The sequence below is a fragment of the Lissotriton helveticus genome, chromosome 2_1 (genome assembly GCF_964261635.1).
Source record: "Lissotriton helveticus chromosome 2_1, aLisHel1.1, whole genome shotgun sequence".
Lineage (NCBI taxonomy): Eukaryota > Metazoa > Chordata > Amphibia > Caudata > Salamandridae > Lissotriton > Lissotriton helveticus.
The window spans coordinates 2,083,802,060-2,083,874,148 of record NC_136059.1 but is presented as its reverse complement, the minus strand read 5'-3'; the positions used below and the strand labels follow the sequence as shown (position 1 = coordinate 2,083,874,148).

The 72,089-nt window shown below is 45.4% G+C and overlaps 1 protein-coding gene across 1 annotated transcript in view; it reads left to right on the top strand.

Moving 5' to 3' along the window:
• The window catches only part of LOC144820362 (uncharacterized), a 6,247-nt gene extending 5,234 nt beyond the window's left edge, over positions 1 to 1,013 (top strand). Inside the window, exon 2 of the mRNA XM_078677923.1 lies at positions 559 to 1,013. Coding sequence (XP_078534049.1) covers positions 559 to 1,013 — 455 coding nt within the window. The remainder of the gene's footprint in view (positions 1 to 558) is intronic.
• The last annotated feature ends 71,076 nt before the right edge of the window (positions 1,014 to 72,089 follow it).

Here is a 72,089-nt window from a genome sequence, read left to right as displayed (position 1 = left end):
CGGTGTTGACACTATTGGTGAAGGAAGAGTGCTGCAAAAAGGGATGAAAGTTCCCTCTTCAAGAGCGAAAAGGTGCCGCAAAAAGTAGCAAAACAGCTGAGGTGTAAGCAGGATTGCAGGTGCTGCAGGCTTGGCCAAAGGACATCCGGGGGTCACTTAGACGTCATCTCACTTGTGGGGCTGATGCTGATTGCAGCGCGTACGGGGCAAAATGGTGAATATTAAACATGTGGCAGGATGGATTTGATGCTGCAAAAGAATGTGAGATGGAATACTGCGACTGTCTACAATTGCAATTTTTTTTATAAAGACGCAGTGTTTGATATGGCTCATGCTGTTGATTGGACAGTTATACATGAGATGCACAGCTTACACCTCCAATTCACAATTTTATGCATAACATTGGAAGAAAGCAACCATGATCTCCTGGCAATAGACATCCTCTGTGCCCAAAGCATATGCTTGATTCATGGCTGTAGATCTCCGTAGGACAGGTACTCTGTCAAGTACTGTGGAACTATAGAAACACACCCCACAGCTCCACAGGATGATGTACAGCGGAGTTGGTACTGGGAAGGACAAGCAGAACAAGGGTAGCACAGTTGGAGGCGAAGAGATCACCAGATCACAGCAGCATCGCTGTCAGGGACCGAGAGGCAAAGGAAAAGATTAAAACAAACGAGGACGCCAGGCGACATGCCACTCCAGTACACCTCAAGCCACGGGACCAAGTGGTGGTGCGTCAGCGACAACGGAGAAAATCCAACAGTCAATTTTCAAAGGACCAGCTAACAATAACAGAGGTCAAGGGGCCAACGATCACGGCAGAATCTGGACCCTACCGAATACCAAGAAATAGCTCTCACTTCAAAGGAGTGAAGACCATTGATGAAGATGGAGAGGACACTGCGTCAGAGAGCTTTGGCGCACAGGAGAGGAACAGAGCCATAGACAATGAAGGAAGAGGTACGGAGAAGAGTGAAGAACAAGAAGAGGACCTACAGGAGGAATAAGAAGGGACTTGTACAAGAAGAGTGAGCAAAAAGACAAAAAGACTGATTGAAGAAATGTAGTGATGAGGACGAATACCTGTCTCTCTGTTCCTCCCTTTTTCTCTCTAACTATCTCTCTCTCTCTCTCTTTCTCTTTCCCTTTTCTTCCCAAGGGATACAGAGCCACCACCAGAGACCACACGGAGCGTGCCTCACCTGCGACGTCCACAGAGAGCCAGAAGCCCACCCTGGTCCGCTGACTAAAGAGACAAAGTCAGGAGTACGCCTGATTGCAGAAGAAGACAAAACCAGGATCCTACCCTTGTCCGTCAGGCCCCCAAAGGAAGAAGACGCGAAGTAGGGAGCCCACCCCGATCGTGAAATAAATGAGCCAGGAGTGCACGCTCGTCCATGTCAGCATCCACAGTGAAATAGGGAGCTCATCCCGGCCGCATCAAGAAAAGTGAGGTGAGAGAAATAAAGTAAAAGCACCCGATTGTGGAGAAAGCCGCCCGCTGAATAAAAAGAGCCTGAGCATCCCGCGTTGAGATTTAACTTGAAATTGAAATCTCTGGAGATCCGGCGGTCATCTCTGAGTCAGGCGGGACAGCAAAAGAAGGCGGAAAGCCACAAGAAGGAAGGAAAATGGTTGACGAAAGTGACAGGAGCAGCGCACAGGCAATATTTCGCAGACCACTACCATTCAGCCTATCGGAACCACAGACAGGCATTAGGTGGGAACGCTGGATTCGGCAATTCAAATCCTACATGCTTGCCACAGACATCGCAGAGGCCAAAAATGTTGACCTCTTCCTGAACCTCGTAGGAGATGAAGTGGAAGACCTGCTCACAACATTCAACAGCGACAAATTAGTGACATACAAGGGACTGATACAGTGCCTCACAGAGAAGTTCGACCCACAAAGACACGTCGACTTCGAGAGGTACACATTTAACACCGCGTGTCAATCAGCAGAGGAGTCCCTTGATGATTTCGCAACAAGACTGTTGAAACTAGTAACATATTGCGAGTTTGACAAGTTCGACAACGAACAAGCGATACGACTGTGCATCATCGAAGGCTGCCAATCAGTGCAGTTCCGCGCATGTATTTTGAAGGAACCAACAATGCTGGAGAAAATACTGACAATGGCCCGAGCAGAAGCAAGAGCAACGACACACGCCAAACAGATGGAGCAGAGTAAAGATAAAAGAGCAGAACAAGCGAACTGCGTGATGGGAAGCAGCAAAAATATGATCAACACGCCGCCACCGCCAATGAAAAGACATGAAAGAACGTGCTACCGGTGCGGCCTTGACTTCCCACACGTGGTTGCATGCCCGACAATGGGCCAAAGGTGCAGAAAGTGCAACAGAGATAATCACTTTGCAAGTGCCTGCATAAGTAGACAGTTTAAAAGTGAGCGAGGAAGCCCAGCACGACCGAGAGCAGTAACCAGTAGGCATGCCAGGCACATGGAGACGGCAAATCGCAGCTCCTCTGATGAATCCGAAGGAACAGTCACGCCGGAAAGGGCTGAACGACTGTATCTGATGTCAGATGCACCCACCGGAGAAAGAAGGCCAGAGCACATTAACGCTGTGGAGAAGCATCAGATCAAGAAAACAGCAACTGTAGAGATTGAAGTAGGAAGCCACAACACACACTTCGTGCTTGATAGTGGGGCCACGTGCAACATCATGTGCATGTCAGAGTACGAGAAGATGAAGATAAGAAGACCACCACTATCACCACCCACTGTCGATGTTTTCACCTAGGGCTCAAAGAAGCCAGTGGAAAACATGGGAAAGTTCACAGAGACACTGACTTACAAAGACAGGTCATGCAGAGAAGGGATACACGTGCTACGGGGAGACATCCCAGCACCATGCCTGCTGAGAATTGTCACAGTGCAGGTAATGGGCCTACTGGCAATGACATACCACATGTCACAGAAACGGAAAATTCTACAAGAACATCCAGCCATATTACAAGGCCTAGGAAAACTAAAAGGGAAGGAAATAACATCATCAGCGAGGCAGTCAAACCGGTGGGGCAGGATCACCGACAAGTGCCCATACATCTATAACAAGAATAAAGAACACAATAATCACCTACCTGCATCGGTGTGGTGATTTGGAGAACACGACAATTGGCGATGAAGGTGGAATTCAAACCACGCATGCTCAGCACAATGGATTAGCATGTCTGGTCCCTCTCTCTTCGTGTCCAGTACTGCCCGCCCCACTCCCTGACCGTAAGTGGTGTCCGGTCTCTGTCCCCTCCCCTGGGTCGACTGCAGGGTCCTAGTGCCCCTGACTCAGTTCACCTCAGTACCTATTTATTGAATTTTTGTTTAAAGAGACAAATATAAATTAATTTTTTTTTAAACTTTACTCCTTCATTAACTTCTTTTAAGGTGTTCAGGTCTAGTGGATAGAACTTGCATACGATACATCGCTTTTGGATGCACTGGACCGAAATTTGGTACAGTTTGTAGCAGGGGACTAATGCTGCCTCTGGTTAATATGTCATGCGGCCCTTGTGGATAGAATTCTTAAAAGAAAACTTGTTCGGGAGGCTTATATGCACCCATGTCATCAATTCTTTGCTCCTCTTTTGTGTTCAATTTTACAGTTGGAGAACCTTTTTACAACCTTAGAGCAACCAGGACCCCAAGTAGGGATGTCAAGCAGGGCCCATACACTTCGGCCCAGCATTAATTGGGTCCTGGTTGAGTTTTGTAACTGATTATGTGGGCTTTTGTGTGAAACAACCTTAATTTGGGATTCAAGGAGGTCTTCAATGAGCCTGCAATTCTCTCATCAATGATTGCTGGAGAAAAGAGCCTCATAGCACTTCCCTTCAAACAATACTGAATTTAAAGCAAGTTGTCAGTCTTACTCAGCCTAAAAAAAACTTCTATGAGTTTCAGAGTACACCATCTGAACAACTTCTTGAGATGATCAGAATTACCTGGACCTCTACTGACTTCCATATGCTTTTGGTCACAGAGGATAGGTACTTTTATGAAAAAAGAACGATTTTTCTCACTCTGGTCAAATCGATTTGGGAATAATACTCTTACTTAGATTCCCTCTTCTTTTCACCAAAAGCTTCCACCCTTTCCGCATTGTTTAATTTTGTTTTGTTTTTTTGCTGTATTCCTGGTTTAGTTTTGTTTTTGCTGTATTCCTGGTTTGCTGCTCTTCTTTATTTCCCCCACTAATAGAGGTATCGGGTTCAATTACCAATACCAGAATTACTTGTTCCGTTGACTACATGCTGCATGACTCCTTCTTTTGGTGCTCCCTCCTTCTCCCCTCAAATTATCCCACCTTATGAAGGTAATCAGTTCTCCCAAGAGTCTCTCCGTGATTATTTCCTAAAAATAATGGTGCCACTTTCCAGGGGAGGCTCCTCCATTAGGGCAGAGGAGCTTCGCCTCACTGCTTTCTCGCAGTCCAAGAAGCAGAAACATAAAATGGTAAAACTACCATTTTATGCTTCTGCTTTTCGCACTGCGAGAAAGCATAAGGGTTTGTTTGGGGCGGGCAGGTGGGCCAATCAGCTGGATGTCAGGGGAGGAGTGCTGCGGGACCTGAGTGTTTGGTCATCCCTCTGGGGCTGACCAAACCAGTCCTGCGCACTCTACCTTTTCTCCATGTGGGCTGTATGCAGCCTACATAGAAAATGCCCTGCCCATAGGCACCCGGCTGGGGGCTGTCCCCACCAATCACAACGCTGTCATTACAGCTTTGTGATTGGCTTAGGGAAGGGGAGGGAGGCTGCCTGCTTCCTGTTCCACGGAACCCTGCCAAGAGCTGAGAAGGCGCAGGACCATGGAAATTAAATTCCCCCCACCCCTGCAGCGCAAATCCCCGCAAGCCCTCCCCACCACCCCACCCCCCTCCACCCGCGAGTCTAGCCGGCCGTGACTACCACTTTCTTCTTACAAATATCCACTATTGGCAGAATTTTCTAATTATGGGTTTGTAATGGAAAGCAGGAACATTGAATTCTGATTTGTTGCTAATAGTGGAGATCAGAGTAGAAAGATTTGTCAAATCAAAAATCCTGTGACTGCAGGAGAAAAAAGAGCTGCCAGAGTTTGCATTAATTCAACTTGCATATCCAAAGGATTTGTATTATAACATAATCTAAATCAATAATTGTTAAATTAAGGGTTGCGCCAAGAGATCGAGTTACTTCAGAGGTCATGCCGGTGTGGAAATGGCCAAAGTTTAATGAGAATGGATTACATTCCTCAATATTAGCTAATCGTATAGTTTCAATTAGCTTGGGGGGCTCTGTATCTCCTTTAACAGAGCTCCATATCGGGATTAACCTGATTAGAATATGATGCGTTTCAGACTTTACAATGCTTTCTTGAACACTTTGTTCCACAATAAAATCCAAGACGGATTTACAGGTAACTGTTTTAATGAATTTTATTGTTAGTGTAAAAGAACTCTCAGTACTTGGTAAGGCCTCGTAACTACTAGTCAAAAATAGTCCAATCAAACAGGTATTTTTGGAGTTCTAAAAGGCTTTTAATTTTGCATTCTTTATGAGCTACATAAAGAAACAAGCATTGGCAAAGCCAGTAGGTTCCACCTATGTAACAACTATGTGGGTTGTCAATGTGCTTTTTTAGACATGTTACACAGCAGCGTGGGCTTCTGTGCAGCATGGCTTAGTGTTTGTAAAAAAAGGGAGCCAGTGTTGACCGCCTTATATCACTGTTTTTTCTTTAAGCCATATTGCACAAAAGCCAGCCCTGCTGTGCGACATGTTTAAAAAACATTGACAAAGCCAGTAGATGTTGCATAGCTTTGCCAATACTTGTTTTGCACACTCAATATAGAGTTTCTTTCAGTTGTCTTAACGATTTGAAATATTCACCCCTGGTCTCCACTATTGTTTAAAGAGTGTATCATTTCCTGGTGGGTAGTCACAGCTCCTCAGAGTTCATGTCGATAAGAATAGTGAAGCCGTGGGTGGAGGAGTGGGGGTTATAACTTAACCAGTAAGAGAACTCCTTACTTAATGAAGATGCCAACCTTATTTAGCCTTCCTGTGCTAAATGCCGTAATTCTGCTTGGGAAAGGACACACAACCACCAGGGATTAGCAGAGAGTTGGGGTCTCAGTCCCAGCAGCAGAGCTGGCCTACCACAAGCCACCCTTTGCCCTTGCATCTGAAGGGGGCTTGGACCGCTGTCCTCCCCTCAATTTTTTCTGGAATGTGGACTAGGATGCAGCCATTCAGACATAAGCAAGCAGGCTGCTAACAGGCCTGCTTAGGAACAGGAGCCACCTTTTCAGTAGGGGTGGGGCTTGGGGGCGGGAGGGGAAGTAGCAACGAAGCACTGTTTCCACTTTTCATACAGGAGGCCAATATTGGAGCACTGCTGCAAAACCGTCCCCCCGTAAGAAAAGCACCCCCGTGGCCACAAAAGTGCCTCCCATCCCTCCCGCCCACCGGGATATGCCTGGTGCCCGCTACGGCCAGTCCGACCCTGACTCCTAACAATTACACTTCTTTGGTAAGCGAGGTGGTGATTCGACTTCCACTATGTATTTTTACTTTCTTAAAGAAACTGAACCAATTCAGGTGCACTGCCTACAACCAATTACGTGCTACATAAGAGTGGCATGATGAAGTGCATCTTCAAATGTTACTCCTGAAAGTAGTTTGAAGTAGAAAGCCACATGAGGTAAACACTTGCAAACACATCCAAATCACCACAGTCGAATGAGAGAACTAGCCCCACTCACTATTAGCTACCTTTTTTCACATGTGACATAATCCAAATTTCTGATTACAATAAACCTTGAAAACCAACCTCTGTGTCTGTAACACATGCGTCTCAATGTATATGAATGTGCTCTAATGCCCATTTGTTCCAACAATCAATCAAGGGCGGAACTGGCAGAAAATGCTTTGAAGGAGTGGGGTGTCATTGGAGTTACTGCGTGGCGCAACGGCGATGTAAAACATTTGCTAAATATGCCCCTGTATGTGCATGTCACTGCCTTACCACTGTTGTGCTACTCCTGTGTATATGCTCGTTAATAAACACGCCCCACCCAGTCTTTTGCTTTTCAGCTCTCCTGGTGCTACACCATCCTGGAAAACGTCACTGAGCTTTGGAGAGAATGAGTCATAGTTGTGCAGTTCCACCGATTCAATCCTGGTCTTTCTCTGCCTTTCCCTATCTGTCTCTGTCTTTCTCCTTGTCTCTGTCTCACCATCTTTCCATGTCTCCTGTCTTTGCCTCCTCTGTCACTCGTTCTTTCTCTCCCTACCTTACCGTCCCATTATTTGTCGATCCATATCTCTATTTCTCTTTGTATGACTATCTCAGTCTTTGACACCAACTTCTCTCCTTTTTCTCTGTCTCTCCTTCTCTCTCTTCAGTTTCTCTGTCTCTCACTGTTTGTTCAGGTTTATCCTTGTCTTTCTAACTTTCTTTCCATGAAACGGTAGACACCACCTCTCTCTTTCTTTCTATATCCCTCTTTAGGTCGACCTTTCAAGACCTCTTGTAAATATGTAGGTTGAGCTTTTGAGATATACTTTAGTATATACTTCTTTGTGGGCTTAACTGCTTATCTTTTGTTTGTTTCAGTGTCCTTTCTTGCTAGTGGTCAGTTTTCTCTCTTTGACACTCCTTTTGCTCCCAAGGAGCAGGAACCAAGTATGGTATTTTTACACTTTGGTGACTATTTTTTCTTTGTTTCCTGCTCGTGTTGAGGGTGCATGTGTTTTACAACTTTCATCTTGTGTTTACCAATGCAAGGCACTTTTCCAAGAGTGTGTGTGTTTTACAACTTTGATAACGTGTTTACTGTCCAGCCTGCAAGATTGTGCACAATTTCTTTCACTTTGTTGCTGTTTTCCACTCCCACTAAAATGTTTAGGTCTCGCCTAGCGGTGCAGCGCATGCACTGCATCACATCACTTTGCGAAGCATGCAGTATACACTATAGTGGGGGAAGCTCCACCCACTTTCTGCCCATCTTTTTCATTGGCTTAAATTGTAAATGCTGCATTCTCATTAGTTTTCAGCATGTTAGTCCCTCCTCCTGACAGCCATGTCCTCATTTTTCTCCTTCCATTACTATCGCCCCTTTACTTTAAAAACTCTTTTGTTCCCCTGCCTCCCCCGGCCCCTCCCACAGACTGTAACTTCTCTGCCCATGACCCCACCAAACTCCCATCCGTACGTTTTGGACGCCCGCACATTTGTTTACAATGCAATAGGTCCTGCGTAAATACGAGTCCTATTGCATTGGTAAATGCTTGTTTTCTCCTAGGATTGGCTGGGTGAGTTCGCACTATATTTTGCCTGACCTGTCCTATCCTGTCCAGAACAATGGCGCATAAAACGTCTTTACACGTCATACAGGGGCCAATTTATGGAGGAAGGCAGAGACAGCACAAGCAGCAAAACGAAACAGAACAAAGTAAAGCGAGGTGGATTCCACTCCGTCCTACTTACCCGCATATCACCCGCCTGACTACTCTTCTTTGGTGTGGCTTTTTTTTAATTACTTTTGTTAAACTTTATTATACCGCACTCGCACCGTTCTGTTCTGTACTTAGAGGCGGGCTGGGTTCAGGAGCTGTCCCGGCGGAGCAACCAACCATGCACAGTGCACACGGGATGTGCAACTCGGCTGGGTCTGGGGCAGAATCAGAAAATGTCTGCAGCGCCTTGAGCCCGGATCCTGCTGCCCTCGCCGCCAAGCAGCTGGGTCCTGAGCTATGGTGCCCCTCGTCACGACGACAGTGAGCTTCGGGCAGACGGGTTATGGAGAAAGCTACCCGAAAGGTGGAGAAAGCATTGGCGTCCGCCGTTGAGTGACCACATAGGGGAATGCTCCCGAACGCATGAGCCATTGCAGTCCCTCCCGCTCCCCATTGTTTCCTACAGTTGTGCCGTTACTTCCCCCCACCACCTCCAACCCGTCGCTGCCTCTTCATTACAGTGCTTTGGCGCCCGTCACTATCTACCATGCTATAAATATACATCAGGGCTACCTTCTCATTAAATACCCCTCAGGGGCAGCACCCCAACATGCCCAGCGGGAAATTTGCCAAAAAAACTTGCACAGTGTGCCACCAAACGGAAAACATCGCAACAAATATTAAACATGCGTGCTTTAAAACCCATGCTTGTTAGGGAGGCAGCAGGGTACAGTACTCTGCTGTGCGCTTCCTTGATGTAAATGGAAAGTTTCAAAGCACCCGACATACTTTAATTTTTGTTCAAAATGTTCTCCCTATTTGGTGGCACAGCGTGGAAATTATTTTCATGGCATATTATGTGCTGGAAGTCAGACAGAAAAGGGTGAGGCAGAATTCTTCCTTCCAGCAAAGAGCATATGCCTTAGAAGTTAATGTGGGAAGTTTGTTTGGGGATTCCCTTTACCTTTTAGTTCCCAGTTACAGAAACTCTTGGCCCCCATTTTTCTCCTTACTTTCCGTGCACTGAATCTCCGAGCACTCTTCTGTCTTTCTGTCCCTGCTGCCCTGCACTGAACAACTATCTTACAACCACCGCCCTCTCCGATGAATGGCGACACTTGCAATTGTAAATTAACTGCTGTGGGACTCAGCAAATGATCCACAGTGGGAGGGGAGAGCTTTCAATGTTTTCTGCTTCTGTTGAACTCCTAAACAGCAGAACTGTAAACTGATAACTCATTTGTTTACTTAAGTTAAATAGAAATACTATCACATGACACACTCCTAATTGCAGTTAGTATTTCAAAGAACACAGCAACACAAGGAAATCCTTTTCTTTTTGGGTTTCGCCTAGCGACGCAGTGCATGCGCTGCTCGCTTGCAAGATCTATTGTGTGGATTTAGCTTCGGAAGCGGGGTGAAAGCTCCACCCATGCTCCGATTAGCGCTGATCAAAAATCTCCTGCTTGCCATTCCTGCCCAGACAGGAGCTGTGCACGCGCACGGCTTCTGTTTCAATTACTGCTTGCTTCCATCTTCATTTTGCTCCTTTTACGCGTCTCAGTTACAGTGGCTTAGAGCTGCTGAACCTGTTAAACGAGTTCGCCCTGATCTCACCATCAGTAAGTTAGTTCAGGGAGGCTGGAGAATGTGGCTGCCCGCTGCCCCCGCAGGGGGCCACCTCGGAGGGCGGCCATCATTAGTTTAATTTAGGCGCCTCCCCATCCACGTCTCGGGGCTCCAGGAGGAGTTCCCTTACTGGGCGCACTGGACACGTCATGTCCGGCACGCCAGGAGATGGGGAGGGGTATTTAGCCCTCCCCCGCCATTGTTGGGCCTCTTTGCTGCCCGACGCGTGGTCTCTGCCCATCATTTCATCGTCGCTGCTCCTCGGGCCTGAAGGGCCGTTTGGGCTTGTTAGCGTCTTGTGGTGAGTCTGGAGGAAAGTTCTCTCACCCTCTGAGGCTTTATGGTGGGGCTGGATGCCCCTGCCTTCACCAGGCTTTATAATAGGTGTTCACCGCAGTCCCCTCTCCTTGCCGTTCTTAATTGAGGACACCCAGGGTGTGTTGGGGGGGGACAAGCAGTTTGATCGCGGCACGATCTTTTCGGGCTGGATGCCCATCCTCCTCCAGGTGCTCGAATTGTGCACTCACCGGGTGACGCGATGTGTCCCGTTGGTTGTGGGGCAGGAGATCGGTCCCCACGGGTGAAACAGTTGGCTAGGCTGGGGGTCCCGATTTTTGTGGCAGATGGCCGTGTCCAGGGGATTTGACCGTAGGCGTCGGGCAAAGCAGTGAAGCGTCAGGTCCAATTTTGCTCAGGGAGGTAGCCTTGGTGCCGGTTCCCACGTTTAAATAGATTGCATTTGAGTTGGCAATGAGGAACCTCGATTAGCTCTGTACATGCGCTTGGCTATAGCGGTGTGTATTGCTGCCTCTGCTCCTCCATTATGTGGCATCTCGGGTGTGACTGCGTGCCTGCAGAAGCTGGGGTGGAGCAGCTGCAATGAGTCCTGTCCCCTCCGTTTCTATGAGGCGGTCGTTAGGGAGCGCTTACTTGCCACAATTTGGGTCGGGCGCATGTGGCATAAGTAATGAAGTTGCCGACTTTGGTCCAGTTCGAGGTTCATATATTAGGTGTAACCCAAGGAGTGGGCAGGGCTTCTATCTAGCTGGGCGTTTATGTGATTGTATTAAAGGGGCTTCGTATGTGGGGGGCCCAGGAGCTGTGATGGTGTCACTGCATGCCTGTTGTATGGGTTTGCATCCACACACTTACCTCGATCACGGGTGACTGGGTCACGTTTGTGTGGCTCAGAGGCTCTGCTGTGGTCACGGAGGTTGTGATGGAGTGCCCCCACCTGTGGCCATTTTGGGAGGGCCGTCGGGGCTCACGGGCAGGGTCTCAAGGCTGCTTTCACAGCCCTATGCTGGGATAAAGGTTGACACTCCAGCGGTGGTGTCTTCATTTGTTGCATGCCGATCATACCGGTTCAGGTACCCCTATTAGGGGGATTGGGGGTCCGGGGCCATTGTGTCCGCCACCAGGCCCGATGCTTTTAATTACTTGTGCATGAGCAGAGTCTTTACCGGAACCGTCCCCCTCTGACCCCATCACGTAAGGGTGCTGAGGGGGATACATTCTGAATTAAATTAAGGGGTGAGGAACCTTAGTAGTTTGGTTGTTTTGTCCTCTACAGGTATCTGAGCCTGGATTCCCACGCAGCCTGCATGTTGCTGCTCGGATTTTATATGTATAAGCAGAGCGCTCATTGGACTAACTCAGAGAGGATGCTGTACTGTTGCTTCGGTGAAGTTTATATATACTGGGGAAGCAAAGCCCGGCCTGGTTTTGCCTGGGCTCCCCGTTATTGTTTACGGCTTCTCACTGTGGGTATATCCCAGCCTTTTTCGGGAGGGGCAGGGTACTCTTGAGTGATTCTACGTTGGTGGTTAGGCCACAAGAGGGCACTGTGTTACTGTTCCTCGCACTAGGCAAGCTGCAGCAAGGAGCACTGTAATGATTTACACCTTAATTTTGCCCCGCCCGCTTGAAGTTGTACCACACTTAAATAGTTAATTAGGATGTATTCGTGATTAGAATGAGCGTGTCACACTACATCACATTTGTATGCACTATCAAGTTGGCAAGCAGGAGGCAAGCCCTGCCATGGCCCACAGGATCACAGCCATTGGCTGCTTTTGATTCCTTCCAACTCACTGGCTTCTATTTTTTGTGGTCAGAGGTCAGCTTTAAGCATGAGCGTCAAATCCGTACCGCTCGCGGATTTTTCGGATTTTCGGTAAATTCGCGATCCGTGAACTTCCGCGAATTTTCCAAAAATCCGCAAATCCGCGAGCGGCGGATCCGGGGGGCAAAAGTTCAAGCCTTCAAGCTTGAAGTTGTTGTAACTATTTTAGGATGGCGCCGGCAAACTGCCAGCGCCATCCTAAAATAGTTACTAAGTTAGCTTCAACAGGAAGCACAAATAGATAAAATAAAGCTGGTGCTCGAGCACCTGCTTTATTTTATCTATTAGTGCTTCCTGTTGAAGCACTAACTAAACCTTGAAAAATTAAACCTCAACAGGAAGCACTTACAGATATCAATAAAGCATGTGCTCTAGTTGAAGCTCAAATTCAGTGACGCATTCATCAGCCCAAAAACAATCGTGAGCATTGTCGAGGCTGGGCAGGTGTGCTTTCTTCCCAAATCTACCGTCGAAAATCAGCTGTGATGCTGGATAGAGGCCTTTGCATCCTTGACTTTCATGAGCGCAATCCCCTGGCTGTTCCTGTGACCAGGAGCTTCTTTCTCTTCATCTGCTGCTCTGATCAGTCTCTGACCTTTTATACACACCAGAGGCATGTGTGCTCGCATGTAAGGCCCGTCTGTTTGACCCCGCCCACACACTTGCGGTGTGAACCGTCTTCCCGCCATTTACCCACTATGATGAACAGTTGAAGCTCAAATTCAGTGATGCATAAATCAGCCCAAAAACAATTGTGAGCATTGTCGAGGCTGGGCAGGTGTGCTTTCTTCCCAAATCTACCGTCGAAAATCAGCTGTGATGCTGGATGCCTTTGCATCCTTGACTTTCACAAGCGCAATCCGCAAAAAAAAAAAATCCGCAGATCCGCGGATTTTGCGGTTCAACAATACGCAAATCCGCAAAATCCACGGATCGTGGATCCGTGAAATCCGCCCATGCTTAGTCAGCTTCCCGCAACCTACGTCAATTGTTGGATTACATTCGCTGGTGCAAGGCCGGTTACTTGAAGACTCACTCCGCTCAAAACACTTAACATCAAGATAATACTGAAGAAAGCACAATGTTATGTAACCTTATATGCTAGACCGCTAGTAGGCCATAGGCAGCTGCTAGAAGGTAATTAACAGGCATGATACTGGCTTCATAAAGTGCATTTCGCTCATGCTCTTACTGCCTTTTCGGTAAATTTAAGGGGATTAGCGCGGTCATTCTGTGCACCTAGTTTAAGTAAAGTGTAGTGTTTTTGTCCCGGTTTTGGCTTTAAATTCCTGGTCACCCTATGCTGAGGGCAAGGACAAGCAGCCAAGGATGAGGGATGAGAAGAGACTTGTGTATCCTGCCGTTGATTCTCACTGCAAAAACACACAGTGCCCACACCACAATTACTCATTCAATATTCAAGAAGGGTAAGAAACCAGTTTATTGTAACCACCCTTAGACAGCATTACTCAGTGTCTATCATTTTATGCTTTTTTTCAAATTTTCAAAAAATCATAACAGAATAAAGGACTACGTATTGGAATATTTACAAGACTAAATACACTTTTTCCATACATCAAAAGACAAACATTATTTACACACTAAAAAACGTTTCTGCATCAAACATTACAAAAAATTATAATTACATCACAACCAACAAATATTACAATAAAAACATGAAGAAAAATGATTTCCAAGGGGGTATAAGCAACTGAATAGCTTGTAAACGCTTAAATACTGGACCAGCCGGTCCTAGTGTCGTGAAGTTGACAATTTATTCCACCCAAGAAAGATTCTCACTGAGCATTATTAGGTTTGGGCCACGTCCTCAATAGCAGCCATATGCCCAATGAATGCGGCGCAAGTACGAGGGATGCGCGGTCACGATGTGCTTACCCCCTACATTCACTGTCATTGTGGGGGTGAACGCATGGGGCCGGAAAGGGTTCAGATACAGGGCCCTCTTTCCGGTTGTTGCAGGTCCTTCACGGTTTTATTTTCGGGGTTCCGGCTTTCTGGCTTTGCCCTGTGGGTCGCGTCCCCGCTGCGGGTTGTCCCCGCGAGAAGCCTTGGCCTATTGTGCAGTGAGTTTGTCCTCGATTTCTTTCACTGTTCCTTTGCACTGCGGGTAGTGTTGCCCGTGTGGGATGCCCCCATGGGCTTATTTCAGGCCTGAGTCTTATTGTACAAGGCGTATGGAAAGGATGTGCGGCAATGCCTGTGCATTTGTGTGTGGTTGTTTCAGCTGGGATGGCATTTACACTGAACGTAGCGGTTGCATGTTGGGTTTGTTGTTGTGGCTGCCCTTGAATAGTCCTCTCAATGTACAAGGCCCTTCGCAGGTGAATGTCTAGGTGAGGGCCCGGGGATACGGGGGAGGCTGGGGTCACCCGCTGCTGCAGGACAGGGACGCAGGCACATGTTCCACAAAAGCACTCAGCATAGCTCGGACAAGTTGCGCCGCCATGGGGGAGGGATCACTTACTCGGGTGTGCTTCTCTAAAACATCATCCCCCCCCTTTTGTTCCTCCTGGTCACGCCGCCGGGTCATGTTGCGGATCCCCTTGCGTTCCCTGGTCTCACTGGATACGTTGTGGTCCCCCTGCTTTGTGTGGCGGGGTGCCTTGAGCCCGGTGGCAGCATGGTCGTCGGTGATGTATGATTGTGAGTCTGAGGCCCACATCGACATTATACTCTAAGAAAGTTTTCGATAGTGTTGAGGAACTCCACCATAGCCTCATGGAATACCCCTTCATAGTGTTCGGGTGGGTAGCTGGCATGGATAGATTGGATATGCACCGTATCATTGTTTGATTTTGCTCCAAGAAGGTGTCATTCGGGGTCTTTTGAATGTCACTCACATTAGTACTGAAATGAAGAAAATCTCACCCATTGCAAGCTGAAACCTGGGGAGCTATGGATGGGGGCAGTTAGCCCTCGATTGGCTATGCAACTGAGCTACAATTGTGGCTTATTTCACCTTATGCGAATAGAAGCACTGATTAGCCAATAGATGGGCTTGTTGTAGGTAGTGTGCTTTTGTAGTAAATATAGGGATGCAATGACATAGGCTGAATAAGTAATGTAACTGGCGCTATGTATAGCGTTTGAATACTCTTGCATTCACATACATGTTACATTTGTGTAATTAATATGTAATTCTCAATGCCCATTAGAGTAACGCTAGGGTTGGCGGATCGGTCAGGCTGTTTCGGGAGGGGAATACCTAGCAAATGCGCGGTGTGCCGGCAGCCGGTCTGAATGCCATAGTCATTGCCTGAGCAAGCTGGGTAGCCCTGCAGATAAGTTTTAACTCTTAAACAGTCCTTGAAGCTTGCTCGGGGCTCCCTCAGCTCTGTTGGTGTCTCTTATATTGGCCAGGTCCTTCTGGAACTCTTCACCGATGTCCCGGACCAGGTGGAAGGTGTACACATCGCTTTCAGCACCTATGCTAAGCAAAGATTTAAGCTTTGTGTTGAGGGTGATATAATGTTTCCCTGGCCTCTCTGAAGGGCTCCATAGGGTAAGGTGACCCAGCGGCAAGGAGCAGCTAGGGTAGTTTGCATGTGCATTATCAGCCATGAAGCCAAGTATGCATCGCGGGTCTCTGCTCACACTAAAGTGGGCCAAGATCGCACAAAACATAGTAGGAGAGTGCGATGTCAGTCATATATGGCGATTTATGAGAATACAAAATACACAGTTAAATGAGGGTCTAAGGGAAAGAAATATTTATAGACCAAAGTAGCATCATAACCCCCATTCACAACATGAACAAACTACACAAATGCTACTGGTTTGTAAACCAAATAACATACGGCAAAAGCAAACGCGTCCGTAGTGGCCAAAACTGTGCTAAAAAAGGGGAAATGAATCCCATCAGCCCACCGAATGGCAGAACTTCATCATCTGGGATTTGTAGGAAAAAGTGGTCTGTGTCAGCGTGTCAGCGCAACTCACCTCATACAATAGTGAGTTGCCCTATTCCAAAACCACCAGTGATGGATCTAACCATGAATGTAAATTCTGTGGTGCTGATTAATTAATTATGCAGTGTTGCGTGAAGTGAAATGAATCAAAAGTGTAATTTAAAATTGGCTCCCATGATAGTAAGAATAAATGCTATTGAAAAGATATGGTGTCAAGGTTAAGAACAGAGTGTGGACTAAAAAGGGTCTACATGTTTCTGCCATTGTGGGAAATGGTAACCCACTTGGCTTTCATCAGGACCAAAGACTGCACTACTGCAAAAATTATATCAAAGTGATGAATAATGAATGAAACAATGCGTCCTACCATCCATGGAATTCCGATGTGTAGGATGCGTATTCATGAAAAAGGATTCTTTCCCAATATCTTATGGGAGTAAACCTCACCTCTCCTGGCGACTGCTCAGGTGATGAGGACCCGCTCTGTCCGTCGGTACCCCTTGCTGCTCCTCCCCCTCGGCTCAGGAGCAGCAAGGGGTACCGACGGACAGAGCGGGGGCTTTGGCTCCAGCAGGAATGGACCACGCCTGTCTTGGCACGGAGCCTAGTCTATGAAGCAGTGGAGTATTCCCGCAAAGTGCTATGCGCAAGTTCAGACCTAAGGGGTTTTGGGTTCATCAGACATGAGCTGATACAATTGAAGGTGAGAGGCTATTTCGATGCCGATAAGGTTCACTTGTCACAGGTTGGAAGGTACCTGATCCTCTTGTTCATGCAAGAGCCACTGGAAGGAGCCGGTTGCAAGTGAGTTAAGTGCTGTTTGGTCGTGGGAGGCTCAGTAGGCGACGGGGGCCGCCTCCAGAGCTGTGGCGGAGTTACAGGGCGATCTGGAAGCAGTCTCGGTAAAGAAGGATACCTCTGCAAGAGCACAAGAAGGGTGCCCGAGCCAAATCCCAGGAGCCTCAGGGGAGGGTCCTGGAACAATGACGTTGACGCCCCGTTAGTACTTCGGGCGGTTGTGGGCCTGAACAACCGGGGGCTTGCCTTGCTATGCTCCACCCTGAAAGCGGCACGAATAATAAGGGACCAATAAGGGGGTCACACCTATAAGGGTAGCGCTGATTGGGTTCTCCACAGTCGCGTGATCCAGTAAGGGGATCACCCCTTTAAGGGTAGCACTGATTGGGTTTTCCACAGTGCTTGGCTCATCAGGCTGACAGGGTAGCATAGGTTAGTACGGCTACCTGCCCTTGGATCGCCCGTAAGATAATTTGCATACTGTTGTATGTAATAAACCTGCAGCCATAATTTTCTCCAAACAAAAAATTGTGTGGTGTATTTATTTATGCATGCCTTTTCTACTTTGGTGCGGGTGGGGATCATCCTGCGCCTACAATGGAACTATGCGGCTGCCCGCGGCCCCCGCAGGGGGCCACCTCGAACAGCGGCCATCATTAGTTTAAATTAGGCGCCTCCCCATCCACGTCTCGGGGCTCCAGGAGGAGTCCCCTTACTGGGCGTGCTGAACACATCATGTCCTGCATGCCAGGAGATGGGGAGGGGTATTTAGCCCTCCCCCGCCATTGTTGGGCTTCTTTGCTGCCCGACGCGCCATCTCCCACCCTACCACGTACCCAGCTTGGGGCAGGCAAGGGGGGTTTGAGAATGTTTTCATGTTTTTTCTTTGTGTTGCAGGCAGGGCGATCTGGAAGCAGTCTGGGTACAGAAGGATACCTCTGCAAGAGCACAAGAAGGGTGCCAGAGCCAAATCCCAGGAGCCTCAGGAGAGGGTCCTGGAACAATGACACCGGCGCCCCGTTAGTCCTTCGGGCAGTTGTGGCCTGAGCAACCGGGGGCTTGCCTTGCTACGCTCCGCCCTGAAAGGGGCGCGAGTAATAAGGGAAAAATGTGTCACGTGATCCAGTAAGGGGATCACCCCTTTAAGGGTAGCACTGATTGGGTTTTCCACAGTGCTTGGCTCATCAGGCGGGCAGGGTAGCATAGGTTAGTACGGCTACCTGCCCTTTGATTGCCTGTAAAATAACCCACCATAATTTGCCTACTGTTGTATGTAATAAACCTGCAGCCATAATTTTCTCAAAACAAAAAATTGTGTGGTGTATTTATTTATGCATGCCTTTTCTACTTTGGTGCGGGTGGGGATCATCCTGCACCGATAATGGAACTATAGAGGACTCGGTTTTGTTTCCTCATTACTTGGTAAATACCAATAATGTGAGATAAAGTGTGGCGTTATTTGCCTAGCTTGCTCCCATACTAAGCCATACTAAGACAAGGGCCTCTCAAGCAAAGATTTGGTGAGTGCAGGGGAGGCCACGTCACAGGAAGACTTCGCTTGGGCCCCGTAAGAGCTCGTGTATATGTGAGTTTCTGACAGAGGGCAAGAGCCGGCTTGCTTCCCCAGGGGGCGCTTCATGAACACACAGGCGCGCATTCTATTTTGTTTTAACAAAATCTGTGCTTGCACTAACTCTGTGACTTTACCATATACTGCCTGAGCAGTAGAGAGTCCAGTTCAAGAACTCGGAGCAGTGGCTGCTCCTTCCCGAGCTCAGCCGTCCTCAGCTCATGAATTAACTCGGAGAGTCTCCGAACTTCCCAACTGATGTCTGACTACAGGGAGCAAACACCTCTTCCGGCAGGCGTGACAATGACCTGTGGCTCTGGGTTTATCGCCCAGGTAATTCCCAGCAGCGATAAAATTTGCGCAGGTCAAACTTGGTGGAAATTATCGGGGAGAAAGTACAGCCTAAAATGAACCAGGACAAGTGGATTTCAGTCTGGTAAGTGGCAACCACCAGAATCAACATGTTGGAGCACATACAGTCAGATTAGGTGATAATGTATTCACATTTCCAACACCTGGGTGTCGGATATTATCGAGTGCAAAAACAACCGCGGCTAGACGAGACTGCTCCTAATCAAGCCCATAGTGTGCGCTGTACGACAGCAAGATTGTATTCACTAATAAGTGCCTCTCTCTATTCTGCACCTGCGCACATGTTCATGGTGCATTCTTATCCAATAGCCTCATATCAGTCAAATTATTTCAATGCTGTTTTAAGTTCATTGTGCTGTAATTAGGTAGGAGGATATGTTTGTCCAAGCAGCAGATGCCATATTAGTGATTTCCTTATTGAAAGCACAGCCCTTTTGCACGGTGATGTCCAGCTTTTGTTCTGCGCCGCCTTTACATGCCGCCATGTACATATATTAGAAGCCGTGATCCCGTTTTTGGGAGGCAAGATGGCGATCTGACTCGGATCGCAGTGCTCACGCATCAGCCTTCCTGACCAGTCATGCGGGGGAGAGCTCTGGTCACGCTTTCATGACAATCGGAAGAAACAAAAGTAATGAAGAGTCCGTGACCAAGCCAGTCACTACCTAGAACACCCTATCCATTGATGACTGGATGATGTAGTCCCGAGTAATACACAAGAAATAGTACAGGGAGGTGATCGCAACTGAGCACAGCCGAATGGATCTGAATTCACCCATGCGCCGCGCTATCTGGGCTTGCTATTCGTATATCGGCGGGCAGTCACAAAACATATTGCTCAAGGTTCACTGTCATCTATATCTACACCTAAACCTGACTGTTGCTTCTGCCAGACTTACCGCACAGTGACCGCGGAGATCCACAAGGTCGGAATGCAGGCTACAGCTGCAATGCCTCCAAAAGTCGCTGCTCAACCTCCCCTTTCAGCAGCCGCTCATGCGAGGGCGGCGAGGCAGGCTCAGCGCGAGGCCGCGGAGCGCCGTGGTACAGAGAGACTGCCCGTGGCACAGGATAAAACTGAGAAGGCAGATGCATCTATGCGGCACAGGAGGAATGAAGCAGCACCCGATACTCCCAAGCCGGCTGGAGCGGCCCGTAGGAAAGACATGAGGAAGGACGCCACGGGACCGACTGTAGTGGAGCTCATGCGGAGAGGCTCCAATATGCTTCTGGGTCAGGAGAGGCAGCGTCAGGCATCACACGCCTGCAGTCCAAACAGCCCTAATAATCCCACACCCACCCTCTCAACTACCCCAATCTCACTAACGACGATAACGGGTAACAAAACTGCTGAAGGAGAAGGCTCTGAAGACATCGCTATGGCAGTAGGCTCCTCAATCTCATCATCAGCATCAGCAGCCCCCGAGGTGAGCGCAACCACAAATCTAAGCATGAATAGTAACATTGTGGCAATTTTTGACTATGAGATGCCCCTTACAATAGAGGGAGACCTCGGTCTGAGTGAGAGCAGTCATTTGGGGGCAGGCGAGATGATAGGTCCAGCCAAGGATCAAACACTGCAGCAGGCTGGCATTGGTACTGGCGGGCATGACACTTCCAAACAACCTGTTTCAATAACCACAAACCCTAGCCAGGACTCCAACAATGACCAGGGTTTGATTAATGCTGAGGGATGTGCATCAGCTAACGCTAGGAGTAATCATGACAAAATCAGCACTATACATATTGATCCCGAAAAGGAAGCCAGCAATTTCTTTTTCTTTTCGGATGAGGATGAAGTTGAAGCTGAGTGGGGCAACTCGTCAGCTTCTTACTTAACAGATGAATCTGATAGTATGTCCGATGGTGGAATTGAACCCTTTGACTGTTAAAGCAAAACAAAAAATGGCCAACAAGCGGGGCAAGAAGTCTCATGGGGTAGGCTTAGACTGGGACCATACTCGCACCGAACAATTGACCCCAGTGATTCCAGCAGCTCCTGTAATTCCAGCACCTGCATCTATCGACGCAGTCCAACAGGCGATAGCTGCGCATCGCGAAGAGACCTCACAGGATGGGTGCAGGGCCCAAGCAGCACTCCGCAAGGTACAAGGTGTAGTGCGAAAGCTGGTCAAAACGTGTAGTTCTTTCGGGGACCGTCTGACGGAGGTTGAGGCCAGAACCCTCGCTAACGAGACAGAAGTGGTTGCCATGCAAGAGCGGGTTGAGGCAAATGAAGCACAGATAGGGGACATCAGATGGAAACTGGAGGATTTTGAAAACCGCCAGCGCAAAAACAACTTGCGCATTTTGGGGGTTCCTGAGAAAAGCGAGGGAGAAGACACTCGTACCTTTATGGTAAACCTCTTTCGGGACTCCCTCCCAGAGCTTTCCAACTGGAACTGGGACGCCGAAGTCCAGCGGGCCCATCGTATGCCTCTACACCTAAGAACTCCTGCCAATCCTGGAGCATACCCGAGGGCTATCCTAGTATACTTTTGCAATTTTTTGCTCAGACAGGCAGTGTTCGAGAAGGCCAGACCCGAAGCAAAGCGTACCTCCAAAGGCATCACATACTTTTCACGTCCCGATTTATGTCACACCACCGTCGAGAGAAGGTGGAGGCTGCGCCAACTTATAAAACCTTTCCAGGACAAAAAAGCAACGGTGTATCTCAACAATCCTGCGCGCCTCAAGGTTATTTACGAGGGCCAGACAAAGTTTTTTGTCTCTGTGATTGTGGCACAAGAATATCTTGACAGCCTGAAATAATCCTATTAACGAATGCAGAAGAATAATATTCTTTTTCTAAATTTATGATCAGTGGAAGGGATTTAACTTCAGCCTCACGACTAATTGATATTGAATGCTTTGAACGCTGTCCGCCAGTATTAATGTTGGCATTTTGTGGGGCTGGCGGGTCACTAATTGTATTGTATCACACAAGGTGTTGGTCACATATAAAGTATTAGCCAGGATAAGCACTCTGAATGATAGCGCGTATGATTATTTACTATAGTCTACGATATTAACTAAAGAGCTCTCTTGATTTTTTCTTTTTTTACCTCTCCCGCATATTGGTTGGGACCTGATAGCGGGCTGCACCCCCATCACATTTAGACTCTAACGGAGTCTTTTTGCCTTAATTTGGGAGGAAGTGGGGAGGGAACGGGTGGGTTGAGCAAGGGGAGGCTGGGTGGGAAGGGGAACAGAACAACAAAAACGAAAGCAACTCCATGTCAAATAAATAGCACAGTGAGCATCCGTAATATGATGAGTCACAACAAAGCAATAACAAATAACAGTATAAAATGTATGGGGGCAGGAATCCTGTTCAAAGGAAGTAATGTGTTTATTGACAGACTAAAGGGATCAAACTATTTCGATTCATGGGGAGGGTAACTATTTGTAGCTGGAATGTAGCAGGGCTACATGATAGAGATAAACGGGGGCGGCTGTTCGAGGTAATCAAACGGAATTCTTCAGACATTATATGTCTTCAAGAAACCCACCTACTCTGGGAGAAGCGAAATTTACTCAAAACTCAAGGTTATAGCGTTCTGGCAACCACTACCCAAACGACTAATACCAGGGGGGTAGCCATATTAGGTAAGAACCATTTAGGGAAACCTATACGCCAAGCTCTGGATCAACATGGCAGATGGGTAATAATAGAGCTCTCTCTCGGGGTAACCATCTGCTCAGTGTATGGCTCAAACCTGGACGATCCCTCGGTCTTTGAGAGTCTTGAACTGGAGCTGGCTAGTTGGCCCGGCCCACTTATTTTTGCAGGAGATTTCAATATAGCACTTGGCTCTTCCTATAATGACCTAACTAAGCATACCTACTCCGGTCGGAAACCAAGAGTATTTAAGGCAATCAGCTCACTCACAACCAGCCACAATCTTGTTCATATTTGGTCCCTCAAACATCGGGGGGACCCTGGGTACACATTCTTTTCACATCCCCACAACAAATATACCAGAATCGACTATATATTTACAACTAGAGATATTTCGGGTTTAGCAGCTATTATTAAATATCCTAAGCTAATCTCGGATCACAACTCCCTGGCTCTCACTATTAATATAACCTGTACTACCAGAAAACCATTTATCTGGATGTTTGATAGAAAATTATTGGTCAATAGTGACTATATTAATTTTATCAGAAAATGGGCTCAGGGCTACTTCGATATAAATCGGTATAGCGCTCCCAGAAATATCATATGGGATTGTTTTAAAGCGACTCTTAGGGGTTGACTCTAAGCTATGTAGCAAGAATTAAGAAGCAACAGACCTCTGAATATACCAAGAAAATAGGGGAACTAGCCAGATTAGAAGCTGCTCACACAACTCTAATTGCACAAAGAATGGATGAGTCAAGCCTACGTCGCCAGGTATTAATTCTTAAAACCGATTTAAACAAAGGATTAACTCAGAAGTCCGCCGAAACTTTTAGAACACATCAAAAAAATCTCTACGAAAACGGTGGAAAAGTTGGTAAACAACTAGCTTTACGAACAAGACAAAGGGCCTCCTATAATGCAATCTCATCTATAAAAGAGAATGATCAAGAATATATTCAAACAGAAGATATAGTGGAGGTGTTTCAACGCTATTATCAAAATTTATATCAAAATGATATTGCTCCCACTAGTGAAGATACTAAGAAATTTCTGAATTACTTTTTAACCTGTACAGATAATAGTCTAGATAATACTACTAAGCACGATCTTGAAAAGGAGATCACACTAGCAGAGATTGAACCTGCACTGGCAGAATTGGCCCCGGGGAAAGCAGCAGGTCCAGACAAAATACCGCTGGAGCTATACAAGATTTTAGGCAAATTTATACTACCTCTGCTACTTGATTTATTTCTAGGGATACAATGGAGCGGAAGTACACCCGTATCTTGGAAAGATACCAATATTATTATTTTTGCCAAAAAGGGAAAAAACACAGATTCCCCTTCATCCTACCGCCCAATTTCACTGATTAACTCTGTTTCGAAATTATACGCAAAATTTTTGGCCAGCCGGCTAAGGGGGGTCATTGCGCATCTGGTCAGCCCGTGGCAACATGGTTTTATCCCAGGGAAGGGTACCACTGATCATATCCGAAGAACAATCTCTTTATTTGATATTATGTCAGCAACGGGCGGCCAGATGTCAATGATTCTTCTCGACGCCGAGAAGGCATTCAACAGAGTTTCGTGGGATTTCATGTGGGCTATTTTAGAACACTATAACTTTGGGTATCGCTTTATTAAATCACTTAAAGCTATGTACGTCGACCCGAAGGCTAAACTTCAAATCATGGAGTATGAATCGGGCACCATTAACATATCAAGAGGAACTAGGCAGGGCTGCCCGTGCTCACCGATATTGTTTGCCCTTTACATCAACCCCCTGATACTAAAACTACTATATAATACCAGAATTAAACCAGTGGTGACTGGATTATATGAAACTAAAGTTTTAGCCTACGCCGACGACGTCGCAGTTCTAACACCAGACCCTGAGGTGGCCATTGCTGAGATTGAGGCGATTACGCATTTGTTCGGATCCTTCTCAGGATACTTCCTCAACAAAAGCAAAACTGTCATATTATGTACAGGAAATATACAATGTATAGACATCAGAAGAACTGAAACAGCCACTTATTTAGGGGTTTGCATAACCACTGAGGTTCAAAATATTACGAAACTCAATTATGAACCTCTAATTAACTCAATCAGACAGGACTTAACAAGAGTAAATAGTCTTCATCTATCTATTATAGGGAGGGGGAACTATATTGAAATGACTGTTTTTCCTAAGATGTTGTACCTATTTCGTGCGATCTCTCTATTAGTTGAAGACAATTTTATTAAAGTCCTGGACTCCCAGATTTCCAAATTTGTCTGGCAATACGGTAAGATTAGGAGGTCACTCAAATTTTTATCCTTACCATATGACAGAGGGGGACTTGCAATTCCGCAATTACTCTTATACTTTTGGGCAGCCTTTCTTCAACAACTCGCTCCAATGATTAATCCAGCATCCAATTTGGACGAGTTAGACATACCCTCAGTATATGAACTAGCTCTTGGTCACAGAGCCAGAGGATTACTCTTAAGACAACTCGAGCCCAGCTATTTTAAAAAAGTTAAATTTAAAATTATCACTGGTGCATGGAAAGTCTGGTCAAAAATTGTAAAGCATATGCAAATCCCTAAATTAAACCGCTATACCCCGCTCTGGCGCTCATCTCTGCTTCCACAAAATGTGAACGATATGATATCTACTAGCCGGAAAAGCAAGGGAATAATCTCCCTTCTAGATTTTTAGGCACAGATATGAAGTCTAGCTTTTATACCCTTCAGAATCAGTTTAATATACCTGTGACGGACTACCTAAAATTCTATCAAGTAAGAGCTGCCGTAAATTCTAAAATGTCTACTATAAGCTGGGGCAGAGTACCTCTTATTGAGAACATCCTCAGGCCTTCCACCAGAATTGGCACAATATACACCTTCCTTCATGAAAAAATGCCTGACGATTTAGACCACACTGAAACTCTATGGACAAGTAAACTTGATAATCCAGACGTTGACATCGATAAGGTCTTAGCATTGACATCACAATTGCTACTCTCCACGAGTCTAAAAGCACAACTTTATAAAACAATATACAATCTTTACTATACCCCAGAGAAATTGTACTTGTGGGGTAAAATATCTAATGATCACTGCCCAAGGTGTAATTATGGACCGGCCACGCTTCTGCATATGTTTTATGAATGTAATAAGCTTATACTATTTAAGAAGATGAAATGGGAATTTTGGGGGGAGGTTTTCGGACGAGAACTTCCTGAATCACCCACTATTTGCATGCTTGGGTATGATAGTACGTTAAAGTTAAATCCGAATGAGGAGGCTATTCTTTTTATTGGAACTGCGGTATACAGAATTATACTTGCTGCACGATGGAAAGATAGTGATTCTCCGAGTTTCCAAATGTGGCTAACTCGTTTCCTATGTGATTATAATCAGGAGACATCAATATATGCCACCAGGGGCTTGAAATCCAAAAGACGAGGCGAAAAAATCTGGTCCCCAACCACCGCTTGGAGCGATGCAGTAATCTCAGTTTGAATGTCCTAAAATTTCATATCTGACATTATTTGATGCCCGCATTATTTTTTCTTTTTTTTTTCTCTTCTTTTTTTTTCCTTTCTTGCTTGTTACCTAGGCTTAAGACATTATTTTATTACAATTGTTTTTTGCATTTATTTTTATGCTCTCTCTTGTCCTTTCTGTTATTCCGGTGCGTAACGTATATCTTTTGCTGTATTGAAGGTGTTTTCAATAAAAAAATAAAATTAAAAAAAGGGCCGTGATCCCATGCTTTCTGCCTAAGATGCCACCCTCCCCTGTAAATAAGGTAAATCTTTTTAAGGGCAGTTGTACAAACCCAGTACTTATCACAAGCCCATCCTGTGTGCTGCACCTGCACAAAAGGGGTTATGTGTGTGTTTCTTTTTCTCGTCTACAGCACACACATTGGCTCTTAAAATCTCCAGGTTCGTGTATGTGCTGCTGACAGCAGAGCAGAGCTCAAATCGAGGGCACAATTTTCCTTATCATGTTACCGAATTTTGGTGTCAACAACACATGCACTAACTTAGGATATTTTCTAGTTAATGTATGTGCTGTAGACATGAGAAAGAGACGTGCAGACCCTTTCTGCATAAAGACTGGGAACATTATAAGGCCCATTTCCTGCATACAAATGCTAAAATAGTATATCCCATAAACTTGCTCACAAGGTATTGAAGCGCTTTAGATAAGCACCAGTTACGTTACACAAGGACACATTTAATTATGGTGGGCACAGGTAGATTAAATAAATTGCCCAAAACAACAGCATTTTAAGCTAGCACTAAAACTCTAATCAGTACTAAAGTTCCAACATCAGCTGCTCTGACTGTTACACCACAATTTATTCTGTAGCAGCCTTATAGTTGCCTGCCACATCCCCAGCCCTACCTAACAGGCACAAATTCTGTTTTTTAATTAATATTTCACTAATATACAATTTGCTTCGCCCCTACACTTTTAAGATGCTGCATAGCTCACATCTCCAGCCCTACTGGCTGTTCAGAAGTAGCGGCTTCTAATATATAATTACCTTATCTTGCTCAGTCTGCACCATATTTCGGCCTATCCAAAGTAAAATTCCACTTACAATTTGTCACAGGGAGATTGATTAATTTCCCCAAAAACAAGGCATGTTCAAAACCAACATTCAACGTGAATATTTTCTGGTTGTATTTACATTTTACTTTTTCGTTGTTTTCAGCACAATCCACGTTTAGCTGGGACCATTGCATACAACTAAAGAAAAACACATAATTTTCAACACCAAAAAAATCTGACTTTCACAAATGCGAAACCTATTGCATTGCAAATGCTTGTTTTCATTTGTTTTCACCGAGTAATGTTGATCATTTGGGAAGAGGTGCAAAGTGAGGTACTGAGAAACGGATTGCCCAAGGTCACACAAGTGGGTCAAAACTAACTGGGATTGTGTCTTGCTGATGTCCTGCACCACAATTCCACTTTTAAAGGCATTCCAGATTATGGTACAGTTTGCAGGTGACATCTCGCTGACTCCATGAATCTTTACAGTTTTCCAGGATTGCCCAGTTTGTTTTGTAGCCTCTGCATCATTTCCCTCAAATGTGGTCGGGTTGCAATAAGAGTATGGATGTGTTCAAATGCCAAAACAATGAAGACAGTAGGGCTACCAGTTTAACAAAAAGTTCAACATTCTTCGAAATGCAGACCACATGGCTCTCTCTAAATGAGGAAGAATTCAAATCACATTAAATTGTCGAGACTTTAAATGATTTATGTGTTCTCACCGGCTCAAAGCTTACTTGCTGTTTCACTGGTGGATGAGAGGGGTGAGAGTCATGGCGAGGAACTGATTTGCCCAAGATCACACAGTTTGTTTAACGAGTGAAACTATGACTTTTGACTACATCAAAGCTGTAATGTACATGCGCTAATGGCCTCCCGTGCCTGCTGTGCCGTGATAGAGGAGTGTTGTTTTGAAAAGGTCAACACTTCCTTCTTGGTGCATTCAGACAGGGAGGGAGGGAACAGTTTGCCTCCATGGACCTGCATGACGAGTCTGTAAAAATGCGGTGGTTAGCCTGAGATCCACACACACAAGCCGAAATTGACCTACAAAAAAGTATTGTCACTCTATGTGCATTGTGCTAATTTTTGTAGTCCTGGATATAAGATCCTGCAAGTTATACCGTTATCTTTATAATTCCAAAACGAGGGCAATCCATCTTGGCTGCATAGTGCTTCAACACATTGCAAGGCAGTCCATGCAGAGGCCTTGAGTCAGTGTGAGGTTCGCAGTGCGCTTCAGAGTGCAAACATCATGGTATCATTGGCGATACAGCGCAGGAAACGTCAAGTAGAGGCTCAGCCAAGGCATTACTCGCTTCTTGGACACAGGAATCACCGTCTGGGGTTCTGGCACTTTATAGACCTCACCTCGTCTGTCTCTTGAGGTCGTAAGTTCCAGGCCACATTGTTTCTTTGGGATCTTCACCAGTGGAATACAGGTTGTTTTAACAAAATGCACATTTGACTAAATGGTTTTATGGCTCGGCTCACTGTTAGATTTTTTAATTTGGGCTGTTATAAGGCCTCGTTGAAAATGCTCCAGTTCAACCTCTTGTCCCTGCCCATATATAGGAAGGGTTCTATGTACTGGTCTGCTCCAACAGTCTTCCAATACAGAATCTCATACCCCATTTGTGAGCCTTTAGCCCTCATATACCAGAGAGGTTTAAAAAGTACATTCCAAGCATTCACCCCTTTATTGGAAACCCTCTTTTACGAAACATTTGTAGGTGTTATGAAGGGACGTGCTGTTCCAGACTCGCCCCCTCCTTGGGTCAACTAATGTCATGTTTTTCAGATTTCATGCTTCTAGATTCCTATGTGGATGTCCCCACATTTGTCTATTGCCAAATCTACTGCCAAGCCCATGATAACTGCCACACAGTCCATAGATGGGCTACTTTGCAATAATGTGCGATAATATGCTGCATGGCTAAACATACTTATAAGGTCTCAAAGGCGAGACTGATTGCATTGCAAATGCTTGTATTTTTTCCACAGTTACTTATAGCACTCGCCCTAGTTAAACTATTTGGTTACACTAGGCACAGGCAAATCGAGTTATTTGTCCAGAATCGGATGTTGAGTCGACGCCGAGACTCTAGCCCTGTTCCTCAAATCCAAAGCTGGCAGCTCTGGCTATTACGCCGCATGCTCTTCCCGTCACCGAATTGCTGCTTTTAGAATCTTCTCCCTCCCACCCACCCACCATTTTTCAGACCCACGTTCCCTTCGCAAACCCTCCAAACATGTTACTTTTAAGTTCATCAACTGTTTTGAGACTGCCAGAGTAGCAGGCATAAAATGCATTTCTAAATTACTTGGAATGGGAGCCAATCCTTATTGAACTAAACACAAAATTTGGTGAATTTCGGTACCCTCAATCCAGGAATTTTCCAAGATTTTGACTGGGATTTGCCCGATGTCCCTGCTTCACCAGCATCTGCCAAAGTTAAGGCTCAGCAACAAAGGCAGTTTTCTTTTTGGCCAAGCCTAAAGAATGGTGTTGTAGCAGACTCATGCTAACCGATACAATGTGCTCTTTTGAGATGGCCCCTGCCTGCACCAGGTTTTTAAGGGAGAGCTTGAGAAAAACAGTATCTGAGGGCAGGAATTTTGATGGCGGGACAGGGACTGCGGGCAGGGAGGTGACAGTCTGAGAACAGCAAATCTAAAGCGGAAGAAGTGGCGGAACAGGTAAGAACAAGGCCTCCTATAGCCAGTTGATTAACGCAGGGTCGGAGAAAGAGTTGCACAGCCCTGTTTCCAGACAGCAAATATTGATTGACAGAAGTGCTTCCTGAGTCCAGGAGATAGAACTCATCCTGTTGAGTTAGGCCTTTGCTTTTCATTTCTTGTGTTTGTTTAGAAGATTTTAGTGTAAGGATAGTGTGTGCCTGTTAGCTAAATATGAAATAGACATGCAAATTGAGCCAAATAAAGCCAGTAACATTGAGAGATGCTTTGAAAGAAAGTTGTTTGTTCGATGACAGTGGCCTTTCTGGAGTCTCGTTTTTCCCTTTTTTTTAATTGATTTTGACAAAGGGCAAGAGAATCAAGGTAGGCTACATATCACTGACATCTGTACCTTATTGATTGGTATTTCCTCTGGAGACACACCTCCAGAAATGATGGGTAACATCATAATTATTTTGTCTAAGATTGTAAAGAACATCATCAGTTAGCAGTATTGTAGGAAGCTGGCTCTGTATATACTATATCAAAGTAAGGTATAGTGTGCACAGAGTCTAGGGGATCCCTAGAGGTACAGCAGTGGCTAAATTAGACAAGTACTAACAGCTCTTTTTGTGGTAGTGTGGGTGAGCAGTTAGGCTTATCAGGAGGGTGTGTTAAGCATTTATTATAGTGACTCAATCAAAAACTGATGAAACACACTCAGAGACAGAATCCAGACCAATTGGGTAGGTAAAAAAAGTTATACTTATGTTTTATTTCTGTTGTTGTAATACTTTATTCGATATTGTCATATCATAAAAGTACATACATTCTATAAAAACATATTTGATAAAATATCCAATTCATAGAATAAAAGGCAATAACACATTATTTACATTGATAAGAACAATTTGATGACAATACTAAAGTACAACAATGTTAAAATGCATGTAAGTTAGAAACAGTATGTATAGGGTCTATACTTTGTTAGCATTTAACATCCTGGTGCGGATAAGCCAGGCACATGATAGATATTTTGCTACTCCACATACAATAAGATGGGATGTTGTATCAGTTGTGAGGATACGTTGGGCAACCCGGAAATCTCTGACCCCCAACTCTATACAAACTGGTTTCAACCATCTCAGTCTTGCCCTCTTGTAAGCTTTACAGCCAAACAGAAAATGTGGTAGGGATTCTGATTTACACGGGCAGCATGGGCAAGTACTGTTTGAGACCCTTGATCCTTTCCATCTTTCAGTGAATTTATTGAGAGGTAGTGTCCCATACCTCATCTTTAGGAAGACCGATCTGTCTCTTGGTATTCTGATGAGGTCTAAAAACGGTTCCAACTTTCTGCTTGGCTTGTGTTCTAAGAACTGTGTGGTTAAAGATCCCCATTTCAAGCTCTTCTGTGCCTCTGCATCTACCTACTCCCAATAGATTTTCTTAATTACTTGTTTTGGGGGGGACAAAGAGGTCCAGAATTCTGCCAACCCTAGTTTAATGACCATTTGTCTCAATGTGTTTACCCACTGTATTTTGTTCGCACTGTTCAAGGTAATCAGTTCATCCAACACCAAAGCATAGCTTGCTAGCTCTGGGGTCCTCCTCAGGCGCACCCAAAACAGCAAGGGGCAAAGGTGAACTATATCTAAGATAGAGCGTTTGCCCAGGTCATGGAAAAGGGGTTTCAGCGGAGTTGAGGTCGCAAGGGAGACTAGGTCCCTTATAAATTTGTTCTCTGCTCTTACCAGATCAGGAACATTTTCGCAACCCCAGAGTTCAGCCTCATAGGTCGCAGAGGGCAGCACCCTCCCCTCATAAACAGCGAGAGCCGGGGCAATAGGTCTGCTGACTGACATTCGCTGGCTCCTTAAAATGGCACCTGAGACCCTCTTGAGGTTTAGCAGCATCTTGGCCACATGGGAATCCCACTTCATTCTGCTGTTAATTCTGATTCCCAGGTAGTCAAAATCCTCGACCACCTCAAGAGATGACCCATTAAGAATGATGTTAATTTTCTTTGCTTTTTTGGAAGGGGGCAGCACCATCAGCTTGGTTTTGGTGGTATTAAATGTAAATAAAAATGTAAATGTACCGGTATTTATAGAGCGCACATCTACTTCCCTAAGGTAGGGTCCCGGAGCTGTCTGTATACCGCTTAGGAACCCTTCCTGGTTTTCCCTGTGAGTGTTCACTCCTGGGCACCCACAAGGTGAAACCAGGCATCCCAGCGCTTTTGGGGCCATTGTGGAGATTAAGCAAGCTATTGCCCAGAGTGGCAGAGTGGGACCCATGATTAGAATAGGCACCGAGGCGAGAATTATCAGGTCCGAGGAAATTGAGCCCAAGACCCGCCGAGGCGGGTATTGAACCCTGGTCCCGGGCCAGACTTCTGCATCAGGGTCTGCCGCTCTAACCATTTGAGCCAAACTTCTCCACTAATAATAGTCAGCCCACGTTCGTGGCAGAACAGGCTAAATCTGTCCAGTAATTTTTGTAATCCAGATGGTGTTTTGGCCAACAGGAGGGTGTCATCCGCGAAGAGGAGAGTAGGTGTTTTGTCCCCTGCCGGGACCGGGGCATCGGCACTGCACTCCCTCAGATAGTCTACCACCCCATTAACAAAGAGGGAGAATAATGTCGGAGCCATCACGCAGCCCTGGGGTACCCCCCTGTTCACAGACACCCTCCCTGTTAATTGACCCTGTCTCCCCCATCTAATCCTAGCATAGCTATCCTCATGCAATTTGACTATAACCTCCAGGAGGTAACGAGGAAACCCCATATCCTGCAACACCCTCCAGAGTTTGAAGGGGGTACCAAGTTGAAGGCACTTTTAAGGTCTATAAAGGCCAGGTAAAGATTCCCCTTCATAATAGTTACTGTTTTCCAGTATATTGCCCAGAACCTAAAAACCTGGTCCATAGTACCCACGTTTTTACGGAAGTCTGCCTGGAAGTGGGAAAGTATATTCCCCTCCTCTAACCATCTGTCCATTCTATTTACAATGACCCTGCCAACTACTTTCTGCATAGCATCGATTAAACTAATCGGCCTGTAGTTGGCAGGGTCCTCCCTATCACCTTTCTTATGTATGGTGACCACTTCTGCACCCTTCCAAGAGTCGGGTACAGGATACCCACTAAGTATTAGGTTCATAAGGGGAGCAATAAAATCTGCCCACAACTTGGGGTCATATATATATAAATCACCCGGTAGCCCATCCGGGCCTGCCACTTTTGCGGGGGTTATATTCCTAATAGCGTCAAGAACTTCCCGGGTTGTAAAGGGTTCTACGGGTGCAGACCCCTCATTGCTATGGTTATTTTATGCCCTACAAAATGGGCCTGCCTCATCATCGCACAGTACAAATTTGAGAAGTGTGAATGCCATTGCTGTTCAGTTATGTGGTTGGCAAGGGGCTCAATTCCTCTTCTGTCTAATTTGTTTATCAGGTTCCCAAACAGAGTTGGGTTCTTTAAGCTGGCAGCGACCCTAAGTTCCAGCCAATATTCCTCCTCCCAATCCCTCTTGGCCCTTTTGATACACATGTTATATTCCCTTCTGGCCAACCGTACAGCTGTGGTGTCCTTTCTTCTGATAGCATTTGCTATTTCCCTTCTCCTTTCCCTACATTGTACCGTGTACCATGGGGTACTGGCTTTTACTGCATTCTTCCTTTTAGGTCCCCCTGTGTCTTTTATTGTGAAGAAGGAACCCATTTTTTTCATTAGGGTATTGTAGGAGTCTGTAAGGCTGAAATTATGATCGGTGTGGTGGGCAGGGATTTTGGATACAAGTTCCCTGGTTTCTAATTCCACCTGAGGTTCCGTGACGATTGTAAGTGATGTTTTCGACTCGCACGAATATGGTCGAGTCTGGTATCTATGAACCGCAAATGACAAGTTTAGTAAGTGTGCGCAGTTTCGCTGTGCTAACTTAAACCGTTCGTTTGTTATGTGGGTTTTTCATCTGTACCCACGGGTTCCATCTTAGATACGGCATCCATTTTGTCTCTTGCCCTCAAGTAGCCAGCGAACGGACGATGTCCGCTTCGCGACCCTGGGACTCCCAAGATATTTGCGGAAGACACATGTACTCTGTAAATGTCTTTATGATGAGGGGGACGATACTGTAAGGCAGATGGCCCCGCTCGAGGCTCATCTTGCCGTGCCAGTTTATTGTCTCAGCCGTGCATCTCATTAGGCACGTCCCTTTGATGCCGGTATCTCGTGTTTCCCAATACCTCCCCTTTTACACCCTTTCCGATTCTCCCACTGTCTCCATTTTCCTCTCCACCTGTTTTAGTTCCTATTTTCGATTTGTTTTACTGTCGGTTGGAATTCACTAATGTTGGGAAGATGGGTTTTACAGTTGGGAACCACCAAATGTTTCCGCACTCATGTTCCGGACCTAATGTGTATTAAAGTGACCAAAGCGACCCCTCTGGGGGATAATTATGGGAACCGGGTTGTAAACTTTTGTGTACCATGTTGTCCTATGGGTAAATCTTGCATAAAAGGAGCGATCCACAGAACCAATTTGAAGCAGTCTCCCCAAGTTGCACGTGTTGTACTTGTCGTGACTTCTGTGTTCCCTGCAGTAATAAACCTTGAATCTTTGACGCCGAAGGAAGTGTCCCGTGTCTCTGTAGTTTGTGCGCCGAAACAGGTATCCCATGAAGGTTATAGGTGTTGTTCCCTGGCACCGCTGGTACTGTTAAAAGTCCAGTCCTTCACACCAGACCTTTGATACAAAGCAGACTATCTTCTTGGCACAACACCCTGTTCCATTTAAGTCTACGGTTACCGTTAGATGGAACTAATTCTTTTGTTATCATTAATGGATCATCTGAGGTTTCCCTCTCCGCCCCCCATTTTATTTCCATACAGAGCAGGTTGTGATCACTATCCTGTGACTGTATGACTTCCATGTCAATTAATCTATTCCAAGAGCGAGTGTCAAGCAGAATATAATCAATTCGGGATGGACAACTAAGTTTGTTATATGTCATCGCACCATTTGGGTCCGAGATTGTCCTACCGTTCAGGGCACGTAAGTTATATTCTGTTGTTAGTGCGTTTATTTGGATCGCTCTTGGGGTCCACTTTTTGATTGGGGCTAGGGTCAGAGGCGGGATAGACTTTCTACAATCTTCTTCATTCATGTCCACAATATCATCTACACTTAGGGGTTCGTATGTACAATTAAAATCTCCCCCTATGATGACACTGGACAGTAAGGGAATACCTGCCAGTGCCCCCTCAAGTATGGCTATAGTGGATGAAGTTTGACCTCCCGGGGACCCACGGGCATACACATTGAACAACTCGAAAGAGCTTGTAGAGTGGTTGCCCTTAACAGAGATATGCAGTATGTCCTGCGATGGCAAAGAGTGAACAGTAACCGCCAGATTAAGCGCTACTTTAATCCAAAAAGGTAGGCCCTCCGAGGGTCGACCTCTCCCTATACTAACTGCAGGGATAAAGTGGGTAGAATATCCCCATTTATATTGGGGCGATGTACTCCATGTTTCTTGAAGCATGCAGATATCAAACATGTCTATAAATTCACTCCAATCTGGGTTTAACATATTTTTCTGGAGCCCCGCTATATTCCAAGAAATTAGTTTAATTATTTTCATGTTTGGGTTAGTCTTGCTAGTGATTATGTCTGGAGTTATTTCTCCTACAACTGTGGTTAGGGGCCTATCGACTGTGGGCACTTCATTTGAACTTCCATCCCTAGAGGAGTAGCCTCATCATTAGTCACCCTGCCCTCATTGTCTACAATGTTTACAGAGCAGTTGATCTGGTGCTCGGGGTTCTGTGTATCATGTTTTTGTGTTGCACGATTCAAACGATCACCCTTTGGTGGTCAATCTATATTATTAAGGCCTGATTGCTCCTCGGGCCTATAGTTAGACCATAGTGGTGCAGGTCTGATTTGAATATTGCAATTCCTGGGGGGGCAAGTCCTATGCTCCAAAGCTACTAGGTTCTCAGCAATTGCTATATTGCCAAACACGATCTCAATACAGTCTGTTGCCGTGTTGTTTTATTTCTAGAACCATGCAGGACTTGGTGCAGGTAGGAAAAATGTACTTGCAATTGTAAAACTTTACGAGGTATTGCAATTGGGAATTGGTTTGCAATAGTTACAGGTTTGTATATGCTTTTAAAACAGTTTAAATTACTTAGAAATTACTTTTGATTACTTTGGCGTTACTTTTTGATTACATCGACTACTCTGGGTGATATGCCTAGATATCACACCGTGGATCCTACAATACAAGGTAAGTAAGACCATTTCAGGTTTCCAATATAGATACTTTTCTTTCATACAAAAGTCAACTCTACAGCATTTTTAGGAACAAAACATCACAACATTGGTTTCTATGGAGAAAAGAAGGTTATTCGTTTGCAGGTAAGTAAACAACCTGAAAGAATAGTTTTTGGGGGTTAGAACCAAGGTTCCCCACGGTTCAGGTAGGCAATCAAATTGCTCCAAAGGCGCCATTATGGCAGCCGGGTGCAAAGTGAAGGGGACCTAATGTTAGCCAATGGAGTTAAGAGGGCCTTCCGTAAGGGGCTGCTTACAAGCAAGCCACTTGGTTGTGGGAGCATAGCTCCTGGGGTTAGGATCAGAACTGCAGGGGCCAACAATCAGCGCAGAAGCTGCACCACCAGCGGCGCAGAGTGCCAAATACGTTGTGGACCCTGTGAAATCCAATGAAGATCTCCTGTTCTGAAAAGATGCTGCAGGCTCAGTCAGGGAGACGTTCTGAAGGTGACCGCTGGTTGGAGAGGTAAGTTGGGTTCTTGGGGGATGCCTGGACACCATCGGTTGGGCCACCCAAGGCCATGTGGCTTAGGGCGCAGGGATGTCTTTTTATGTTGAGTCTTCTTGACATTTCTGGTTACTGTAAGGGGGACCCATCAGATTGAGGCTGCAGGCATTCTCTTGAAGCTTGAGGGAGGTTGGGGATCACCAGATCCCAAGTCAGGGTCGCTGGGGAGACTGTTTGTGGTGTTGGGCCACTTAAGCTCAGGCTGTGGGCATCAGGTGCAGAGTGGTGCAGAACCGTGGAGCAGCCTGGATTCGGGTTCTGGTCTTAGAGTCTTTGTTGAGCAAATCAGGTGCTCACAGAAGACAGAGATTGTAGGTCGAGTATAGGGCAGGTACTTCAGGTTCTGTGGGGCTGATGGCTGCTGACCACACCGGGGTTTCCGCTGTAGGCTGGTAGGGCAGGGGCCAAAGCAGTTAGTGTCATCAACTTCCTCGGTCAGCACAGCTCTTCAGTCCTTCTTCTTTCTTCCTTGAATCTGAGGAGTCAAGAATCAGGGTTGCCCCTAAATACTAACTTTAGGGGCTTTACAGGGATAAACAGGTCAGGACAAATGGGTCACACCCCCTAATAAGCCACCCTCCAGTGGGAGCGGGGCATGAACCTCTTTCTATTGGTTGGGTCCCCTCATCTCCAAGATGGAGGGGGCTGAGATGTGTGCTTCAACTCGCCTTCCCCACCTGAGGGGTAGGGTTGGAAAAGGTGGGCACATCTCTCCTCCTAGTTCGGATTCCCAGTAATTCTCCCTCCCAAAGTGGGGGTCAGAACTGGGGGGAGCCAATTGCTGGGAACAGCAAAAAGCAAGGACAGCTTACAAAGGTGTCAGGCATTTGAAACTTCCGCTTTTGTGGACCCAGCCCATCCTGGTGGAGGAGGCATGACACCTCTGCCAATGATGAGCTTTGTTTCCGGACCCAGAGAGCATAGGCTCTCTACCCAGGGGTCCAGAAACCTGTCTGGCAGTAGCAAATGGCAGGCAGCCATTCAGGAACCACAACAGGGCTGGTCCTTTTTCATAGACTATCTCTAAGTTGCCCTCTGTGTGCATTTTACAATAAATCCCACACTGGCATCTGTTGAAATAGGATTTCTGGTTGGCTAGGCCATGCGCCTAAGCCAGGCAGAAGCCACCACTCTAGTCAGGGCAAGGGAGTTTCACGCTGAAGAAAACCACTGCTCAGCCCCTTGGTAGCTTGGCACAAGCAGTCAGGCTTATCCCAGAGGCAATGTGTAAAGTGTTTGCGCAACACACTCACAGCAGCGACACACTAGGCACACCACAAAAGAAACTCCACACAAGGTTATATAAAAAAAACAGCCTTTGTATTACTCATTAACACATTAGAAGCTAATCACATATGTACACTGTGCCACCTGGTATTAGCTATAACTTTACTGGGGATTATATACATGACAGGGCCAATCAGGCCACTGTCATCAGCATTAGAATCACAAGTAGTGAAAATAAAACAACCAGTAATTACTGGTATTAGCAGTTAGCGTACATCACTTTATGCATAAAACACATTAGGCATAAACCACATTCTAATTCAGCAGTGCACCACAGTAACACTGGCAGGGTGCACACATCACCTGAGGGCCTAACACCCCACCAAAACACAGAGTGATCCCAGGCCAACTGGCCTTCCTCGGGGGCCTGTCTTGGTCTTCCCCGCAGTGCCATCTGTCCACAAAGTCAGGGCTTTCTCCTCACAAGGCCTTCACCAGCCCGTGCTCCAATGGGGTGAGGGCCAACTCACCCTTGTCTCTCTTATGTAAAAGAGATGCCCCCGTTGTTGCAGCTGCCCGCAATTACTGGGGCTACTCTTTCCAGCCAGGGAATACCCAGGGAGTTCAGCCCCAAGTCAATACTTTCTGAAGCGGGGGCCCCGTCCTGGGCTCGCCCTGCAATACCACTAAAGGCCAACTGGCCTCCGATACCTCAGAAATGCGCAGCTGCCCGTGACCATGTGGCACAGCTGCATTTAAGGGAGCCAATGCAGGGATAACCTTGGTGCTCCCTATGCACCCTCATGAGGTTTGCTAATGGCCCTTCAGGACCAAGAGCACAACAGTGTGGCCGAGGGCAGAAGGCGCTCAGGTACCCCTCTCAGGAAACTCACCCTCTGTACCAGCCGTCTCCCTGGTTGGTGTGTTGGTATTGACTCTGCGGTGCCACTGCTTTGCCTTCCTCAAGCAAGCTGGCTCATTCAGTCCTCACATTGGGAGCAGCCCACCAGCTCACGGTGCCGTCCTTGCTGCAGTTCGCGGCTGGGAACGTGCTGGTGCAGCCTCACGATTCCAGTCGGGCCGCACCCACAACCAGGCATAGCTTCTGCCTGGCTTCCGGCTTGGCTGAGATGCAACGAACTCCAATAACAGGTATGGCAGCACGTGGGCTCCCCTCGAACACGGGAGCCTCACCTACAAACAGGCACAGACTTTGCCTGACTTCCGGCCGTCGTGTTGGCAACTGCTCTCGCCGCATTCGGAGTAAGAGCCCACTTCCAAGGGCTCAATGGGCAAAAATAACAGCAAGGCTCAAGCGCTCTTCAAGGTTGCGAACACCGCACTTTTTCCCCCCTCAACAACCTCCTTGGCAATTACATAGAGTGTCCACATAGGGCAGGAAAGCGGGATGGTCAGCAGCGCTAGATGAAAAGGGGCAAATAAGCTGGAGTGCTCGGCCCGGCGCTAAGTCCTCAAGGTTCCACAGGGCAGAACTGGGCCCAGGCAGGTCAGCTCACAGGGCCCTCTGGCAGAGGGGCGATCCTTTGTGGTGGTTCCTCCTGGGGCCCAGGAGTCTTCTACCCCCAGATCCAAGTAAGCACCAACACTTACATGGTGTCACAGCCCCGGTACTTATACCTCCCATGTCTTTGTTCTCTCCCCCTGGCACAGGCCTAGGCCCAGTCATAACCGGTTCTGGGGGGCACTTTAGGAACCTCCTTCCTTTCAGTGCACAAACACCCTCCTTTGGCAGTGTAGGCTCTGGCCCCAGACACACAACAGGTCGGCGGAGCCGTCATTGTTTAAGGTGGGCCCTGTCCTATTCAGGCCCAGGTGCTACTTCTCCCATCACTGCAAATGCAGAAGGGTCTATTCAACCTAGCGCTGACTCAACCAGCCCCTCTGGAGCCACTGCCCCTCCCAGTCCCTGTCACTCCAGAGCCAAACATGCAATACACTTCAGGCAGGCACAAAGACACATAGCTCACAGAAATGCCAACTTCTAAAAGTGCCATTTTCAAAATAGTGATAATAATTCTGTGCACACCATTACACAGCATTTATTACCACTATTCCAAACATACCAAACCTAATCCCGCTACTCCTCTAATATCAGGAATTACCGCTGACAGACTTTTCAGGGAATCCGCAATGCATTCCTATGAGAGGGCAACCTCACAGTAGTGAGAAACCAAAATGGCTGTTTGTCACTACCAGGACATGCCATACAATTAAGGCACATGTCCTACCTTTTACCTACCTTGCACCTTGCCCATAGGGCTAACTAGTGCCTACCTTAGGAGTGACTGATACGTAGTAAAAGGGGAGTCACACCAGTAACATTTAATTTACTGGCCCCTGGTATATGAGATACCACTCTACTGGGGAATGATAATTAAATTAAATATGCCAAACAGGTGTAGACCAATCTTACCATGTTTTACCATGGAGAGCACATGCACTTTACACTGGACAGCAGTGATAAAGTGCCCAGAGTCCTAAAACCACCAACACCAAGTCAGAAAATATACTAGGAGGAAGGCAAAAAGTTCAGGAATGACACTGCAAAAAGGTCCAAGTCCAATCTCATCAGTGCGGGTTTAATGTGCTGAGAAGTTTGGTACCAAACTTCCCAGTTTTCAGTAAAGTCATTAAGGAGCTGTGAGTTCGCAGTGACCAACTCCCAGATCATATACTCTTTATTGCTTTACTGCAGTTACTGGGGCCGGTTCACAAAGGTAATCTGAGACAAAAGTCTAACTTTACGACTTTTGGTATTCAAAGAAACCACTTGCGACTTGTGGTATTCAGAAAAGTCATTTGCAATTCGTATCTTTACATCTGCACTCGGGGGGGAATTTCCTCCCTCTGGATGGAATCTCTTCACATGGGCTGGAATCTCCACACCGGGTGGTAATCTCCAAAATCGGACCGGAGTTTCCGCAATTGGACTGGAATCTCTGCAATCGGGCCTGATGATCATTGCCTTCAATAATCAACACCTGTGTACATGCTTACCATCCCCCCACTAGGAGAAGATGAAGTTAATTGACACCACCTGCAAGACCTGCACTACAAACCATTCCTGCTTGACTGCCCTGTGCATCACTGCAGCAAAATGCTTCAATAGAGGTGGAAGAAAGATTTTACAGAGGAGACCACCATGATCTTAGATTTCATTGTGAGGCACTACAAACGGCTCCATGGTTTCCCCCGTTACAGCACCAGTGGCACGCAGAAGCCGTCCCTACGGCAGCATTTAGCCAGTGCAGTTACAGCATTGGAGGAGGAAGTCCACATTGTCCATGACATCAAGAAGAAGTGGCAGAATGAGAAGAGGTGGGCAAGTACACCAGGATTGAGGTGGCCAGAATTCTCCCTGGTCTACAATCCGGACCCGCTTCCATCTTACCACACTAGAGGAGGATATCCTCAACACCGTACACCCCCACATGCTCCATGGGCTGCCTGTAGAGGATGTGCACAATGTGCTACCAGCGCAATTGTGACTAATGAAGTTGTTCCTAGTATGTAGAAAAAACATAGTGTATCAGCGCCTCATGTGTCTCCTTCTGTACGTTGCACTAGAAGTCCCAGAATCCTTAGAGATGGGAATGGCAAATCCCTTTCCAACCAGCAAAAACATGGGTCCAGCATTGCTGGCTCATATATCTAACACTGCTAAATAGCAATAGACAAAGTTCCCATTCCACTTATCCAGCTGCGGCAGCTGCAGGTAAGAGGGGGGAGGTTGGGAGTGGCCAGGTGGTAGTCCAACAGACAATGTAATAGGGAAAATACAATGAAACAAACAATCAAAACCACTTACCTTGCACTCGCCGCATTGCCGAGCACAAGGTGAGAGATTAATATCTTTCTCCTTTTTAAAAAAAATTGATATTCCCCATTCCGTCATCGGGATAAATTCCCCCCACCATGTCCCTCCGACCGCACCACTGCTCCTACCTGCACTAACCATGGCTACACTTAGCATTACTGTTAGCATGTAGATGCATTGAGCACATATCTGACAAGTTGCACATTTACATTTTTGCATAGCTGACTTTTTTCAGTTCCCCTCCATAGACACATTCCGCCAGAGTTCACTCATCCTCTGTAGCATAAGTCCCTGCATCTGCTGGGAGGAAACGAAATAATCCATAGCAAGCCATTAAAACCCTCATTAACTGGTAAGTAAATATGGTCAGGAGAGGCTCCAAATGGGTACATTTTCAGCAGGCAATAGATGGACATATTGGGCCCTATTCACAAAGGTACACTGAGACAAAAGCCTAACTTTTACGAAATTCATTATCCAGAAAGCACGTCTATAAGAAGTAAATGCCCTTTGTGAATATCGAAAGACGTAAAGTTAGATATTCGTCTCATTATGCCTTTGTGTATCAGGCCCATTACATGTATTTCAACAACAGTGCCAGAACTGTGAACTGAACTCTCTCCACATTATTCACAAGATCAAATGGATCCCCACTTGAACCAGAAGTACGGTCACCCAGGCCCTCGTATCCAGCATCAAAAACAACATAACCCTGTCTTATGGTCGCAAATACTGTCAGTATGCCTAGCAACAGAACCGTCTCATGTCAGTGATCACTGTTGCACTACCCTATGTACTATCGTTTTTACAGAGGTGTCTTACTGCACTATGTCCAATACCTTAACGATTTTTTTTTTTAACACAAGGGAGGTATGGTATATTGGCCAACAACTCTTGACAGTCACACAGAATACCACAGGATGTCTGAAAACTCAATCAACACAATGCATCCACCAAATAAAATTGGAATTGTGCAAAAGAAGTTTATGCAAAACTTATATCTGCCAGAAAAATGTGTGACACCTGACGGGAACACCCCCCTCGGCGTAACTGGCAAATATTCACCAGACTGGGCCCCTTTTCTCATCACTGATCGTCATTCAATTAAAAAAATGAATACAAGAATGTGTCCAAACAAGAACCAAAGAAGTCAAAGTGCACAAGAGCAGTACCTATAGAACTGCTAGTGACAATACAGTGTGATTAAAATCAACAGGCACACCTATTCGCAAACTTTTATTCCTGATTATCAGGCGTAGTTTGTTTAATTAAAAAGGCTGGTAGCTAACATCACATACCATTACCTATTGCCCTCGTATCCAGCAGGCTGGACTACGGCAATGCCCTCTATGCGGGAATCATGGCCAAAATCCAAAAAAAACTTCAACGCAAACAGAACGCCTCCACACGCCTCATCCTCGACATCCCCCACCACAGCCACATCACTGAGCACCTGAGGGACCTGCACTGGCTTCCTGTCAACAAGAGGATCACCTTCAAGCTCCTCATTCATGCCCACAAAGCACTCCATGATGCCGGACCAACATACCTCAACAAACGACTCACCTTCTACACCCCCACCTGCCAGCTTCACTCCACTGATTTTGCCCTCGCCACCATTCCACGCATCCATCAAACAACCACTGGCAGCAGATCCTTCTCCCACTCCGCCGCCAAGACATGGAACACCCTCCCCATCTACCTGCGCCAGACCCAAGACCGCATTCCTTCAGAAGTCTTCCCAAGACCTGGCTGTTCGATCAGTAGCAGCCCCCCCCCCTTAGCACCTTGAGACCCTCGGGGGTGAGTAGTCCGCTCTACAAATGATTGATTGATTTAACTCTGAAATCAAGTGCATCAGATCCAGTGACCTGAATTTTGACTGGCAGACACACATTTCTTTGTAGGTCCAATAATATCGTACAGGATTCCAGGCCCCACCGTGACATCTGCTTCAAGTTTGGCTGGGACATCTGGTCAGGAACCACAGACTGGGCAGATGCAGGACCCTTGTAAGTAAAACCAAGATTCATGTACCTGACTGCTCATGCTCATAAAATGTAGATTTCATGTGTGCAGCATGTTGTATGTATACAATATCACTGTTGTACCTAATCACAATATGCCCACATTTGGTATTTAAAGCATTCCGAATCACACCAATGGGGGCTACTGAAAGGATGACACCAAATGTATGGCAAGTGAGTGCTGTACGTACATAATAGACTATATTGTGTCATATGAAGTGGAGTAGCCACAACTGGATTGTATGTCAATGATCTGAAAACGCTCATTGAAATCCCAGGGATCAAAATGTATGGAAATTGGTGTGGATGAGGGTTGCACAGATGGCAGTTAGGTTGTGTTGTTTTGGGAGTGGCCTACAGGCAGCTTAGGTGGATGTAGAGGATGTCAAACATATCTATCAGGTGGCTGAACTGCACAATGCAAATCCAGTGTAGGCAGAAAGCATCCAAGATCCTACACTTCACCACATATGTATCTCAGCTTGCCTCCTCACCTACCGTATTCCCCTATATGTATATAAGTGATAGGATAATATATGAGGATTAGGATGTGTGCAGGACAAAACATCATCCATTGACAGCTAAGTTCTACCATGATGTCGTACACGTATAATGGGAACAGAGGACACGCAAAGATTAAACATAAAAAAGGTGTGACCTCCCAATGATATGATCAGATGCGCAAATGTGAAACTGGTCTGCATGATGATGTACACTTAGATTTGTCTACAGACAATATCATACTCATGAGGCATGACGGGCCAAACAAGAAGGTGTAACCAAAGGTAGGTGGAGGCATTCACCATACTTATCTCCTTTCTCTAAATATCACTTACCTTCTCATACACTTTGGTCTATTGATGTGTTATCTCGCTGATAGTGCTGTGTGGAGGTAACAGCTGGCAACTGCTGCTGGTGACCAGGGGCTCAGATGTAAAGTACAGGAGGTACACATGTGGCACACTGGCCAGAAATGCAGATCAATGATTGATGACATGTTATCTCATTGCTATCATGCTTTGCACTTAAATATGGACATATATGTCTCATTACAACTGCTGGCAGGATACCATCAGTGTTACACACCATACCATCCTGGGCTACACAAGAAGACATCCTGGCTGCAGAAGTGAACCCCACTCACATCTGTCCATCAGGTAAGCGTGCCATGACGTTTTTCCTAATAAGGATTCCAAAATGCTTCCAAATATCCAAATCACCTTCCGCATAGCATCTGTGGTTGGTGTTTAAAAGGTTATACTATTTCATTTAGGTGCATGTCACGGGTGCCTGTTAGCATATTAGTCATGCAGACCATCAAGTACGGTGTCACTTTCCTCTCAAACTGCTGGATCGCGGACTGCTTCTTCAGCTACACCTATGAGGAGCCAGGTTCAGCAGTTGACATCAGGCAGGATCGCAAAGCAACACAGAGCTGTGGCTGGAGCTGGTGAGTTAGCTTGTACATTGTAAATCTCCATTCCACACCTTAGTGCTATGGTGTGAGCTGTCAAGTGTAGTTGTACCCAAAGCAGATCACATGGGCATCATCGGTTGATTCAAAGTACAGTAGGATCAACCCTTGTGTTGCACCACATCACATACTGGGTCAAATACTTGTCATGTTGCCACCTCTGTCTTCCAGGTGAAGAGGATGTTGAGGAGAATGGACCTTCCACCAGTGCTAGGAGATGGGCAGTCGAAGGAGAGAATCCACTACTCTTGCAAAAAGCAATTTCATCTGCAAGTACTGATCAAGAGGAGGAGGAGGAGGAAGTACTAGAGGAGGTTGCTGACATGGAGGATGATGGAGACTATCTGGCCCTTCTCACAGAGGATGAAGTCAGATGCCCTGACCAGAACATTTTTCACACTGGCCAAGGTGTACAATGCCACCCACTCCACCCAGCAAAGTGCCTCAACATCAAATACCCATGATTGCTGGTTCTCAGCATAGCACTAACAAGCCACAGCTCTCACACACCCCAACACAAAGCTCACTCCCTCACAGCCTTCACATCCAGGACAGACCTGGTGGTTCCCCTACATACTCGTCCCTATACAGTGCATCCCAGGAATTTTCACCACCATCTGAGAGTGGTACCACCCCTGGTGTGGTGCAGTTATCCCCTAGGCATCAATTTCCTTTCCACAGACTACCACCTGCCACGCTCCCCCTTGCTGGTGGACTTAGCCATGCTCATCCCATGCAGGGGGGCTAGCAGATTGCCATGGTGGCCAGTGGGAGGAGGACTTCTTCCAAAAGCAGGCTGATGTGAGGCAAGACATTTGTGCCATAGGGGCTATACTGTCAGGCCTGTCTGAGGCACTGCAGGGCATGCAGCAAATCCCTCAGGTGGCGTACAGAGTGACCCAGGTGTTGGACAGGATGGATAGATCTTGGCAAGACATTGTCAAGAAGATCAATGACATTATATCCATTCATAGGGAAGAGAGTGCAAAACACCATGCTTTGGCCATGAAGATGATGGAGGGCATGCTGAAACTTTTCCAAAGTCTCCCCTCAAGGTCAACGCAGGGAGGGGAGCCAACACATCTACCTACAGCACATCATGCCCACACAACTGTACCACAAACTGCACAGGTTCACAGCATGAGTACACATCACCTAGTACCACCTGTCTAGGCACTCCTCTTACCTGTACATCCATCATCACCCCCTGTCAGGCACTCCCACCAACTGTACAGGCATCAACAGGCCCTGTCCAGAAACTTCCCCCTGTACAGGGAGATGCACCGCACCAACCTGCACCTCGGCCACAACACAACCGCACTTATTCACAGCAATCCTCGCCACCAACTTTGCGAAGTCGCAGGCACAATCCCTCCTGATCACAGGAAGAAATATCATCATGGACATGTATAAATAAAAGATGAATGTCCTCACAAGTCAAGACTAAGTTGTGTATTTATGTACTGATATTCAAATGTCCAGGTACTCCACCTACCTGCGCATCCACCACCACCCCATGTCCAGGCACTCCCCCACCTGCACATCCACCACCACCCCCTGTTCAGCCATCCCACCAATTGTACAGAAACCACCAGCCCTGGTCCAGGAACTTCCCCCTTTACAGGCAGATGAACCACACCAATCTGCACGTCGGCCACAACACAAACTCACTTATTCACAGCGATCCTCACCACCAACTTTGCGAAGTCTCAAGCACAATCCCTCCTGATCACAGGAAGAAATAGCATCATGGACCAGTGTAAATAAAAGGTGAATGTCCTCTCAACACAATACTATGTTGCCTATTATGTACTGATCTCCAAATGTTTACCCTTGTGGTGCCCTAGGGATGTGAGGATGAAAGTGTGTGAATGATACATGTAAAAGTGCAACCCCCTCAGTGCAACCAGCTATCATGTGCAGAGCAAATACCTACTTCCAAGGTATAAGTCCATACTTTGAACACAACACTTAGAATGAAGTTAACAAGAAAGAGAAAGTTTGATTTGAAAAAACTGTTATGTAAAGAAATCCTTTTCAGAAAAATAAAATACTAAGTCCATTTGGAAAGGAGAAAGGAAAGTAAATAATGTTCTTTAAACAAAAAGAACTAGGGGACTTGGAGGAGGGAGGGCAACATAAATAAAACACATCAGGACGTTTCAGGGAAACCAGTCTATATATAAGAGGCAAAGGAAAATAATGTCCAAAATAAAGTCAAACTCTAAGTCATCTTCTATCTCCCCAATGTTCAGATCCTCTGAATCTGAAGCAGGCTCCTGGCTGGCCGGTGCAGGACAAGACATCACACAGGGTTGGTTTACATGAGGAGTACGAGGGGAAACAGTAATGTGCAACGGACAGAGGGAAACATTGGAAGTGGTTTGGGAGGAACCCAAGGAAGTTACACTGATAGTGAGGGTGGCCATAGATCTTGCAAGTTCCTCTTGCATCATACGCACCTCAGTGCAGATCTGCAGCATGATGCGAGAGGACATGTCTGGCTGACTCTCACATGCCCCCATCACTTCCTATGGTACAGCCACAGGAGTTACAACACAGGGAGGGGTTTGGGTGGAACATGAGGAGTGTGGTGTCTCAGGGTCGGAGCCTATGTTGGGGTCTTCATTGGCAGCCTCTTGGAGGGGGACTATTGGCAGGGGATGCAGCTGGAGGCCCCATGGAATGGGGGCCTCTAGAGTCAGTGAGGGGCTGACGGCAGGCCCAGGTTATGTTGTAGCCTGTCCCGGGGATACCTCGCCAAAATAAAGTTGTGAACAGTCAGGAGTAGAGTCGATCTCCTCCCCTTCCTGGCCAGAGGTGTCCAGTTCTTCACCCCCCCACAATGTCTTCAGACTCCACCCGGTCCGTTTCACATGAGGTGTGTTCTTGCTCAGTCCGGGTGGGTGCAATTCACCTACCTTCTGATGTAGAAGGTCCCTCCTCCCACCTACTCCTCCTCCTCCTCCTCCTCCTCTTCAGTCGTGAAGAGAGGTTGTGGCCACCGGTACCCAAAAGATGTCCTGCTCCGACCCGAGTCCTGGTCCTAGTCCTCTTGGCCAGCTGAGCCAACTGAAATGGAAGACACATCATAATGTAGTGGTTGTAAAGGTCAGAACCGCATAATCAATCAATCAATCAATCAAGGCATTTATATAGCGCACTACTCACCCGGAGGGTCTCAAGGCGCTTGGGGAGGGGGGTCCTCTACTGCTTGAACAGCCAGGTCTTGAGCTGCTTCCTGAAGGCGAGGTGGTCCTGGGTCAGGCGGAGGTGGGTCGGGAGGGAGTTCCAAGTCTTGGCGGCCAGGTAGGAGAAGGACCTTCCTCCTGTTGTGGCTCTTCGGATGCGGGGGACGGTGGCGAGGGCGTGGCCGGTCGATCGAAGCTGGCGTGTGGGAGCGTAGAAGTTGAGGTGGCTGTTGAGGTATCCTGGGCCTTGGTTGTGCAGGGCTTTGTGTGCGTGGGTGAGGAGACGGAAGGTGATTCTCTTGTTGACCGGGAGCCAGTGCAGGTCTCTCAGGTGTCCGGAGATGTGGCTGCGACGGGAGATGTCCAGGATGAGTCGTGCTGAGGCGTTCTGGATCCGCTGGAGTCTCTTCTGGAGTTTGGCGGTAGTACCGGCGTAGAGGGAGTTGCCGTAGTCCAGACGGCTGGTGACGAGGGCCTGGGTGACCGTCTTCCTGGTCTCGGCGACGAGGAGATGGCGTTGATTTGTCTGGTCATGGAGAGGGAGGAATCCAGGATGAAGCCCAAGTTGCGTGCGTGGTCTGTTGGTTTGGGTGCGCTGCCCAGGGTGGGGGGCCACCAGGAGTCGTCCCAGGTGGAGGGTGAGGATCCCAGGATGAGGACTTCCGTCTTGTCTGAGTTCAGTTTCAGGCGGCTGTTCCTCATCCACTTGGCTACGTCTGTCATCCCTTCGTGTAGGTTGGCTCTGGCGGCGGTGGGGTCGTTGGTGAGGGAGAGGATCAGCTGGGTGTCGTCGGCGTAAGAGATGATGTTGAGGTTGTGTTGGCGTGCGATGGCTGCGAGGGGGCTCATGTAGACGTTGAAGAGGGTTGGGCTGAGTGAGGACCCTTGAGGAACGCCGCAGATGACTTCGGTGGCTTCTGACCTGAATGGGGGGAGGCGGACTCTCTGTGTCCTTCCGGCGAGGAAGGAGATGATCCACTCCAGTGCCTTCTCCTGGATTCCGACGTTGCTGAGGCGCTGCACTAGGGTGCGGTGGCAGACAGTGTCAAAGGCCGCGGAGAGGTCTAGGAGGATGAGGGCCGCTGTTTCTCCGTTGTCGAGCAGGGCTCGGATGTCATCGGTGGCTGCGATCAGGGCAGTCTCGGTGCTGTGGTTGGCTCGGAATCCAGACTGCGAGAGGTCGAGGGATCCGTTTGTCTCGAGGAAGGCGGCCAGCTGCTTACATACCTACCTACATGAAGCAAAGGCAGACTTTGCTCTCCTCTGTTCATACTATTCAAATTTAAGTGACTTTGAGCCTAAAGTACTTTTATGTTCACTGTGATGTCCTGATTTGACTTGCACATAGACATATTGCTTGAAATTTTACGGCTTACACTTCTGTACTGACCAACCCTCAACTTCTGCTTTCTTGTAATCTGTGTTTAGTCTCATTGCTACATAGGCATCTTCCAATACCTGTGTACAAAAGGAGATCAGAGACAGTTCGGATGGTATTGAAATGCTCCTGTGATATGGAGTCTGTGCACTGTTACACTTTCTAACAAATATCATCTGCTGTGTAGCAGCATTGTATGTGACAACATAAATGCAGATTTGGGTGTACATATCCAAATAGTTGCTGGTATAATAGCTTTGCTAAGTGGGGAATCTAACAATTTGATATTCCCTCACAACAGCAGACAGTCTAGTGCCACCTTTTGCCTTCGCAGACTGCTCATGTATTGCCATACCCTGGTGAACAGTTGTGCCTAGTTGTTACAGCTACCTTGACTGGACAAATGACATGCAAGCCACTGTTAGGAAAACGTGTGTATGTGGAACCACTTAGAGAAGTTGGTATCACTTAAGAGTGAGGCACGGGTCTCAAAGGTAGTCCTAACTCCATGGCACATGATGATCTATCTTAATCAGAATCCAATCTCACCAAAGGCAATGCAAGTCACAGCATCCAACAGCCAATGGCCTTTCATCTTCACACTGGACAGTGTCTTTACCATTTGTCACCCAATGCACACATCAGTTATACTTTCCTTGATTCACTGATAATGGTACCGGCAGTGCAGTTTTCTATCCCAATACACTTGTGTGGCTCTATTCCCCGATGGCATACAAAAACTACCACTCCCAGAATGCACTCTGCTAGGTACAGTCTATGTGCTACAGTGACCCTTTGGCTTTATAATGACTGCTGCATTTGCACAGAATAGATAAATTGAGGCATGGGACACATGATGGTAAAGCTCTGTCATCCCTCACATCATACTTTCAGACGGATATTTCAGTTAATGTGCTTACCAGCTCTCTGCTGCTCATACTCCTCCAGCTGAGCATGGAGGGTCGGCCAGGCTGGCCCTAGGACCCTCCTGTACAGTGGCAATAGGCGGGCCGGTGCACATGGTGCTGGGAGAACAGGCCCTAGATTTCCTGGGCCTTGATCCTGGCCCAGCGTATTAGGTCATCCCAGCGCTTACGGCACGCCTCCCCCTCTGGGTATAGATGCCCATTGTACTGCAGCGTTCTCTAATGGTGGACCTGAGTCTGTCACCCGCTGCATTGCTCAACTGGTCCTCAGGCCCCCCAAACAGCTGAGGGAAATTTGCAAGCACCCCCTCTGCTAGGATATCCAATTCCCTTTCAGTGAAAGGGGGTGCTTGCTCCTCATATCCCTTAGCCATGTTGCAGGTACTTTGGTTTTACTGAGCAGCAGGATGGCAGAGGATCTGATCTGTGACAGAGGATGACTGAACAGAAAATGGCTGCTGGCAACTTCCTGTGATGTATTTCCTGCCTACCACTTCCTGTATGTCATTTCCTATATGAATGAATGGGTTCAGGTCCATTTCCGGAAATTCCAGCCCAAATGCGTACTCTCCAATTGCGAAGTGTAAGAACCGGAAGCCGAGCTGGGGCATCGCTCATGGTGCCTAAGCTATGCATACGGAGAGTACACACTTGGGCCGGAATTTCAGGGAATGGACCAGAACCCATTCTTTCATACAGGAAATTACATGCAGGAAGTGTTAGGCAGGGAATACATCATAGGAAGCTGCTAGCAGACATTTTCTGTTCATTCTGATTTTTCCTCTGTCATTGAGCAGATCCTCTGCCATCCTGCTGCTCTGTAGCAAAGATCCCAAGAATGACACATTGAATGAACATTAGAGATGTGAAAGCAAAGCTAGAACAGAAGATTTAAAAGATGGGAAAAGGGTGTGGCCAGGTACAACATCATATCCCAAAAGAGATTGCTCCTTTGCATTATGGTACATGTAGTCATTATTTTGCTCTAGACTCAAGAACGAACTGTAGTGTTACGGTAAGTTCAGGAGGAAAAAGTGCTTTGTATCCCAGAAACATAGGGCCTGATTCACCAACCTCATCATCACTCAAGGTGGGGGCCCCACAGTTTTGGGCGAGTTGATTCAGTTGGGGGCAAATACTCCAGAATTCAATAATTAGGCCCCTTTGTGAATCAGGCACCCATTGTCAAAAGGTCCTGGGAGGTCTCACACATGCACATACATTTAATCCTCAGATGCAACGGATTCCTTAGGGACATTGACAACACTGATTGCTAACATCTGCACCTGACCTAATGCAATGCCAATATTTTGACTCCTGTCAGCAGCTGTGGTTTACATACATTTAGTGTGGCTTGCATAGTAGTCTCAGTATGGAATTTTTGGACTGAGAAGTAAATATCCAGTATCATCACTGGCAACAGACTGCAAACTACATTTTGTCCGTAACACAACAGGTTGTTCAGGTGAAAAAAGTGCCAACCAGTTGATCACGGACTTGCATACCCTGACCACTGCTCGGTGCAATGGCCTGGTTGCCTGGATTCAGACCTAGTTGAGGTACACGAGGTATGTGTAAGCCATGATTTAAAGCTATGTTGTTTAAGACACAACAGGCTAATACGATCTTGCACACAACTTCAGGGGAGTATATCTGCACCCCCCTGTATGATCAAGACTTCTGAATCAGGCAGGTCCATATCATGTGTGCGAAATCAGCACTTAGACTCTTACAGTTAGAGCATTGCGAAGATCTTGAGAGGTCTATTTTGGCCAGGCTGACTGGTGTAGTATAGGTCATGTCTAATAACCTGAAGTGGAGCAATTTATGACGGTGATTGGGGATACCAGTTTGACTTGCAAGCAGTAATATGTCCAGTCTGGGTCAGGGATGGCTGAGGTCACGTTTCCACAGTTGCCTGACCTTACTATCATGGGTTCGTTAAGAGCCATACTAGCCCAGTATGGTGTTTACCATTGGGTTTTCGCAGTTAAAAGACTAAGAGGTATGAAGTCTTGGGGCACCATAGAAAATGTGGGAAAGCGTGAGCAAAGTGTGCTGAGTATCTGTTGGAAAACAAATTGGTCCATTTGTGTTGCATGAGTGAAATTAGGGTCTGCTGTGGAGGTGAAAATGTGACTGTTGGGATATAGGTCTTCGAATGTACAGAGGGTATGGGAGGTAAGAGTGCGCTGCACTAACTTTTCTGAGGTGAGCGGCAGCTAGGGGTTAGGGTAAAGTGGCAGTACTGGTGAATATAGAAGCCCCCAGCCTAGTGTCCCATTGAGTTTCCGAATGGCCCAGCTGGTGGTTGATAAAGTCCATATGTCTGCATGGTCGATTTTGAGACCATGTGGGAGCAGGGCTGACAACGTTTAGGGTCGGCACATCATGTTTGAGTTTAGCGTATAGTAGTCGAGCGTCAGTGTGGTACCAGTGATGATCAAACTGTGATTGTGCCACAAGAAAGTATGTGTTAAAATCTGGAACAGCAAATCCACCATGCTCATAAGGGTATATTAGAATATCCAAAGCCACCCTGTGCCTCCATCTAGCCCAAACAAGATGAATCAATAACCCTTGGAGGGTAGTAAAAAGGAGACAGTAAGGGATAAAGGGATGTTTTGAAGCATGTAAAGGAAATGGGGGCAGACTACCATTTTTATAATGGTAATGGAGATAGATCCAGCATTCAATCTGGTCAGTTAATTTGCTAATGGCCAGGCCGTAGTTAAGGCATATGATCTGGTCTTTGTGTCAATGAAAGCTATGCAAGATTATGCCTAAGTATTTGACGGTGTCGGTGCGCCGAACTAGTGGGTATTCACAAGTAAAGGATTCTGTGGCATCATTGAGAGGGAATAACTCCGACTTCTTCCAGGTAATGTTTAAGCCTGAGAGGGCACTGATTCAGATTATTTCACATATGAGCAGTGCAAGGTTATCAGAAGGCATCTTAATAAACAGTAGGATATCATATGCGTACATTGAAATGAGTAGAGGGCCCGGTTTTCAATGAAGGGCCTGGTACAGATGTTTTTCCTGTAGTTGGTGGATCAGAGGGACCATTGCAAGAATAAACAGTAGTGGTGAGAGAGGGCACCCCTGTCTGGTGCCTCTCATGAGAGGAAAGGGGTCAGAGAGGGAGCAATTAATTCTGATGCAAGTGGTTGGTGCAGAGAATAGGTGCCAAGCGGAAGTAGAGTTGCTCTGTGGGCAAAAAAAGCAAAAACTAAACTCCAGATTGTTACTTTTAAAAGCACAGTGATGAGGCAGTGGGTGCTGTAACTACCTTAATGCTAATTCCATTAAAGAAATGACATTGCCTGGGCACTGACAGTGCACTTGAAAACTACTTTCCCAGCAAAGGTAGCCTGTGTGTAGTGCTTCGCTGCAGTGTCCTCCCGGCACTTCAGTATAATTGGTAGTTGCCCCACACTGGTTCTCCTGTTGAAGAACTTGCTTTCACTCATTGTCAGGAGCCAACCACTATAATCAACTGTTAAACTTTGCATCTTTTGGTATGTTTCCTCTGTCTTTTTGCTTTCTGACATCTCGGTTTTGACTCTGTTTTTGCTGGTTTAGTGTCTCTGTGCACTTTCTCACTTTCTCACTGTTGTTCAGTGTTAAAATGCAAGTGCTCCTGTTTTAGTTGTTGTTATGGATTGGTGATTCCATGACTGGTTATTTGATTTACTAGTCAGTCCCTAGTACAGTGCACTGTGTGTGCCCAGGGTCTGTAATTCAAATGCTTCTAGTGGGCTTAGATAACTGACAGAATATCGAGGAGCAGGATATCGAGCTGCCAGAATATCGATGAGAAAATATCAGGTTACAGAATATCGAATTCATATCTACAAAGAAGTAAGTACAAAAGTATCGAATCCTAAATATTGTTGTAAAAATGATAGTTTGCCAAAATATCGACTTTTTAAAATGTCTTAAAGTAATATAAAATTAATTAAATAATAAATATAATTAGGTAAAATATACTTAAAAATAATTTAAAAACATGAAAATTAATAAATAAAAAATCTAATGTAGAAAAAATGTAAACATGCCTTTTTATGATATATATTAACTTAATAATATTAAAAACAAGTAATATTTTTAATTATAACATGTAAAAAATATAATTTAAAATATAATAGCATATATATATATATATATATATATGTATATATATATATATATACATATATATATATATATATATATATATATATATATATATATACATATATACATATACACCTATAATATTAATATTTTAGAAAATTAAATATGATAAGGTTAAAATATTAAAATAAATAATTTTTTTATATAATATTTTACTCTGCATTAAATAGAACAATACTAAATACGTTGCATAGCGTAAAGGATAAAATTACTATTTCCACTCCAACAAGTGGTACAGTAGGGAAAGTGTTGGATAGCGGGTGGGTAAAAATTACTTTCCCCACTCCAGCGAGTGCAATAGTAGGGAAAGTGTTGGATAGCGGGTGGGTAAAAAGTACTATACCCACTCCAGTGAGTGCAACAGTCAGGAAAATGTTGGATAGCGGGTGGGTAAAAGTTACTATTCCCACTCCAGTGAGTGCAACAGTAGGGAAAGTGTTGGACAGCATAGCGGAATAATTTAGTATACCCACTCCTGCAATATAATTAACATTAATTAACAAGTAATGTTTTTTTTCAAAATTAATCTACCTCTCACCATTTGCCCCTATCAACATCACCTACAATATTGTAAAATACATAAATAATTAACAATTATTAAATAACTAAAAACAATTAACAATAAAATTAATAACCATCAAATCTAAATAAATTCACAAAATTAACACGATAAAATTACTTTTAATAAATATAATATAAAAAACATTACAAATTACATGAAAACTAAATTACTTCCTACCCTACTCCCCTATCAAACCCTCAACACACTCCTGAAAAAAGTACACAAATAACATATTTACAAATTAATTATGAATAATTAATATCTAATTAATTACTAAATAATAAAAACAACACAATTAACATAACTACCAATTACTTATTAATTGTTATTAATCAATATATAATTAATTAATAATAAATAATTAACTTAATTAACAATATAAATTATTAAATACTAAATTATGAATTAATAAAATAATTAAATACAATTAAACTACTTCCCACCCTATTCCCCTATAAACCCACAACCCGCTACAGAATTAAATACACAAAACATAAATAACATATAATGAATTGATTCTAAATAACTCTTAAAAAATACATTATAATTAAATTACTTCCCACCCTATTATTATTATTATTATTATTATGTTTCTTATATAGCGCCTGAATCGACCCCCGAAGGGGTATCTCCGCGCTTGCCTTGGGAACCCGTCCTGGCTTTTCCCTGTGAGATAGCCCCTACAGGGCATCCCCAAGGTGAAAGCCAGGCATCCCGCCGCAGGGGGGCCGTTGTGGAGATTAAGCAAGCTTAATGCCCAGAGTTGCAGAGTGTGAACCCATGATTAGGTCAGGCACCGAAGCGAGAATTATCGAGTCCATGGACATTTGAGCTCAAGACCCTGCCGCGTCGGGAATTGAACCCTGGTCCCGGGTCTGACCTCTGCTTCAGGGTCTGCCTGCTCTAACCAGTGAGCCACACTTCTCCACAGTTATATTCCCCTATAAACCCACAACCCGCTACGGAATTAAATTACACAAAATTAAATTAAATAAAATTCATAACTTTAAAAAAAATCAAATACACATTACAAAATTATTACATACTTTTAACACATATACTAACACTTAAAGCACTAAAAAAAATCGATATTTTTAATAACTATATTACGACTGTCGATATTACTAACTTCGATATTAAGACAAATGATGTTTCTTACCTGCATTTCGATATTCTGCACCAGTATATTTTTGACAGTCGATATTATGTCCACTCCATATTTTAAACTTTTGCCATATCGATATTTAAAATTCGATATTTTGATTGTTCACCAGTGGGATTGCAGCACTGGTTGTGCACCCACACAACCAGCCTTTAAAGGTAATTCAGACCCAGTGCAGTGTCTGTGTGCAGTCTAGTGCTGCCATGTTGACTTTCAAATGCACCCACTTTCCAGGCCAAAACCTTCCCTTTTCTTACATAAGAGTCACTCCTAAGGTGGGCCCTAGGTACCCCTGTGGTCAGGGTGCAGTATATGTGAAAGGTAGGACATGCCCTGATGTGTGTGGCATGTCCTGATAGGGAAATACTGCCTATTTTGTTTTTCACTATTGAATGGCTATCTGGCTCATAGGAAAGCATGGGAGTTCATTTATAACATTGTATAAATATAACTTCACATTGGGACAAGATAGGAAAGTAAAGTTTAGTATGCCTGAACTCAGAATCTAAAGATGCATCTTTTAGTAAAGGTGATTTGTACATCTGTGATTGAAAATACCACTTTCAGAAAGTAGGTATTTTCTTGCTTATCCATCCTGTGTGCCTCTGCTATGATGTGGATTGACTGTCAGGCTTTGGAGTGACAGGAGCTGGGGATATGCAGTGGCTCCAGAGAGTCTGATGGGTCAGGGCTGGCCTGAATAGCCTGGGCTGCATTCAGAGTAGTGGGAGGAGATTGGGCCTGATCTGCCTTCCACAATGCTGTCTCCGCCCCATGCCAAGAAGCTGGGCCAGGGAGGACAGAACTGGTTTGGGCTAAGCACAAGCACTCTGCCTGCGAGGACAAATTAATTTGGGGTATGAATATTGGAGCCCAGACCCCAGAAGCTTAGAAATCATTCGGGACCAAGAAGACTGCCAAGAAGAAGAGCTGGAGAAGCTGTGAGGAGGGACTATCACTTTGTTGTGTGATTTGCTGTGTTTGCCTGCAGTGGCTGCTTCTGTCTTGGGCAGTTAAAGGACTGGACTGAACTTTCTGCAACTTCTTTTTCTGAGTTTCTCCAAGGGTTTGAGGTAGATCGTGCCCCCTATTCAAGAAGTCTCAGGAACAGCAAAGACTTCAAGTTCTTCTGCCATCAGCACTGGGGACTGTGTGTTTTGTGCGGCCACAAAAGAAAAAGCAACCTGATGGCGTCTACAAAACCGCTGCAGACTCCATGTCCTGAAGGGACCACAGAAGGTACTGCTGCATGCTGCACCGCAACCCTGGTCTCACCGATGACGCCATCTGATGCCACCATCGAACCGCTGCTTGCACTGCAACTTGTGGGAACCACATTCCGCACCGCCTCGCTTCACGCTATCGCTTTACGTTGTCGCTTTGCTAACCCTGATGCCGTCGCTCCACGCCGACATTGATGCCGCTGCTTGCACTGTGGTTTGAGGGCACCACTCATAAGTTACACAATGCATGTCCTCATCCCGCACCGCAGCCTTGGCCTACTGACCCCAGCTCAATCGACTCCAGTTCGTCAGGCAACAACAGCGCTAATGTAACGATGATGCCCCTGCTTGCACCTTGACCTGCCTTCACTGCGTTGAGCACAGTATCACTTCACACCTCAGCCCTGGTCTTACCGATGCCGCTGGACGACAGTCACTGAGCCGCTGCCTGCACCGCGACCTGATGGCACCGCACACCGCACCGCTGCACTTCACTCTGCAGACCCGACGCCTTCCGATGCCGGCACTCCAGACTTCAACCGTGAGGCATTCAATCTGCAACAAGTATGACTTCATGGGCCTGAAGACTCCTGCTTCGACCTCCGGAACCAATGCCTGCAGACGCCGGCCCTTCAGGGCTCTTGGTGAGGTTGTGACGCCCTACATTTCGAAAGGTACTGTTTCTCTGGTCTTCCCGACACCTTAGCTGGCCTGCGATGCCGCGGTCAGCCAGAACTGTTTGGATTTGTTGTTCACGAAGCCATGATAACCCCAGACGGAGCTATCGACTTCAAGGAACTGTGGGGCATATTATCAAGGGGGTTTATCTCCGCTTTTTTGGCTTTAAAAGCCAAGAAAGCGGAGATACAATTATCTCCCTATTACCTAGCTGTCGCTAACACCAGTTAGCGACAGCTAGTAGGAGATAGCGACCATCTTGGGCCCTGCTTTGCATGTCAGTGACATTTATCACTAATGACATGCAAAGAGGGCGTGCCACATCGCTATCTCCAAAAGCTAACACCTGCCCCTGAGCAGTTCTTAGCCATGTTATCCAATGGTAGGTGGATAACATGGCTACGAGCATTAGCTCGGTAATGCATGAATATCGCGGACTTTTCAGCGATATTCATGCATTTCGGCCGATTTTTATCGCTTAGGAGATAAACCTTGATAATAGCAAGGTTCCTAAGCGATAAAAATCGCCTCAACACGGCGATAAAAATATTGCCGCTAAGCCAACATAACGATAATTATCGCTAGTTGTTTGTAATATGCCCCTGTATTCAAGTCTATTTTGAATATGGAAGATGTCTGAGAACTGTATGGTGGATTTTTTTATTGTTTTTGGTCTTGTTTTGGATATACAAAAAAATTGGATAGTTTTCTAAACTGGTGTGATGTCCTTTTGTGGTGCTTTTACTGTATTACTGTTGGTTATGAGCAAATGCTTTACACACTGCCTCTAAGATAAACCTGGCTGCTCGTACCAAGCTACCAAGCGGATGAGCAGGGGTTATTTTAGGAGTATGACTCCCTTATCTTGACTAGAAGGAAGGGTTCCTACTTGGACAAAGGTGCAAACCCTTGCCAACTAGAGACCCCCATTTCGAACATCAACCTTTTGCAATTACCACTAAGGTCATATGTTGTTAGGCCCCTGGTAGTGCTGGATACAGCACAAATATTCCTTAATCCTTGAATTCCTCACTGTGCAGAATGAGGAATATGTTTCCTGCAGAGTATCTATCTGCACTCTTCCTGTGTTTTTTAATCTGTGACCTGGCGATACAAAACACAAAGAAACAGGCAAGGCTAGACTGGGGAACCAAAAACAGCCCTGGGAAAAATCCCCTCCCTTCCTCTATGGATGTTGATTCACATATATGCTGGGGACAGGGAAAGTAACATCATGTGCCCTTTTCACCCCGGCAGATGACATGACAGGAAGAGGTATCAAATGAACTTTGCCCCTGTTGACATCACGGAAGGTTGATTTCCGTGATCTTTGACTCTTGGCATTACTGGAAGCAAAGTAAATGAAGTTAAAAGATCTGCAATAAGTGAGCATAAGAAAAGGGATACTAAAGTACTGTATTTTACGGATAACTGACAGAATATCGACAGTCAAAATATCGAGGTAAAAATATAGAATGCCAGAATATCGATCTCCTATCTACAAACAGGTAAGTACAAAAATATCGACTCCAAAATATCGTTAGGAAAAAATATAGACAGTCAAAATATCGATTTTTTTAAATATCTTAAAAGTAATTTTAAAGTACTATAATAATAAATATAACTATTTTAAACATACTTAAAATACTTAAATAAACTTAAAATTAATAAATAATTATTGTAACTTAAAAAATAAAAAATAAATTTCAACATATATATATATATATATATATATATATATATATATATATATATATATATATATATACATATTATTAACAAAACATATACAATATTTTTTCCGTAAGATAGCGAGAGGTTTAAATTTACTATTCCAACTCCAGTGAGTGCAACAGTAGGGAAAGCGTTGGATAGCGTAGGGGTAAAAATTACTATTCCCACTCCAAAGAGTGCAACAGTAGGGAAAGCTTTGGATAGCATAGGGGTGAAAATTACTAGTCCAACTCCAGCGAGTGCAACAGTAGGGAAAGCATTGGATACCGCAGGGGTAAAAATTACCATTCCCATTCCAGCGAGTGCAACAGTAGGGAAAGCGTTGGATAGCGTAGGGGTAAAAATGACTATTCCCACTCCAAAGAGTGCAACAGTAGGGAAAGCGTTGGATAGCGTAGGGGTAAAATGTACTATTCCAACTCCGGCGAGTGCAACAGTAGAGAAAGCGTTGGATAGCGTAGGGGTAAAAATGACTATTCCCACTCCAGAGAGTGCAACAGTAGGGAAAGCGTTGGATAGCGTAGGGGTAAAAATTACTATTCCCACTCCAGAGAGTGCAACAATAGGGAAAGCATTGGATGGCGTAGGGGTAAAAATAACTATTCCAACTCCAGCAAGTGCAACAGTAGGGAAAGCGTTGGATAGCGTAGGGGTAAAAATTACTATTCCCACTCCAGAGAGTGCAACAGTAGGGAAAGCGTTGGATAGCGTAGGGGTAAAAATTACTATTCCCACTCCAGAGAGTGCAACAGTAGGGAAGACGTTGGATAGCGTAGGGGTAAAAATTACTATTCCAACTCCAGCGAGTGCAACAGTAGGGAAAGCGTTGGATAGCGTAGGGGTAAAAATTACTATTCCCACTCCAGCGTGTGCAACAGTAGGGAAAGCGTTGGATAGAGTAGGGGTAAAAATTACTATTCCCACTCCAGAGAGTGCAACAGTAGAGAAAGCGTTGGATGGCGTAGGGGTAAAAATAACTATTCCAACTCCAGCGAGCGCAACAGTAGGGAAAGCGTTGGATAGCGTAAGAGTAAAAATTACTATTCCAACTCCAGCGAGTGCAACAGTAGGCAAAGCGTTGGATAGCGTAGGGGTAAAAAATACTATTCCCACTCCAGCGTGTGCAACAGTAGGAAAAGCGTTGGATAGCGTAGCGGTAAAAATTACTATTCCCACTCCAGAGAGTGCAATAGTAGGGAAAGCGTTGGATAGCGTAGGGGTAAAAATTACTATTCCCACTCCAGAGAGTGCAACAGTAGGGAAGACGTTGGATAGCGTAGGGGTAAAAATTACTATTCCAACTCCAGGGAGTGCAACAGTAGGGAAAGCGTTGGATAGCGTAGGGGTAAAAATTACTATTCCCACTCCAGCGTGTGCAACAGTAGGGAAATAGTTGGACAGCGTTTAATATCCCCACTCTAGTGAAAATAAATTAATCTAAGTCACATAATTATAAATTAATCAATTAATACATTTTAATTACCAATTAAGAATTAATTATTTACCAATTAAAAAATATTTAACAATTTATTTAAAATAAATACCAATTCATTAATTATCATGTTTAATTAATTATATTAAATTACTTCCCACCCTATTCCCCTATAAACCCACAACCCGCTACTACAAATAAAATAATATTATTCACATAATTATTAATTAATCAATTAATAAAAATTAATTATCAATTAACAATTAATTAATTACCAATTTAAAATTCATTGACAATTTATTCAAAATAAATACCTATCAATTAATTAATTAACATATTTAATTAATTAAAATTAAATTACTACCCACCCTATTCCCCTATAAACCCACAACCCACTACAGAAAATAAAATAATATTATTCACATAATTATCAATTAAACAATTAATTAAAATTAATTATCAATTAAGAATTAATTATTTATCAATTAAAAATTAATTAACAATTCATTAAAAATAAATACCAATTAATTAATTAACATATTTAATTAATTATAATTAAATTACTTCCCACCCTATTCCCCTATAAACCCACAACCCACTACAGAAAATACATTACTAAAATTACAATATTTATCAATTAATCAATTAAAATGAATTACCAATTATATTTTAATTAATTACCAATTAATAATTAATTAACAATTAATTCTAATTAAATAACAAAAAATAAAATACCATATTTAATTAATTATAATTAAATTACTTCCCACCCTATTCCCCTAAAAAACCCACAACCCGCTATAGAATTATATTACACAAAAAGATAAATTAATATTAACTTACCTAAAATTCGATATTTTTGTTGTCTATATTATGTCTAGTCGATATTATGTCCATTCTATATTTCTGATTCGATATTATGTCCATTTTATTCGATATTAAAATTTTCTAGTCGATATTTTGGTAGTCTATATTATGTCTAGTCAATATTATGTCCATTCTATATTTTTTACTCGATATTATGTCTAGTCGATATTAAAAACTCGATATTTTGACTCTATACCGTATTTTACTATAGTAATCACAGGCTGATTTCATAATATTCCAGGGCGCAACCACATAAAGCCAGGGAAAGAACCTTCAAGGACAATAGAAACAGCCATCATAGGACAACTAGGGTCATCATAGTCTTAAGTATTGCTGCAAACGCTCTGCTCTCATGTCTACCTATTGCCATCATTTGCTAACCACAACAATTGTTTGCCTTGTCACAATCATAATATGCAAACATGGCCTCAAATGCCGATATACAGCCCCAAATGCCAAGGCAGAACCACAACATGGTAAGGCAAACAAAGCCAATATATGCCCGTGTCTAACTAACATCATCAATGTTGTCTCATAAGAGCATTGTCACAATTCAACAGAAGCTCTCTATGGGCAGTACACAGGTACATTCTCTCCTTATCAGAGGCAACCTGTACACAGATTAAACAAACCCTGGTTCAATAATGCAGGCATTCCTTATATACATAAATTCCAATATTTTGCCCTTTTTCTGTCGCAATTGCCCGGTCATCTATTCTGGGAAGAGGACGTTTAGTTTATTTAATGATTCATGTGACATATACCTAGCTAATGAATGCAAACCATACTCGTTGTGTTCTATATACACTAAAATAATGTCATATACTCCCAGGAGTGTTTAATCTATTCCAGACTTTATAGAACAACCTCTGATCTGATAACTGAGTTACATTTAGATTAATTCATTGTAGTTTTTGTGGTTATCATAAAAATATGGGCTGCATGTGGTCTGCCTAGAGCTGTGTTGAACACATACATCTGTACCAATTATGTTAGCCAAGTATGCAGCACATACCACAAACCAAGTTGCTTCTTGGAACTTTATTAATTGGTGCTATTCACAGAACACCTTTAATTTTCCTATTAATCTGTACGTACTTAGCCGCTGCTTGCTTGTTTGAACCTTGTTTACAACAAAGCATGTCTCTCATTTTTGCATCTCCTCTGTACGTAACTCTGGCTCTCTGGCATCTTCAATCATTAAGCCATAGTTCATGTGTGTGCATGCACTGCCCATGTCTCATATGTGTGCCCATATATCATTCTCCTATCTTTGTGCACCAAGCTACATCTTGCCAGTGTGCACCTAACCTCTCCTCACCTGCATACACCTTGGCCCTTTTACCTTTGTGCAACTATTCATATCCACTTAATACCTCTTACTAATTTGCACCTTAAGTTCCTGCACTCATTTGCACATTCCCTTCACCTCTGTACATTGTTTGCTTTCACATATGTGCATTTAGCCCCAGTTGCCTGTTTGCACAATGGCAACCTCAGCTACTAATCTGAAATTGCCCTACTTGAAATTTCTGGGGTCATCTAGGCCCATCTTTCACTTATCCCCATTTCTCCCCATGTCACATAACACCACTCTGACCTGCATGAACGTTGCTTCATTCACTAACCTTTCAAAACACAATAATGTTTTTACATTTTGTTGAAGAAAGCTGGAACAGTACTACCAGGAAATTGGCAAACATGTTGAAAGCATCTTTCCTTTCAGACTATTTAAAAAAAAAATCTTTATTAATTTTTAAACATCATATCCAAATGGTGTACCACAGTCATGAATAGGCACTGCTGCAATTCAGGTAACTTCAACAGCCTAGTACATATAAGAACTACTACAGTGTAAGAGAGTGATAACAAAGTACAACCATACAAAAGAATGGCGCGAGTCGTAGCAATGATATCCAGGAACATTTTAAGTCGGTGCTATGTGTCCTGCCCACTAGAAGAGTCGCTAGAAAGTACAACGATAAAACCAATACTACATCTATAGTAACTACTGATTGAAGGTAACGTGAAATGGTGTGTATCAGGGGTGAGAGTGTGTAGGAGAATTGTAGTTTGTGTCAGCGATATGTGGTCATCGGGGTGAGCGAGAGATTGGGTGAAGAAAAGAAGGGCAAGGCGCGAGGGCCATGTGATGACACGTAGGAGTGTTGCGTTGGTAACAATGCGTGGTTAAATCAGGAGCCTATTGGGTCTGCTATCTGCACCACTCCCCATGTCTCCACATCTAGTGGCGTGCCCTAGGAAGGATGTGGCCTAATGGCTAGAGCAGTCGACCTTGAAGCTGTGGAACTGAATTCAAGTTGCGCGGGAAGCTCAACATCCTGTGATTCTGGGCAAATCACGTAATTTCCCCCTGCCTAAAAATATGAATGAGTCAGTCTGTAACACAACTAGTGCTCTTGTAAAGTGCTCTGATACCTTCGGGTCAAGTTCTCGCTACATAAAAACTTCAACAAAAATTAAAAAAACACAACATAAATGTCCCAAAGTGTGGTGGTTCTCTCGACTTTACGTGGCTTCTCGTTAAACGCTATGGCATCTGCCTCTGCACATACCAATGTATGTGTTGCCTGAGGCGAGCTGTGAATTGTGGGTGGCTGCACAACCTTTCTTTTCAGACTCCTCTCTCTTAAGGTAGATGCTAAGCAGTGCAGTAGCCAAACATACTGGAAATCTTTAAAGCTATAATTTTCTACCTGTTCTTTAAGCAAGCATTTGCAATGCAATAGGTCTCGCATTACTGAAAGTTTTAGCTATTGGGGGTGCAACGCCAATGGGACAAACTTTCAGTAATGTGAGACCAATTGTATTGCAAATGCTTGTCTAGGAGGAGGAGAGGAGTTGGCCTAACGGTTAGGGCGGTCGTCCTTGAATCTGGGGAACTGGGTTGTAGTCTCGGCAACGACGCTGAACATCCTGTGATTCATGAAAAATCACCTAATCTCCCCGTGCCTAACCAAAAAAAAATAAAGGAACAGGCCCTCATGTAACGCAACTGGTGCTATGTAAAGCGCTCTGATGCCCGATTCGGGTCAAGTTTGCGCTATATAAAACTCTGTAAAATAAAAAAATAAAAAAGTATGTGTGCTGTGGAATGCAGCACACTTAGAAAAAGGAAAAACGAGGGAGGAGACATAAAGATACCCATTGCACGCCCCTTTAATGCAGAACACTGCGTTAAAGGGGACAATATTTATGATGCAGCATTAAGCCAAAAAAAAGTGGCTTAGTGCTGCCTAGTAAAATGGAGCAGGCTCCTGCCCACAGAATGTCACAAAGAGTGACGTTCTGACGGCGCAAGAGACCTCATAAATGAGGCCCTTCAAATGTACCCATGTACTACGGCAATCAAATGGGAACAAGGCACACAGTTATAAACTAAACACACCTACAATTTGGGTTTAAAAGCAAAATTCTTTATTTTTGTTAAAGGACAAACCTATTTTAATATTTGTATCTGATTTTATTTAGCTTCTTCATTGTAAACATGTTTGTTGTACGTGATGTTAGATATGTCTATATTATGGGATATGTGTTTTCACCTATGCATATAGGACTTCCTTCAAGCCCATATAAAGTTGAGCTGAAGTGACAATATTATTATTTTTGTTATTTTATTTCGAGATTTGTATTGCGCGACAAATACCCAGAGGTGTCTCGGCGCAAATAATACTTTATGGGGCAAAGGCCAGCTGGTGGAGTCATTGATCAAATAACCAGGTTTTCAAGGATCTGCGGAAAGCCATGAGCGTGGGACAAGTTTTAATAGCTATGGGAAGAGAGTTCCAGAATCTAGGGGTTTCCACCAGGAAGCGCCTGTCTCCCCAAGTAGAAGTTTTAGTACAGGGGACAGGTAGTGCGAAGGAGGAGGCTGATCGCAGCAATCTTTTGGGGGCATAGATCCTCAAGGCGTCTCTGAGGAAGCGAGGGCCATTCTCATGTATGGCCTTATAGGCGATACAGAGTGCCTTGAATTTAATTCTGCTCCTGACTCATAGCCAGTGCAGATGTCGTATGGCCAAGGAGGTTGCATGATGTTTAGGAATACTAAGGAGGACCCTTGCTGCCGCATTTTGAACCGACTGCAATTTATTTAGGATTTGTTCTTGTGAATTAAGAAAGAGGGCATTGCTGTAATCCATTTTGGAGAAAACCAAGGTGGTAACCAATGTTTTCCCTGCTGAGGCCGGGAGGTATGGGAGTAGTTTTTTAATTTTCCTCAGCATGAAAAAAGTGGATGAGACCACCGAGTTAACATGATGTTTAAAAGATAAATTGTTGTCAAAAATAACTCCCAGGTTTCTGACCTTGGCAACTGGGACTGGGGGAGGACCCATTTGCTTAGGCCATCAAATGTGAGACCAGTCCGGAGAGAGGTTGCCAAAAGTCATCACCTCGATCTTATCCGAATTAAGTTTCAAGCAGTTCCCCGACATCCAGGAGCAGATGGCAAGCATCCCCTCCTGGAGTCTCGAGGCAACTGCTGGGCCATTCTTATGTACAGCCAGCACCAACTGCGTGTCGTCTGCATAGGTGGTTAGAGACAACCTGTGTGCCTTTATGACCCTCGCCAAATCCGCTACATATATATTGAATAATGTAGGGCTTAGCGAGGAGCCTTGGGACACACCGCAGGGTAAGGTGAAGAAGGGTGAGTAAAACTCCCCCAATCTGACCGCCTGCGTGCGGTTGGCCAGGAAAGACGTGAGAAGGTTTTTGGCCAGATGGTTAACCCCCAAAGATGCGACACATTCGATCAGTATAGAATGATCGACCGTGTCGAAGGCGGCAGACAAATCTAAAAGTATAAGGACTGCCGCCCCGCCTTGGTCTAAAATGGCCCTAATTTCATCAGAGGCCTTTATCAGGGCGGTTTCAGTGCCGTGGCCCTTCCTGAAACCAAATTGCGTGTCATCCAGGAGTTGATGTCTATCGAGGAACTCTAAAAGCTGCTGATTCATCAAAGATTCAAAGATTTTGGCAGGAAAGGGGAGACAGGCAATAGGTCTATAGTTGGCTGATTCTCCCGGGTCAAGAGAGGGTTTTTTTAACAGTGGTCTTATGACTGCTTTTTTCCATGTATCTGGGTAAATCCCGGTCTGGAAAATGGAATTGCATATATTCGTCAGAGGAGGCGTGATAACCTCTGATATAGAGTTGGATATTGAAGGTGGGCAAGGGTCCAAGGGGGAGCCTGACCTGATGACGGTGGTAAGTTTGCTAATTTCTTGAGCCGAAACTGCTTGAAAGACGAAGAAGGTTGGTTTTGAGGAAGGAAGCAAGGGATGGGCAATGGAGATTTCAGGACATTTGGGGGGGAGAAGGTAGAGTATATATTAGTAACCTTGGATGAAAAGAAGGTGGCTACAGAATTACAAAGATCTTGTGTGGCCTCAATAGAGGGGCCTGTGGGGGGATTAGAAAGGGAATTAACAACTTGGAATAGCTTCCTGGCTGAATTCTGAGCAGACTCAATTTGAGATGAAAAGTAGGCGCTCTTATGTGAGGCAATAGATCTTTTATATATTGCCAAAGCGTTTTTATAGGTGAGCTTCGCTGTGGGGCAATAGTGTTTTCGCCAGTGTCTCTCGAGGTTCCTACAGTACTGTCTATGAAGTTTGAGGTCCTCCGTGAACCATGCTGCAGAAGGCACTGGGCGATTGGGGGAAACACGTTTGGTCGGGACTAACTGATTGGCCGCCTCCAGGATCCATTCTTGATACCTTGTGGACCCTAAGCATGGGTCGGGAGAGGCCTTATATGGGGCGTTATTAAGGGTGGCAGAGAAAAGTGGAATGTCAAGGTTTTTCCAAACTCTGGTAATTTTGGGGACGTGTGTTTTAAGCTGAGGCGGGTTAGGATTATGAACTGGTAAGGTAAAGACCACTGCAAAGTGGTCTGACCACACTAGCGGAAGAACAGTGAGCAAGGAGATATCCTGGTTGGTAATGAATAATCCGTCCAGAGTGTGTCCTGCTTGGTGGGTGGGGCAACTGACTAATTGTCGGAGTCCCGCTAACTGGAGATCGGCAATTAAGTGGGTAGTGTCTTTATCCCCTGTGGCTTCTAAATGAAAGTTAAAATCACCAAGAATGGTAAAGTCACTAGGTTCTAGAGATAGCTCTCTAAAATGGTCTAGAGACGCAAGAAAGTGTGTGCGAGGACCGGGGGGGCGATATAGCAAAATGCCTTTAAAGGCTTGATTATGGTTGAGTGATATAGAATAGGCCAGAGCCTCACAGTCAGCGTGCTGAATAGGTTCTGTAGTAACGGAATACGGAATAACAATGTAATCAAACCTTCTCCCTGGCCTTAATGCCCAGCTTTAAGGCATGTAGATTTCGATAGGTGGCAAAGTGCCAACTCTATCGCCTCCATACACTAAATATCCTATCTAGAGGAACTCCCTCCTATAGTTTTTAAACTGGAAGATAGAAATAACATAATTCCTCAAATCTGTCCTTCACATGGCAATTGAGTGTATTATAAACCCTCTGTACTGATTTAGGATATAAACCTAAAGGGTCAGTGGTTTAAATGGAATTAAAAAACAGCTGCCCTTAAGTACTGCATAACATTTTGGGATGTGGCCAATGAAGCGCACAAAAAGCACAAATAAACAAATGACCCACCCCTGATAGAGCCCTCCCTTTGGCTACACCTCTTAAAATGAGCCCTGGTTGAAAAATGTTCTAATGATCCTTGCTTTAGAGAGACTGCAAGTGAATGGTACAAGCCATAACATTGTGGAACTAAAGATATCTTGCACAGGTCGCACCCTTAACCAGGTATATTAGCAATAATTATGTGGATCAAGAGGTGCACCACACATAGGTCTTTGTGAGTAAAGACCACTCCACAGACAGGACTGCAGCCACTGCCAAGCCACTAGGTTAGCGACATCACCAACCTGCAATACACTGGACTGAAGTAATGAACTTGAGATACCGCTCATCATATTAAAAACAATGTAAACTGATTCTCAGTGCGAGCATTTTAACCTCGGGTTTAATTAAAAACATACATTTTTTGCAGCAAGGACCTTCCAAGCATCTCTTGAACTCATATTTCATTGAATATGTTTAAATTAAGGTCCTTCTAAAAAGGCTGGAAAATCGATGCAGCGCATGTTTTGCTGCCACCGCATCAACCCAATCTATCTGGATTTTTTACACATCACACATGTGTATCAAGTTCTTCAGCAACATTGCCCAGCAGTAAGGAACCGAGGCCGCATACCCAGAAACCGACGCATCACCTCACCTCATAGTAAGAAACCGACGCATCACTTCCCTTGGCAGTAAGGAACCGACGCATTACCTCCCCTGGTAGTAAGGAACCAATGCAGGGCTTTACTTTCTGTTCTCTTCCTTTATTTTGAAGCATTCTAGGTAATTTGTGATAGAAGTGATGCATCTATACTTTTCTATAAACTGAACTATTTTGAACCTTTCAAAAGTGATATCTTTGCTTGTGTGGGTGGGAGTTTTGTCATTTTGGTCTTGTTTTACTGAAATAAAGATTGGTTATTTTTCTAAACTGGTGTTGTGTCGATTTGTAGTGTTTTTATTGTATTAGGTACAAGTACCTTACACATTGCCTCTAAGATAAGCCTAACTGCTTTTGCCAAGCCGCCAAAGGGGTGAGCAGGGTTTATCTTGAGTGTGTAACTCCCTTACCCTTACCCGAATAAGGGTCCCTACTTGGACAGGGTGCAAATCAGTACCTACCACAACTAGAGAGTCCAATTTCTAACATGAATGTAACACTACATTGGAAGCAGTCAGCTTTGCAGCAGGGTAGATGGCATCTACCCTCTGTAAATAGTGGGTTGATGGCGTCTACTGGTGTCTACCCTCGGCTCAAGCTCTGAGCAAAATGCATCTATTTGTTTAGCTATTTCTGCTGTGTGTATTCTGGGAAGGGCCCCAGCATCTAGCTTCACTCCCACTCACCTCTAATGCAGAGTCAATATAATGAAGTACCCCAAAAAATGGTCCCACTGTTCACTGACTAATAAACCTGTTGTTCATAGTAATGTCTTTACTTCCTATTAAGGCCAGGAAAGTGGCTCCTTGCACGGCACTTTATGAAACTACATTAAACATAATTATCCAATGAACTCACAGCAGCCCTTCCCGCCACTAATTCCTGATTCCAGAATGTCCGCTTCTTTGTAGACCACCACAGTTTGAAAAAGAGACTCCAGGTGGCATGGCCAAGCTGCTGACCAGCATCGCCGTGCAGCTCTGAAGCGCCAGAGCCGATGTCTGCATGTTAACAGCTACACAGGCCGCTTCCATCTCCATCCACATACTGGGGCATTGATGGACCCCCCCTTGCCCTCCCAGATTCTGCAGTGGCCACCTGAGCCTATGTCGCTGTGGCTGCCCGGCCAATTATCACCGCAAGTGCTTGGGGAAGAAGCGTGGGGCCCAGCCCACCTCGAAGGCCCGTGGCGACATGGGCCGTGGGTGAGCCTGAGGACCAGGTAGCGGATTCTCAGCCGGGCCCTGCTCTCCCCCCAACATCTCAACAGACTACATGGAGGTCACCTGTGCCCCCGCAAGGGTTCAGGGCTGAGCCCTGTTGTTGCGGCCTAAACGGGCCTGATACTGCACTGCAGCTCCTTGAAGGTCGAGTCGGGAGTGCCTGGGCTGGGAGTGCTGGGTTTGCCATTTTCCACAGCCTCAGTCCCGCTGTTGGTCCACGCCTTGCTCCGACTTCTGTGGGGTGGCAGCGGCTGGGGTGGCAGATCGCGAACTGTTTCCACCCAGCCTCCCCCTCACTTCTCCTGGATATGAGTGGTGGCTGTCGATGCCCAGCCTGGATAGTGGGCCTAACGTTGAGCGACTACAGATGGGGACTGGGGATCTGGCTGCTCCCTCTGGTGGCTTCTCCTCTCCGCATGATGTGCTGCACACCTGTTGGGGGACTTCGTTTTCACACCCCCTCTCTCCCCATGTCACACAGTTGCTGGCCTCTCCTACACCTTATGATTAGCGTGGGACACAAGCATGGGGCGGTGAGGCCAATTGCTGCTCTTGCCACTGCCCTGGCCGTCCCTGTGCCTACTAGTCATGCACTATGCCCGTGGAGTGCCCCTCCTCCTCTCAGCGCTTAGCAGGTGCTGCTGGTGGGACTGCCTGGTGGAGGCCCCCACCTCCTTCATTTGACCGCCCGCCTTGTACATCTCACTGCTGGCCTGCTATTCTATGCCTTGGCCTCCTGCATAGACCAAAGTCTTCCATCCTGCTCTTAGTGGTTCAGATTGCTGCTAAGTTAACATTGAATGCCTCTCCCACACTTCCCTGGGCCTCGTGGACTCCCCCATGAGGATCACTGCAGCCTAAATATGGGTCACAGAGACCCAAACAACACAGACTAACATTCAAACTATCCAAAAACATGGACAGCTCAGGGTCAACATCCCATGTTGAAGACCCTCGTAACCCTACGCGACCCTTGGACTCCACTGGATGGCACTGCAGCAATCGTTGCAGAGCTACGAGCAGGCTTTAGTGCCATGTACACCCACCTTGCTGCCCTAGTCTGG